Below are 70592 nucleotides of genomic sequence, written 5' to 3' on the forward strand. Positions count from 1 at the left end.
TTGAGATTTTTCTGCCTCAGTGCTTCTCCAGCTGCTCACAATGAACCCCTCTGCTCCATGGTACTGGGAGTCAAGCAACAGAGCTTTCTCTAAAGCACCCAAATTCCAGGTATTAGCCCTGAGGAGCAGGTGAGGGCCAACAGCATCACCCACAGAGCAAGAGGAGCTCTTAGTTTGGCCAAAACCAGCTGATTCCACAGGTTGGACCTGCACTTCCCCATGTTCTGTGCTGTGCCATGGTCATCCTTGCCACCCAGAGTGAGCCAAATTCAAGGAACACCTGGCTCTGACCTCTTTTACAGGTTTTCATCTTCCTTCCATGAAAAATGAGGTTCAAGAGCAGCTGTGCTCAGGCAGGTCTCACTCTGGTGGCAAGTCATGCAGGGGCTATGCTGGGGCATCCTCTCTGAGCAGGTAATTAGGATTTAGCTGTCATTCTTTTGTGCTTCTAAACCTCTCTGCTGGCTTTGAAGCTCCCATCCTGCTTCTCATTCCCAATGTCACATAAATAAATGGATGCCAAGTTCTCTTTTACACTCAGAAATGAGTTACCAAAAATACAGTAAATCTGTAGCAGTGATGGACATCTCGGAAGGCAGAGAACTTACAGGGGGAAAGAAAGGGAAAGAGAGGGATGGAGAGTCTTTTTGTGTTTGTAGGCACAGCAAAAACTTATGACAATTCTGTAAAAACTGCTTTTGCCCTTCTGCTGAGCAGCAAGCTACAAAAACTGTAGTTCAGTGTAGCTTAGGGGAGGATGATCTAAAGCTGTACAAGGGAATTAGCATGGCTTAATCCATGGCTACTCCCCAAAATGGCAAGGCAGCAGCCATCTCAGGGTGGTTATCTCAGCCCCAGTGAAGAAGGGGCTGGCACTGCAGATCCCACTGCTTGGACCATCAGTGAAAGGGGAATTGGCCCCAGCCTGTTCCCAGGGTGCTAAACAGGGTATGGGGAGACCCACAGGCAGACTCCAGGGATCCAGGGACTGGGCTGTGCTTGGGAACTGTGTCCAGCTCAAGCACAAGGGGCTCATTTTTTTTCCTGTACAGCTCTTTCCATGGCAGACACAGGATGGTTCAGCTGACCCTCCCAGCAAGGGCCAGCTCAAAAAGCCTGTGCTGGAAAAGTGCCATAAACCTTCTTGGGATGTGGGGCAAGACCTTTAATGCATCTCATCCTGAGCAGACTAAGCAGGAGGCAGCTACAAGACCCCATAGATCTGACAACACAGGGGACTAATTCCTGCTCCTGCTCCATAAGTGGCTTCCAGACCGAAGGTGCCCAGAGTCCTGCCAGCCAGGAAATGGTGGTAAAGGGGTGGTTGTTGTTCCCCTGAGGGGAAGGATCTGTAAGTGATCCCAAGAAGGTCTTGACATCCTCCTCAGAGGGGCTTTTTGAGGATAATTATGTTACAGCTTGAGTGGTGTCGAGATACTCGAACACCACGAGTCTGTGTGAGGTCCGAAACCAGGTTTTTCCCTTCTCACATTTTATGGGGTGTGGAAATAAAGCAAATCCCCATCCCAGGCCAAATCCCCCAGCCAGATGCCAATCTGGCTGCTGACTGTGATCCTTGAGCTAATATCAGCTTGTCACAGAGGCAACAGCAGAAATGAAAAATGTGAAGAGCGGGCCTGGGTCCACGCTGGGAAAGGGTTTGAATTTTATCCCGGGACTTTTGGTGTGAAAATTGATCTATGGCATGCCATTAAACAACAGAATACCTAGTGGGCGGGTTTTCAGGATACCACAGTTTTCCCCTTGCCTTAAAAAGTCTTGGAAACAGCAATATTTGGGGTAAAACTGCAAAATATTGGGCTGCACTGACCAAATCACCCCACAAGAAATGAAGCAGCTCTTGGCGCAGACTGTGGGTGCTGCCAGTCAGGGTTCAAGTTGTGCTTTTGCCAATATAAATCCAGCAGGATATTTCCTATATTTCCCATTGCTGTTCCCAGAGTTGATCTTTTTCCTCCTCTGGGGATGTCACAGGGGCTGGACACCAGAGAATTCCCCGCAGCGAATCCATCCTTTCCTCCAGCTAATGAGGAAATGTACCAGTAACTCTTTCCTCTGTGTTAAATGGAGGGGGTTTAACCCATCTCCACACGGCTTTTTGTCACCCCAGCGCTCCCAAGAGCATTTAACACAGAATCTGAGACACACAGGGCATTTCCCAGGTCTCAGTGGTGAGAAACCTTCATTGTCACCTGCATATGCCACATTGTACATTCCGGGGACTAATGGTGAGAAAATGTGACCGTGGCTCTTTTTAATTTCCTCATCAGATTAGAGGCATGCACCTTGTAGGGGTTAATTGTCAAGAAAGTTTAATTGTTACCCTATGACTCCTGCTTCCCTCGTGTGTTAGTGGCACACAGGCAGGGCTAATAGTGAGAAAATTTGACTGCAGCTCCACCACACTCTCTTCATTAGGCTAATGGAACATTTTCCTCTCATTTTCTCCCCAGGGTACCTGTAGGAGTGCTACCTTATAATTGTTGCTCTTACTGTAATTGGCAGTAGTAGGAGGATGTATAATCTCATTGTCTTTCCTGTGCAGTGGTAGGTTTATTTATGACCTATTAACAATTCCCAGCCAGCAGCTGGAGCACAGTGAGTGTTGCATTAGCCTTTCCCCCCCCAGCAAAGGGGAGACAACACAAAGGCTGTGATTAACTAGAAAGAACATGAACCCAACATGTCCCACAGGACCAAATATTAACACCAATAACGGCAAACAAAGGCACTACTGACCCTAAAGGCATGTTGGGATCTCATTCCCAGGAGTCAGAACCAACCTTTGTGGATTCTCGTGGTTTCTGGAATGTCTCATCTTGCCACAAAAAGGGTTAAACTCATCTTCTGAGCTGCTTCAGCACATTAACACCAAAAATGGACCAGGCAGATGTCACACTACCTTCCACCTCCACCATAGCTGGGTGAGAAAATCAGGTCTTGATTCATCAAAACCTGTAAGTGAGGTGGGATATTCCAGCCCCACCCAGCAAAGCACTTAAAGCTGTGCTTAATTTTCAGGTCTCGTTTTGGGGTTTTGTTGAACCACTGAACTGGTTTGGCATGAATAAACCTGATCCTGTTGGGATCCAGAAGCAGCTTGTAGGCCACAGCTGCTGTTGCCAGGTGGCTCAAAGAAGCAGCTTTCCTGTGGATAACACCCTCCTATTTCCACCGGAGGCTGTCAGAGACCTTATTTATGTCCCTGTGTCCTTCCTACCCAGAAGCTGCTGCTCCTCTTGTCCCCTGATCCAGAGGAAAGCTCTTTGCATTTACTCACAGATCAGCAGCAGCCTCAGACCTGTAAAAAAGCTGTGGTCAGTGCAAGCTGTGAAGCTCTCCAGGCCGGAGGAGCATCCTCCTACAACAGCCTGAGGACAGGAACTTATCCAGTGGTCCCAACAGAGCCAGGATCAGGCCCTGAGACAGTGTTACAGGAGCACTGTGTTATCCCGCTGCTCCAAGGCCACCTCGGGTGAAGAAAATAAATAAAGGTAAGTTGGGGTGTAAGTCAGGCAGGATCAGAGCTGGAATGAAGCTCATGCAGACCCCTACCATCATGTTTTTCAGTGGTGAAACGATGCTCTTTTTTCCACCTCTCGTCCTCAAGGCTGAGGCAATCAAAGCAACACCTGGAAAATCCCCATGCCTCCAAAACAGGGAGCACATGAAAAGCAAATCCCTCTCCTCCACACTGCTGCCTTTATTTATTTATTTTCTCATGTTTTTAAAAAAAAAGTAAAGAAGAAAACATAAAAATAAACAGGGGAAAAAAAAGAGAGAAATAAAGAAAAAAATACTGACTTGGGTTCACTGGCAAAGCTAAAACAAAAGAAAGAGGAAGGGAACCACGAGAAGTTTGCATCTTGATTCTGCATTCTTGCTTATGACAAAGGTCCTGCTCACCTCCACACTGCTCAGCCAGCCGTGGCTGTGCTCCCATCTCTTCCCAGCCCAGGAAAAGCCGGTGAAGGGCATTTCATAGCAGGCAGGATTTTGTCTCACAAAGGAATTTACCAGCTACGCCCCAGAACGTGACCCAGGTAATGAGCTTTGTCATTTCCCACGTCGCGTGCGGGAGCTATTTTGGGAGCCAAACCGGCTTTTCTCCGCTGCTGAAATGCTTTGAACTCGGAGGAGTTGTCTCAGGGATGCCTCTGACAACGAGAGCCGTAACACCCACCCTGACATATCTAGCACAATTCGTGGAGGAGGCTTTCCCAAAGAAAGGCTGGGATTTTCAGAGGGCACACAGTATGTTTGGGTAGGATAGGACATCCAGGCTCCCCAGGGAAGTGGTCGTGGCCCCAGGCCTGAGAGGGTGCAAGAAGTGTTTGAACACGGCTCGTGGTTGGATTCTTGGGATTGTCCTGTGCAGGGCCAGAAGTTGGACTCGATGATCTTTGTGAGTCCCTTCTAACTAAGGATATTCTGTGATTCTATGATCCTGCCCATCCAAAGGCAAAGATGCTGGAGTTGGGGGCTGCCTGTGCTCAGTTGGAGCCTGGTGGGAAACCCAAGCATGTGCAGGAGCAAGAGTCTGGAATGTCCCATGGGATCAGAAACCCTGGGAGGCCCCATGGTGGCTCTGGGGAGTTGTATCCTGAAAATAAAGTTTTCAAAGAGAAACGGCTCCATGGCCCATCCAGGAGGAGGTGGACACAGATCCCGGGGTCTTTCCAAACTTCCTCTTGAGGCCTGTGTACCCCAACACAGGGAACACCCTGCTGTATTTCTTAAATCCCATCACTGATCCCACTCCTCGCTCTTAGTCCATGCCCAGGCCCCAAAGCTGACTGTTTGTCCTTCCCACCACTGCCCAGGGATCCAGTCATAGAATCACAGGATGATTTGGGTTGGAGGGGATCCTAAAGACTATCTCATTCCACCCCCTGCCATGGGCAGGGACACCTTCCAATAGACCAGGTTGCTCCAAGCCCCATCCAGCCTGCTCTTGAACACTTCCAGGGATCCAGGGACAGCCACAGCTTCTCTGGGCAACCTGTGCCAGTCCTCCCAGACTGAGTCTAACTGGATGCCTGTGGAAGTCTTGCTTGCTCAAGAGGAAAAACCAGCCCTTATCAACCCAGGATCAGCCCCCACCCGTGGCAACACACAGGTATTGATGGACAGGATGGATTTTCAGTGTTGGAAGAGTGGTTTTGCTTATCTTTCACTGCACACAGAGGAGCTTATTAAATCAAAGTAGGTCAGGCACATGATGTAACAGTATGATCTGTGTAAAAAGCACTGGGAGGTGTTCATTGGGCTGAGACACTCCTCTCCTGACAGATTTATTCCTCCTCATACAAAAAGACTCGACCAGAGTCAAACCTCCCCAGTAAAGACAGGAGCAAGCTGCCCACTGACTTCAGTGAGACCAAGATTCCAGCATCATTCACTGGGTTCTGCAGAGAATACTTAAGGGGTCCACAAAAAAGAATTACTGCCTCTGGAAAGTATGGAAAAAGCAAAAGTAGTGAAATAAATAGAATATGAAAACTAGAGTGCAGTGCTGATTCAAAAAGAAGGATGAGTTTTCTTCTCCGGGCTGTAACAGTTCATGTCATCACTGAACACAATCACAGAATCCTGGGGTGGTTTGGGTTGGAAGAGACCTTAAAGACCATCTCATTCCAATCCCCTGCCATGGGCAGGGACACCTTCCACTACACTGGGCTGTTCCAAGCCCTGTCCAACCTGGCCTGGAACACTTGCACAACACTTGTTGCTCTGCCAGGCCCAGCCCAGCAAACCTGAGATGATCCAGTTGATCACGTGTTTGAGACTCATACGAGGGGAAAAAAAAATCCCAACACTTCTACAGATTCCTGAATCCAGGAAAAATTATTTTGCAGCACATGTGACTTGTCTGCAGTGCAGCTGGGCCTCATTCCTCAACCAGCTGAAAACAAAGCAGGTTTTCTCCTCCTTCATTCCCAGTTTCATCCTCTCCCTGACCTGGCTGGCCACAGCATGGATGCTGATACAAGCCTGCAGGCTGGATATGGCTCAGGACTTCATTTCACCTCCTAGACAGAAGATTATTGTCATTTAGGTATTAAAGAACACTGACTTCTCACTGGAAGTGGTACCCCCTTCAACCTGAGTCTGATCCAGCAGAAGATTCCTGCCTTGGGCTGGTGGAGATAATCTCCCTCTCCCCAGTGACACGCACCATCCAGAGTTATCAAATCCAGCTGGTTTGCGTGACTGGCTCGTGCTCAATCAGCAGCTTATTTAGAAAAGTCAGTTTGCTAATTGAGAAAAAGTTTAATGAATTTTTGGTGTCTGGAAAAAAAAAAAAAAAGAAAAGATTACTTTATATTACCAATGTGTTCATTTGAAAAATTCATTACATTTATGTATTGTGTTTTCATGTAAATACCTCAGCCAAAATGTATTAGCAAAGAATACAATATTATGGTTCATGGTTCATGTGGTATCTGAAAGGAATAATTGTATAACTAATCAGTGAAAACAAAGTAAATGTTCCTCTTGAGCTTGTAAAATAAAAAACTGAATTAAAACTATTCAGGCTCAAAAATGCAAATATGCCATGTTTCCCATCAGCAAGAAAATAAAAAAATTAATATTTAGAAACCCACCTGCAGTATGGGGTTCAGCCCTGAGACCCCCAGCTTAAGAAGGATGTGGATCTGCTGGATTGAGTCCAGAGGAGGCCACGAAGACGCTCTGAGGGCTGGAGCACCTCTGCCATGGAGACAGGCTGGAAGAGCTGGGACTGTTCACCTGGAGAAGAGAAGGCTTTGGGGAGACCTCAGAGTCCCTTCCAGTGCCTAAAGGGGCTCCAACAGAGCTGGAGAGGGACTTGGGACAAGGGCCTGGACGGACAGGACAAGGGGGAATAAATTCACAGTGACAGAGTGCAGGGTTAGATGGGATATTGGGAAGAAATTCTTGGCTGGGAGGGTGGGGAGGCCCTGGCACAGGTTACCCAGAGGAGCTGTGGCTGCCCCAACCCTGGAAGTGTTCGAGGCCAGGCTGAACAGGGCTTGGAGCCACTTGGGCTAGTGGAAGGTGTCCCTGACCATGGCAGGGGGTTGGGACTAAGTTGTCTTTGAGGTCCCTTCAAACCCAAACCATTCCAAGGATTCTGTGATGATCCAGGGTCTCTGGGATTTTCTGACTGGACCATGACAAGGCACCAGTCCAGTGGTTTGTTCAAACCACTTCCCTGTAACACCATCCTACACCCTCGCCAAACAGTTCAGGGCTCGTTTGGATTTGGGTAGTTTATTTTTGGGGTGATGTTTAAATGTAATTTTCTCTAATGATCTCTCCAGTGCCAGGGCAGAACGGAAACAAGGTGATCCAGGGAAACAACTCCAGGATCTCTCAGACAACAACGTGCTGTCAAAGTACATATCTTAATATATCCAAAGCAGACAACTGATGCTGGTATTTGTAATTCAGCAACAATCCTAAGGGAGAAGAGCTGGGGAGGTGACTCCAGCCAGAGCTGCAATCACAATGATCAAGGTCTGAAATGAAGCAGAGCTAAGGGGAACCCAAATTTTCCCTCTGATCCGGGTGCTACTCTGACAGCACCTCCCATAAGCAGTGGGACCTGGTGACTCTCTTGTTTCCATGTGATAATCATCTTAGAAATGCCTATGGCACCAGAGCAGGACAATCTGTCATGTTACCTGAGCAGCTCCAGACCCAGGAAGGAGTGGGGAAGCAAGGGAAAGATTTGGGTAGGATGAGAATTCCTTCCCAGTGGGCACAGCCCATGTAGTTGGTACAGAAGGGCCACAGTGTTTTTCACACGGTGGGGAGATGTTGCAAGCAGGTCACAAGGAGGGAACAAACCAAGGGGAATCCTCCTGACCCTGGGCACTCCAAAAAACAGGGGGAAAGGAAGTTTTGCTCAGACTACAAAGAACTCAGTGGGGTCACTGCTGCTGTGCCTCTTGTGGATCCCAGGACCTCAGACAATGCACAGCAGGGGACCTCCTGGATGAGATCTGTATATCCTGACAGCAAAGAAAAAAAAATGGAAAACAAACCACAAAAATCCACTTTCAGCCTCATTTTGTGACTTTCTGATTTTTACAGCCGAGTGCCAACACCTTTTCCCTCACTCAGGTAGGAGCAGGGCTGATGGGCTTCACTCAGGCTGCCAGCTAGGAAGGTTTTGCTGCTCCTTCAGCAAAACCCCAAGCAGCAGAGGCCAAGGAGGTCCAGCACCAAGAGCCAACTGCCAAGGCTGCAGGGAGTGAGATGGAGAGTATCCAAAGCTGCTCACCCTGGGAGGACGAGGAAGCAGTTCCCAGGATAAATGAAGTCATACAGGATGCCCTGTGAGGGGGGGTGACATGAATCCTAATCCTCTTAATAGAGTGGGGATCCCAAACCCCCACCCCTCAGACCAGCGGCTGGGGTGCCCCTTTTCCCAGAGCCAGGCTCATCCCTGTTGGAAGGGTTAATATCCGCAGTGCTAAATTATTAACTGCCTCAGGCACACACCATGCTCTGAGCCAAGGCTGGATAAAAGCACTCAGGCAGGCTTTTAAAGCATTTTGGAGGTTACCACAACAGCCTGGATCATTATGGATGCAGTGACTGGGATGTGTCAGCTGGTGCCTTCTCTGTGGGGCAGGACAAGCCACAAAGCCCCCTCGGCTCCTCTGAGCTGGTGGGTGCAGAAATGGCCTCGTGCAAACGTGCACTAGCTCTGTCTAGCCACAAGAGTGTGCCTGGACCACAGTTTTGGGAAAATGTGAGCATTTTCCTGCAGTGGTGTTAAAAACTCTCCTCCTCTGCAAGAGAAGGGTCCTGGCACTGCCCTCCGACCCACACAGGACCCCTCTCTCGTTAAGGACCAAACATGATCCTTGACTGGAGAGAAGAACTAGGATTTTGGAGTAGGCACTGTGTTTTGTTATATGTCAGGGGAGGAGTTTTCTTCTCCAAGGATATTTTTATTTCCAGCCATATAGCAGTGGGCATCAGGAATGTTCCTTAAAGCTGTACACTCTGGAGAAGAGCCCCTGCATCTGGGGGTTGGGGTTCTTCTCACCAACACTGAAGTGTTTTCCCAACTTCCAACTTCATTTTTGACAATGCTGAGTTAATTATCAGACTTGGTGATCTCAGAGGTTTTTTTCAACCTTAATGATTCTATATTTCCATGATCTGAGCTGGTTGCTTGAGTTCTTTATTATGAATAGGCATTTCTAGGGCAAGATCCATCTGAGCTGCTTCAGACAATGACTGGAGGATGACTGTGGACTGCAAGATTAAAAAGTGTGTTTTGGTCCACACAAAGGGAGTCAAGGGTGTCTAGTACAGCTCTAAGTGTCAGTGCTTGTAGACTTTGTATTTGGTCTGCAAATCTCACCTCCTCTGTCTGGATATGATCCTTTGTGTTTGTATGACACTTTGGGGTAAGATATCACCTATGGGATTATTTTAAGGGAAGCCAAAACTTACTTGGAAATTCGTGGCTGCTGTTTGAAACCTGCTTGCACAGAATCACAGAATCATTAAGGTTGGAAAAGACCTCCAAGATCGAGTCACCCCTTTGACCAATCGCCCCCTTGTCAACTAGAGCAGAGCACTTAGTGCCACACCCAGTCATTACTTGAACACCTCCAGGGATGGTAACTCCACCATGTCCCTGGGAAACTTGTTCCAATGGTTGACCATACTTTCAGTGAAGAAATTCCTCCTGATATCCAACCTGAACCTTTGCTGGTGAAGCCTGAGAACATTTCCTCTTGTCCTTTCACTTGTTCCCTGGGAGAAGAGCCTGATATCCCCCTGGTTCCACTCTCCTGTCAGGGAATTGTAGAGAGTGAAAAGGTCCCCCCTGAGCCTTCTTTTCTCCAAGCTGAGCTTCCCCAGCTCCCTCAGCTGCTCCTTATGGGACTTGTGCTCCAGACCCTTCCCCAGCTCCATTGCCCTTCTCTGGACTCACTCCAGCACCCCAGTGTCTTTCTTGTTGTGAGGGACCCAAAACTGACCCCAGGATTCAAGGTGTGGCCTCACCAGTTCCCAGCCCAGGGGGACAGTCACTGCCCTAGTCCTGCTGCCACACTATTGCTGACACAAGGCAGAATTTCATTGTCCTCCTTGCCCCCCTGGGCACACTCTGGCTCACGTTCAGCCACTGTCACCAGCACCCCCAGATCCTTTTCTGCTGGGCCACTTTCCAGCCACTCTGCCCCCAGCCTGTGGCACTGCAGGGGGTTGCTGTGACCCAAGGGCAGGACCCAGCACTTGGCCTTGTTGAACCTCATGCTGTTGGTCTTGGCCCATCGATGCAGCCTGTCCAGGCCCCCTCGCAGAGCCCTCCTGCAGATCAGCTTACTGAGTCCATGAGTCCATGTTCACATCTGTGTATCACTCACTGATCTGGCAGTGATTGCTCTGAGTGTGGCTTGATCTCCCATCATTTGAGCATCTACTCTGATCTCTTACTGCAAGTGCTCTGTTTTGCCAGTGTCCTCTGAATCAGCTCAGGCTGGTTACTGCCAAAAGTAGGAGGTGGTGGAGCAGTGAGTCAGTGCTTGTGGCTTCTCCTTCCGCACAGATGGGCACCTTCTGCAGCCAACACCAGCTGCAAGGCCCAACACACAGGCAAGAGGGGTTCGTCTGCGGGGGCTCCAGAGCAAAGCTCTGTGCCTTTAAATTCATGGTGCTGTACGTACCAGACTGATAGAAGTGATTGCTGACCTCCACAGGGCTGAGAGCATTCACAGCACCCAGCCCCATATGGTGGGCTCACAGCAAGGATCTGAGGTCTGGTTTGGAGCCGAGCACTCCCACGTCCATGGATATTCAGATGGAGCTGTTTGGGAGCCACTGCAGGAATCAAGCCAAACTGCCAAGTCTTGGGCTTGGTGCAAAGCTGATCTCCCTCCCAGCAAAGGTGATGGGGAAGATGGATTCGGGTTGGCAATGGCTCCCTGTCATTTTCCATTTGCAAATGAAGACCTAACTCTGCTGGCAGTTGCCATCTGTATCAGCCTACTTGGACACAGCCATTTCTCTGCATGGGATCCAGGCAAAATAAGACAGCCAAGATAAATACTTGGTTCCAAAAGTGCTCACAGCTGACATATTGCTCATCTGAAGGCCAGGGTACCTCCTGGTCCACTGTCTGACCACTCCAAAACGGGACTAGTGACCTGCCCTATCTCTCCATTGCTCTTGACATCACCTTTTCTTACACACATAGGTGGGAGGTTGGAACAGGTGAATGTTCATGCTGTGAGAACGTGAGAGGAGAGAATATTTTGGAAGCTACCTGGCTATTTCAGCAGCAGGAGTTTCCTGGCTCTCCATCCATCAGGCTTCTCTAATAAGCTGATTTTGAATAGCTTTTGTTGTATTAACTTATCAGAGTTGTTTCTGTGGGCCTTTCATGAAGGGGAGGTGGTTGATGTCCTCTGTGTGTGCTCTTCAATGTTTTCTTCCTCTACTTTGAGGTGCAGCAGACCTGGGGAACATATTCTGACCAGGCTTCCCAGCTCCAAACTGCCTCTTCCAGCAAAAGATGGATTTGGACAATTTTTTTTACCATCACCCCACTTATTGTAGCAAGTAAACCAAATGTGGTGAAAAATATTCTCCCATAGAAATAAGTACGTATTACTTTTGAATTACACCTTATGGATGAGGTAGTGGTGTCAACAGCTCTGGACTAGAGCAACAGCTATATTCAACAACATCTGGAATATAAAGGAGGCTGGCAAATAACTGAGTGTTAAAAGCCTATTAGTAATTCTGATGGTCTTTCTTTTTTTTAATGGATTATGTTAGGTCACAGGTTCTGCCTCAGAATCTCTGGCTAGTGTATTATTTATCTCTTTTTGCTGGGAATTAAGTTCTTGTTTCCATAGAACTATCAACACTGTAGCTCAGATTTCTTTTCTGAGCAGGTAATAGCCATTAGAGCCTATCATTACATATATATGTATAAATTACTCTTTCCATGTTTATTATTTGGTACTTACCAACACAGAATTTCCCTGGAGTTTACCCTACAATCACCAGGACTTGGGATCCATTCTCTTCCCTTGACACAAATCTTCAGCTTTAACTACCCCATGTAATTCTGTGACCCCAGCAAGCTGTGGCACCTCAGAAATTCCTTTATTTTCTGGTCAGGTCCCTAAGACTTCCACTAGACCTTTAGGGGACCCTGCTTGATAACCTTTCCACGGTGAGAAATGACCATCGTTTCTATATTTTCTTTCCTTTTGTTTGACAATCATGAATACCTGACAAGGCTTCAATCTTACCCGGTGATAAAGTAGTTTCTTTAAAAAATTATTGCAATAAACCTGCTAAAAAGCTTTCTGCAGTGACTGATCTTCCCCAGCCTCCAATATTTCCAGGGATCCCAGTGTAGTACTGAATGATACCCTTTGCTCCAGTCTGTGGTTTCCAGGGCACCTCTTGCCTCACCTAGCGCTGCAACCACACTGATCCAGACTGATCCAACCCACACTTACTTTTCATCTTGTCTGCATCGCTGGCCAAAGTGAATGTCTAGGAAAACTACAGGAACAGGATGAGTACAAAGTGATGTTTCCTCTGATACTCTCTCTTGTCTCCAACAATTTGCCTCCTGGGAATTTCCTGAGCCAAAGATGTTTGCAGATAGTTGGAAACACTCAGTGGATGCTTCTCCCTGGTCTCTTGAACCCACATAAACTGTTGTCATTCACAATTCCTTTTTATCTATAGCCTTTTGCCATCCTCCTACACATGTATATTTATAAATATACCCCCTCTGTATCCATAAAGGAACCAGAACTGAGATTCTCAAGAAGGATTTATGAGTCATGGATTTACATCATGACACAACAGTGTTAAAATCTGGTGCCACATGTACCACTTTCCATTCCTCTGGCAAGTCTCACCATGTCCAGGAGATTTTTTGGTTATATTTCGGATGCTTTTTTTTCCTCTTTAAAAGATTCAAATTCAAGCAGTTTGACATTTTCTACCCTGAATGTTTCAGAGGATGCTGGAAAGCATCCAGTACCCATTTTATCACTTTACTTTTTGGCCAGATTTCAGTGCAGCCTTTTTTTCTCTTTTGCACGGAATTAAAAGATCACACAACGGGTTAGTTTTTCATATGTCATATTGCTTTAAAAAATTATCTTAATTTAGGCTCCTTTTGTGTTTTCTTTTCACAGACTTTGCAAGCAATAAGTTTACTACCAAGTGAAGACATCATGAATGTATGTGTGTATTAGAGAATAAATGCAGAAATTGCATTTTGAATTCACTGACACGAGTATTCACCCCCTACAACACGGTTTCGAGAGTTAATCATGAGACAAAAACTTGTGAGCCCAAACAAAACATCTTGACTTTCTCATTTCAATTGCTAAATACTCGCCCAGGCTGCATGTGAATGAATTACCCACTCGAAATTATGTGCATAAATTATTTGGCAAACAAGTCTGAGTAATGAACAAATGTGGGTGAATTGCTGTGCTGGGGGAGAGAAAGCGAGGCATGATTCATGCAATCACCCACTCGTTATGGCTGAGTCCCTGGGCTCAAATTAGGCAATAATGAAGGATCCTGGAGTTCAGCTTGGCTGGGAGCCTGCAGACACAGGGTTTGGGAGCTTCTGTGTGGCTGGGGCTGGTGCCTCCAGCATCCAATACTCTTTTATAGCACTGAAGAACCTGGCCAGCTCTGCTGCAGACACTTGGACACCCCCCTTTGCATCAGGAAATTGCAGTTCCTGATCTCACTTTGAAGTCACACGTGTCTCTGTGCTGAGTAATAGTCAATACGTGGCCTAAGCCAGACTGCCTGTTATCTTGTAGTGTCAGCAGGGCTTCAAACTGACAGAGAGTAGGTTTAGATTAGATCTTAGGAAGAAATTTTTGGCTGTGAGGGTGGTGAGGCCCTGGCACAAGTTGCCCAGAGAAGCTGTGGCTGGCCCATCCCTTGGAAGTGTTCAAGGCCAGGTTGGACGGGGTTTGGAGCAACCTGGTCTATTGCAAGGTGTCCCTGCCCATGGCAGGAGGTGGAACTGGATGGTCTTTGAAGTCCCTTCCAATCCAAACCATCCTGTGGTTCCATGATCACGTAGGCACAGGTAAAATTCACGTTGTGTCATCTCTGATTTTCAGTACTTACACTGGATATAGAACATGAAGGCACACAAGGAGAGCTCCTGCAAAGTCTGCTTTTGGCACATCCCACAGGATAAACCCCAATGAGGACTTGTTTGCAGGAAAGCCTGTCTTCCAGCCTCAGATGGAAAGGGCTGCTTTAAACATCCATGCATAATCCTTGTCCTTGTTGAGTGATGGGGCAGAGGGAGAAAGGGCTCTTGCTGACAGGATGTCAGACTGGACCCTCCTGAAGGATCTTCCAGTCAACCCAGTGGTGAGTCTTGAACCACATGGGTTCAAGCTGTCCCCTCACTCTGACACCACGCTGTTGCCTGCAAAACTCTCCCAGTGGATCTAATGAGGCTTTGACAACAGGCTTCCCAGTAAATGGGTTATGTTTCAGGATAAATTATCCCTTGTTCCGTTGCATGATGACTTCCTGCTTTGCCAAGGAGCAAGAGGGACTGTCATCATCATGCACATCCACGGGGCAAAACAGCCACTGCCTGAAAATGTGAAAATGATGCACAGATTGGATCCAAACCTGTATTCCCAGTTGGAATCACAGAAGAGGTTTGAGATCTCTACCTCTTGAACAAGGTTGTCTTCTAACCACTTCTTCAAAGACACGTTCTTTCTTCATGCAGAATTATTGGTCACTTGGATTTCAAGGTTTGCACGGGACGTCTGGAAACCTTGTTCTTGGTGAAGGATCTGACAGACTTGTACCCAGCTTACACATTGAGTGTGACCTCTACCCAACAGCTGCTGTCCCTCCAACCACGCCCTCAGCCCCACCTCCTGCCTGCTGAGCCAGCATGACACACAAAGTTCAGCTTCCCAGCTTCCCAGCTGCCCTTCGGCCTCACCAGGCTCATGTTTCAGACCTCCAAAGCTTTTGGGAGAAGTGTTGTGCATGCACAAAACAGAGCTGGTGTCCTGAGATCATCCAGGAATGAAAGAACAACAAAAATCAACAAAAATCATCTGTCCTGGATCTTTGTGGTTAAACACCTCTCCAGCCAGACTTTTGAAAGAAAGAGTTAGAGTAAAAGCACTCAGAGCAAAAGCTGTCCTGTGATTTTCCTTTTGGTGTAAACATACAGCAGAACAAGATGGAACAGTCATCTGAATCTGAATTTTGGTTCTGCTGAGCATCAAAACAAGTGCAAAGGTGAGATTCCCAGGGAACTTTTACTCCAGCCATCCTCCTCCAGCCGCTCCTGATTTCCAGAGTATCAGTAGCAGGTGGTGCAGGAGCTACTGCCAAGGCTCGTTTGGAGGATATTTTTGAAAGCATTAAAAAAATTCCCTTGAACTATTCTGAGCACTGCAGGCAGCACTTTTCTGCCTCAAAGGGAATGTGGAAACTTTTATTTCCTCACCAAAAGCAAAATTCCTCTGCCTATCCCTGGCCCTGCACGAGCCAACTGAGCCTCAGCATAGAATAGGCAGCATGAGCTGAATTCTTGCCCCGGGGAAATCAGAGCTGAGTTATTGTTCAGTGGCATCAGGAATTGATTCAGTGTGAATGGGAGAAAAAAAATCAAGGCAAAACTATGAGATCCCAGCCAACAATAAACTTAAACCCATATTTAAGTTCAAGGCCGTGAATAGTCCCAAATATAATACCAGTATTGGATGTACTAGTCTTAAAAGAATAAAAATGGGTTTATGTATATGCACAGTAATAATTTTAGGAAGGATGGTGTTTTAAGTTGCCTAATTCCCTGCAGCACTTTGGAGTTTCTATTTCTAGTTATCTTAAATATCTACACCACGAGGAAGAGAGAGTGACAGGATCAGCATTGCCACAGTGTGGTGTGGAGCAAGCAGGAGCTTCACCTCCCAGGCCAGCTGTTCTCCCTCTCTGCTCCCCGAGGGAATCCTGTTGCAGGAGAAACGTGCCCCTGTAGTGTCATACAAGAGAAGAAAGCAATGATTTCATATGTGACTTTACACTGAAACGTCGTTCAAAACTTACGTAATGTAACTTTTTCTATAATTAGATTAGCAGATCACAAAATGCTTTGCTAATTCTGTTCTCGGTGCCCTGCCAGTGACATCAATATAATGAGTGATATGGGCTGAGCTTCCTGTTTGACACTCGAGTCTGCGATGTAAAATCCACTTTTGACAGTCAGAGATCATTATATTGCTGGAATTTTAATAAAAGCAGAGTACAAAAAGACCTCAAGAACCTTCTCTAACCTGTTCCTGTGTAACAAGGCAGGATCAGTTGCTCGAGCTTTCCACAATAACCCTCCCCAGGGCTTTGCTGTCCACACAGCAAACATATTTCAGGATTGTCTTGGTCAGTACTTCTCGTCCTGGCCACCATGCACATGAAGAGCAGATGGTGGTGTCCTGTGTTAGCTGACTCTTTAATAAAGAACCCACACACACACTCACTTTTCCGTCCCAAATCCTGTTTCTGAGCCCTCTGCTCGTTGCTCCAGCTACTCTGGACACTTCTGAATTAGCTCCCGTTGCTGGAGCAAAGCCCAGAGGTGGGCTCCAGCTGCTGCTTCCTGACAGCTCACGGGAGAGAGAGGGCTCCTCTTCGTGCTCTTTCCCAAAGAGCTCCAGTTGTTCTCCAGGTCTCCAGCCTGTGTTTGTGTGGCTGTTTGTCCTTTCCTAAGCCTGGCACCTTGTGCTTGTCTTTATCAAACTGCATCTCTGCATTTCTCAAGGTCCTTTGCAGCTCTGGCCCTGTCTTTGCAGTCCATCCTTGCATGGCTCTGACTCAAAATATAAAATATATCCTTTCTAGCCCATTGAAAGTATGGAATAGCACACCAGATCTCATACAACATTTCTTAGACATTCCTGGTGAAACTCTGAAACACTTTGTACTCAGCCCTTTATAAGTCCATATATATAATATTTCCTTGTCTTGCTTATGCTTATGTCTTTCCCATCAAAAGTCTAACTAATGTCAGAGTTTAAATGGCTTCTCCTCTGTTCCAAAACCTGCTACTCCTCTGACAAAAAGAAATGAGGTTAATTTGACGTGTTTTACTTTTCACAAATCCATGCTGGCTGTCCCTAATCTCCTTGTTTTCTCTCACATGCTTACAAGTTGTTTGATTATTCATTCCAGGATTTTTCAGGAAATTGCAGGTAGGCTGATGTGTCTATAATTTCCCACCTCCTATTTTCAACCCTCTCCTTTTTTCCTAAGTTTCCGTCCTCACCTTCTACATCCTCCACAGTTTGTAAAGGTTTTTTCCTCCAGCAAATATTTCATAGCATAGGGAGTCTATCAGCAAAACATAGCCAGCAGAGGACCTTCTGAAAAGATTATCATGCTTTAATGACCTAACATGCTACATGATATTTTAAACAATTTTGGGCAGATTATTACTGGGTTTTATTTTTATTTTACAAAATACTACATTTTTGGTCTGTCTCTATTGTCCAGCTTTCAGCAAGCTCACTTGCAGCATCACATGATTTTTCAATATGCTGTAACTGTGGTCTCCTTTTGCTTGACAGCTACAAACCAAAGCCAGCTGAAGTGGTCAAACTGAGCCTGAAACTGTTGATGGGTGTTATTGCAAGAAAGTAGGCCTGAATTTCTTGCCAGTGTGCTCCTTTCACACAATAAAGTGGGATGGGTCAGAGTGTGTGGGTGAGCAGTTCATGCAAGAAGATCAACATATTGACTTGCTCAAGTGAAAATCCCTCCTTGTGCAATACTGAGAGCAGGGAAAAATGATGGGACGAGCAACCAGCTGTATGAGAAAGCCAAACATCCCTAATTCTCACAGCACTGTCCCTGCTGTGCCAGGGACTGCTTCCAGTGGAGTTGGGTCTGGACACACCAGCTGAGATCTCCTCAGCTTTGCAGCCATACACTGAGCTTTCAGGGACATCACATTTGCAGCTGCCCCCTGAACTCTTCCTTCTCTGCCCCTTTTCAGTAAAGGGTTGGGAAGAGAAGAGCTGTCTCCAGCTATTCACAGTGCAGTGCATCATTTTAAATTAATCATTCCCGTTAGCTTCAAAGGCCAAGTGCCAGGCACAGTGGAATCAATCCTCTCCCATGAAATCATCTCTAAATAAGCATCTCTGCTCTTAAGTGCATTTTCAATGGGTTTCTAAGCACACATCAAACCTGGGTTCAACAGAAAGAGATTCCCTTTGCTCTTTCCATTGTTTCTTCCAGTACTAGTGAGGGGCACCGTGTCCTCAGGAGACAGGGAGAAGTCTTGGCAGGGTAGCAAAGACAGGAGGAAGCTTTTCCTGAAAAGCTTAAGAGCACTTAATTAGAAGGGGAATTCTTGAATGAGGTTATGGACACACCCTTTCCTCCTTCTGCTGAGTCATGATTTCTTCCTGCCATCAACAGCAGGCACGGGAAAGAGAGGTCAGCTCCCAGTTAGTGATCAAAGACTCACATCATTTCACCTATAGCAGGAAAAAAAAGGTAAGACCAAGAAGTGCAATAAATATTGTCACGATTGACTCATCCTTTACAGATCCCTGTTTTGTTTTCTTTTTTTTTAACCCGTCAAACCTCTCCCACTGTCATTTCACACTGGGTTTCAAAGTAGCTGCAAAGCTGGAGATGGCAATTCTCCTGCTGTATTGATCTTGACACGACAAGCCCTCGTCTCACACGGAGAGAAATGTTACTGCTGTCAGAGGAGAAGCAGGCAGTGACTTTTGTATCTTCCTCTGGTAAAATAAACTCGGTTTATGGCACGGGGTCACTGCTGTGGGAATTGCAGAGACGCCGGAGTGCTGTACAACACTCCCCTCTTGTGCTTTCTCTCGTTACAACACTTTGTAAACCGCAGCGTTCCCAGATTAACCATTTTACAGGGATGATTCCCTCTCTGAGCATGAATCCTATCCTTGAACAGCCGGTTTCCTCAGCGGGAACTGAACAACACTAGTTGATACACACACATGCACTTTGGTTTTACCGAGTTCCTCTTTCTCTGTGCCTAAAACCTTGTATAATTTTTATATGGTTCTCTGTGTGGTGCTTCAGGAAGTTGGACAGACCTGGTATTCCCACCTCTGCCAGCACGTGTTGCATTTCCTCTGTAAACACAGAGTCCAGTGCAGATATTTCAGACTGGCATGTACGTCTTTGCTTTTATCTTGTATTTATTGGAGCTCCTGGCCACTATCTCAAAGCTGTCCCTGAGCCCAAATGGGCAAATCCCCAGGAAGGGGGACACCTCCAGGGCCATAACGCTGGCAAGGCCCACAAAAAGCTTCTACTTGCCTACCTGAAAAAGCAGACTCCAAAATATCTCATTTTTTTTTGACCTGGAGAAGTGGGAAAGAAAAAGAGACTTAATTTTATTACTCAGAGCTCAAATAACAAGGTCACTGTTACATGATGAATAACTTTTTTAAAGAATCATTGCTGACAAGTGAAGAACAGAGAACGTTTTATTTCTGTGTCAAACACTCATGTCACACTATTTCCCCTTCTTTGAGGAAAAAAAAAAGCTTCTTTGTCAAGCTTCTCCTACATTTTATTGCCCAGATTAAGTACAGCTCAATATTTTGTTCCCAACATCCTTATTTCTGTTGCAGCTGGGATGTCACTTTATTACAACAGGGAACATGGCATGTTTAAGGTGTTCATTTTCCACCATAATACCTTGAGATCAGATCTAATACAGAGCAACTGTGAAATTAAATCAATTAGCAGGCACTTGCCTTAAATCCTGAAGAGAAGAAGAGGAAGGCCATGAGCATCTCCCTTTCTTTTCACAAGTAACAGAACTAAGTTTCCAAAGTTGCTGTTTCCTTTACAAATAAATTAGCCATAGAAACCTCCAAGGTCACAGAGTTACTGAACAGAGTGACAAACAACAAGGCCTGTGTTTGAGCCCCATCCCTACTTCAGAAGGTGTGGTTTGCTGTGGCCATGAGGGTGCTCAGGGCTGCTGGATGTTCAAAGAGCAGGAAAACTAAGGAATAAAATGCCTAAAGTTATTAAAAATAATCATAATAATAAAAAGTGTGACTTCTGGTTGACAGCATGCATTTTAAAAGCACCTGTTGTCATAATAAAGGCAAGAAATAAGACAGCCTTAGGCACAGTAGGCACTCAGACTGAGAACATCTCAGCTGTGGCCACAGAATCATAGAATCATGGAATGGTTTGGGTTGGAAGGGACCTTAAATACCAACTTGTTCCAACCCCCTGCCATGGGCAGGGACACCTTCCACTAGACCAGGTTGCCCCAACTCGCTTCAGAGCGTGACATCGGGGGGATATTGGTCTGGGTTGAACTAATTATGTCAAAATCCCTTTATTTAATGGGCTGATGCCTCCTCCAAAGCACAATTTCCCTGACCTGTTTTAGAAGTCTACCTCAGGACGAGCTGAATCCCATCACAGGAACGCTTTTTCCTCTCCATAGATGTGAAAGGGAATCAAAGGCACCACTCAGAGGTGCCTGTCCTACCCACATCTGCCTTTGGTCAAGCAGATCCCGGCTGTGGACATGAACTGTTAAGATCGACATCATAACCAGGACTTCTGAGTTTGGAGGTGGTTTAACAGGTGTTGGAAGTGGGACAAAGAATGTTACCAGTGTGTTACAGAGTGCACAAGAGGGGCTTTTTCCCGTGGGACCTGTAACCTCATTGTAGGAAATACAGCATTTTCATGATAGTTTAGATCATCTTCACCCTCTCTAACAATGCTTCGTGGCCTGGATCATCTTCTTCACACAGACATCACTCTCACATGTGGCTCTGACACTCTCACTGGCAAAGGAGAACAGAATTTGGGCCAGCCCTGCACTGACAACACATTTGTTTGCTCTTTCTGTTTAAACTACCTTAGAACAGTGAACCTGTGCCAGAGCAATTCTGTCGGGCCCACAAGTGTCCTTTAGCGCTTGAAAACACACACCAGAGAAACATTAAACCCTTGAACACAATTGTGTATGGGAACACCTCTGTGGAGCAGATACAAGCATCTAAAACCAGATCTGCAGAGCAACTGCAGGACACAAAGCCAACAGGGATAGAGACAATGTGCGATAATCTTTCTGAATCATAGAATAATCTTAGAATGGTTTGGCCTGGAAGGGACCTTAAAGATCACCCAGTTCCAAACCCCCTCCCATGGGCAGGAACACCTTCCACTAGACCACTTCCACCTGCTCCAAGCCTTGAACTTCCAGGGATGGGGAATTAGAGCCTTGGAAAAGAATAAGTAAATCTTAAAGGATAGAGAGACCCATTTCTTTCTCAAAATTCAAGTATTTCCATCATTAGTTAATTTGAAAAAAAGCCTTATAATTCCCTTACTTTCCAACAGGTCTTTTAATCTTTTCCCATTTTCCTTCAGCCCTCAGCAGTTCATAAACAGGAGCCTATAACTCCACACTATTTATTCTTCCTAATTAAAGAATCCTGTTAGGACACGTAGAGCAGTTGCTGGATTTTCCTTTTAAGCCCAGACCTGTCACTTCCATGAAAAATAACTGTAGCAAATGAAAGCAAGTCTTAAAAGGGCACTGCAAATCTTCATGTGAGAAAAGGAAAAAAAAAGGAAAAAAACTCTGCATTTTTGAGGATCCTTGTGTGCACATTAATAGAATCTTCACATCTAAAGGACTTTGTTGCTGTGATATCTAGTAACATTCTTAAAAGACATTATTCAAGGCAGAGATGGTTTGAGACCTCCTTCAGCCTTGTCGAATTTCCACTGTTATCAGTCACACAAGTGCAGCCCAAGGCCTGCCTTGGCCTATCCAAACAGGAATGATGTCCCTCACGCTGCTTTTGGAAGGAAAAGCAAGAACTCCTGCAGTCTGATCTGCAACAGAGTGTCACCAAAACACCTCTGGCACCTGTCCCCAGACTAACCACCGCTGGCAGCGTCCTTGTGGGCAGCGCCCATGCCTGGTCAGGCTCAGGGTGATCAAACAAAACAGCACAGATGGTAACACATAGTGCCCCTGTGCTGGGCACCGGTGAGGTGGCATCTTGAATCCTGGGGTCGGTTCTGGGCCCCTCAATGCAGGAAGGACGTTGTGGGACTGGAGTGAGTGCAGAGAAGGGGAAGAGTCCGGAGCACAAGTCCCATGAGGAGCAGCTGAGGGAGCTGGGGGGGGCTCAGCTTGGAGAAAAGGAAGCTCAAGGGGGACCTTCTGGCTCTGCAACTCCCTGACAGGAGGATGGAGCCAGGTGGGGGTCGGGCTCTGCTCCCAGGGGCAGGATGAGAGGACATAGTCTTAAGGTGTGCCAAGGGAGGTTTAGGTTGGACTTTAGGAAGAATTTCTCCACAGAAAGGGTGATTAGACATTGGAATGGGTTGCCCAGGGAGGTGGTGGAGTCACCATCCCTGGAGGTGTTTGAGGAAAAAGACATTAAGCTATTAGAGAGTGTCCAAAGGAGGGCCACGAGGATGGTGAAGAGGAGATCTCATCCCAATCTGCACCTTCCTCATGAGGGGAAGAGGAGAGGCAGGCACTGATCTCTTCTCTGTGGGGACCAGGGACAGGACCCAAGGGAAGGGCTGCAGCTCTGTCAGGGGAGGTCTAGGTTGGATCTCAGGAAAAGGTTCTTCCCCCAGAGGGTGGTTGGGCACTGAACAGGCGCCTCAGGGCAGTGGGCACAGCCCCAAGGCTGCCAGAGCTCAAGGACCATTTGGATGATACTCTCAGGGACAGGGTGGGATTGTTGGGGTGCCCTGTGCAGGGCCAGGAGTTGGACTGGATGATCCTTGTGGGTCCCTTCCAGCTCAGGATATTCTGTGATTCTCTGATTCTGTGAAAGACTGGACATGGCACTGAGTGCTGTGGTCTGGTTGACATGGTGGTGTTAGGTCATAGGTTGGACTCGGTGACCTCAGAGGTCTTTTCCAACTCAATTGATTGCGATTTTGTGACTCTGTGTCTCTGAATCTCTGTGATTCAGTGATCGACTCTGTCTCTGTGAGTCTGTGTTCCTATAATCCCGTGTCCCTCTGTCCCTGGATCCCTGTTTCCCTGTATCCCTCTGTCCCTGTATCGCTGTGTCCTTGCTCCCCTGTATCCCTGTTCCCCTGTATCTCTGTGTCCCTGTTCCCCTGTATCCCTGCTCCCCTGTATCCCTGTTCCCCTGTATCCCTGTCCCTGTTTCGCTGTGTCCCTCCACCCTTGTGTCCCTCTGTCCCTGTATCCCTGTACCCGTGTCCCTATATTCCTGTATCCCTGTGTCCCTATATCCCTGTATCTCTGTGTCAGTGTATACTCGTGTCCCTGTATCCCTGTGTCCCTGTATGCCTGTGTCCCTCCGTGACTGTGTCCCTCTATCCCTGTATCCCTCTAACCCTACATGCCTGTGTTCCTGCATCCCCGTGTCCCTCTATCCCTGTATCTCTCTATCGCTGTGTCTCCGTACACCTGTATCCCTGCCTCCCTCTGTCCGTGTATCCCTGCCTCGCTCTGCCCCTGTATCCCCAATCCCGGACCCCCGTATCCCCCTCTCCCCTCCCCGCGCCCTCTGAGGGCTCTCTGCACACGGCCCCGCCCGACCGCGGCGGCTCCGCCCCTCCCCTCCCGGCCCCGCCCCTCCGTCACCAGGCGCCGCCGCCAAGCGCGGAAGCGTCGCGCGCGCGGGGCCGGCCGGCGCTGTCGGCGGGTGTTTTACGGCCGCGCTTGGCGGCGGCGGAGCGGGAGCGGCCCGGGCGGGCGGTGAGTGGGGCGGCGGGGGGACCCCGGCCCGGAGCCGGGACGGGCCCCGCCCGAGCCCCTGGGGGCACCGGGGCGGCCCGCACAGGCGCTGGCGGGGCGGCGAGGCGCGGCCCGGGCACCGCGCGTGCCTTTGTTCGCGCCCCCCCCACTCCGCTCCGCGCTCCCCGCCGAGCGCGGCCCGTGAGGCCGCCGCGCCCCCCCCTTTCCCCCATTCCCCGTCTCCCCTGCTCGGCCTGGCGCCCCCCGCCGCCGCCCCCTCCTCCTCCCCGGTGAGTTTGTGTCGGTCTCTCCCGTAGGACATGGCCGAGGTTCCGCCGGGGCCTAGCAGCGTCCTGTCCCCGCAGGGGGACACGCTCTCCCCCTTCCCCGCGGGAGGAGGAGGAGGGGGGGCCGCTTCCTCCTCCTCCTCCGCTGCCGCCGCCGCCTCCTATGCCGCCGCCGCCGCCGCCTGCACCGGCGCCCAGGACGAGGAGGCCGAAGAGGAGGAGGAGGAGGAGGAAGAGGAGGGACCCGCGGGCGGCCGGGAGCGGGAGCAGCAGCGAGGAGGAGGAGGAGGAGGAGGAGGAGGAAGCGGCGACAAGGGGGCCCCGCAGCACCGGCACCACCACCGCCACCACCACCCCCCGCACCACAACCACCAGCTCAACGGCCTCATCAGCCCCGAGCTGCGGCACCTGCGGGCCTCCCTCAAGGGCAAGATCCTGGGCGCGGAGGCCGCGGCGGCCCCCGAGGGGCTGGAGAACAAGCGAGCCAGCAAAACAATGGGCTCGGGACAGCAGCAGCAGCCGCCCCCCGCCGCCGCCCCCGCCGCGGCGCCCTGCTCGGCCCCCCACGCCAACCACCTCCCTCCCCAGGGAAGGACTGCACCCTCTCCTCCTCCTGCTGCTTCCCCCCCTGGAAAAGGGGACAGGAGCCAGCCTGCTGCCACCACCGCGACCGCTGCTGCTGCTGCTAAGACTGCAGCCCGCAATGGGCTGGCGGGAGAGACTGGCTTGGAGGAGGAAGAGCAGGAGGAGGGGGATGAAGGAGGGGAGGAGGAGGAGGAGTCCCTGCAGCTTCTCTCCGGGTCCTTAGCGGCTGCCTGCAGTTTGAAAGGCTCGGGAACGGACTGTCAGCCCGAGGAGGACCTAACGATACGATACGTCCAGTACGAGTCAGAGCTGCAGATGCCCGATATCATGAGACTGATCACCAAAGATCTGTCTGAACCCTACTCCATTTACACTTATAGGTATTTTATCCACAACTGGCCACAACTTTGCTTTTTGGTAAGTGCCCGAGGGGAGGCGGAGGGGTGGCAGGGAGGGCAGGAGTTGGGAGTGGTTTGGGGCTGGGGAGGAGAGGATGGAAGGGTTTGTGGAAATACTTTAAATAATCTCTTTGTGGATAAAACCAAGCTGTTGTGGAAGTACCTGTCCCCTGGTGACCTGTGCATGTGTAAGTAAAGCAATGCCCCAAGTTCCTGCATTTGTTAACACGTGTTTTAAGTGGTGAGGAAAGGGTTTGAGCACAGGGCTGGGATCCAGAAATCCAAGGCTTCTAATCGGGGTTTTGACATTGACTTTTGTGACCTTTGGTAGCTCATTTTATTATTCTCTCTCAGTTCCTGGGTTTGGATTTGAAAAAGAAAGTACTTAGTCCACTAATGCCTTACAACAACTGCTTAGTGATTCTTGCACAATGGCTTTAAAACTGACTAAAGCAGGGCTGGCACATAAATGGTAAGTGGTAGGTGGAGAGGAACTGTGAAAGGCTTAGCAGACTTTTTGATCTGTGAGCTTGCTTTGACAAAGACAGGTCCAGCTGTGTTGCTTTTACAGGTGTGATAGTGCTCACAGAAATCCTCGTGTTGCTCAGATTGTCTCCCTGTACTAACAATCTATGTAGTTTTTCGTTCTTCCTGCTGCACTACTGAAAGATTGGTTTAGCTGCCCCTCCCTCTGCCTTCCTAAATGTTTAGCACTTCTTGTGTCTCAGCTGCTTTTAGGATGATAATTCATCCACAAGGGTAAGAAAGTTGGCCTGAGGGGTGTCTGGGCATAGCAAGAGCTTAGCTGTGTTTGATTTACTCATAGGAACACTTACATCTGCACAACAGAACGTTTTGGGGAGTGTGTGGCACTTCCTTGCTAAGGTAAATGATGAATTCTTAGCCCTTGATGTTTTAATCAAGGCTGGACACCTCTCTGAAAGGTCTGGTTTACCCAGAGCCAGGACACCTTCCAGTTCAGGGCTATCTCTGTGAAATTTTGATAGAGCGAGTAGAGGAGGTGAGGTTAATGGAGCCCATCTGGCCCTAAACTTCCTGAATGTTCTTGGTTTAGGATCTGGTATAATTTATAGGAGGATTTGTATGATTTATAGGAGGATTTTCAGAGTTGTACTTCTTAAAACCCTGCAGAGGGAACACAGTAGGCTTATAGGAAGTTGAGCAAAGCATTACCTTCTGGAACGCAACAGAATATGAAAATATTGGAGAGCATTGTTGGATGCAAAGTCATGTTTGCCATTAGAAGGATGCCGAGCAGAGCACAGTGGTGCTTTTCAAGCACTGAGCTCTGTGTGTGACTGATTTACCTCATACTGAGAGAAAAATGCTCCTGAGCTGCAAAAGTCCACACTTGGAGCATCAAGTGTATCACTGGCAAGGTTGGATACTCTGAGATCACAGTGCACTTGTTTAGATTTTAAATCATTATGGGGTTTTTTTGTCGGGGAATGACTGAAGAATTTTGTTATGAAAAGAGCAATGACAAGTTGTTTGACAGAGCACTAAAACAGATGATTTCTAATAAGTGCATTCAAAGAATGAGATATCACTCAAGGAAGAGAAAGTGTCTTCAGCTTGTTTTGTAGTGACAGTTTCATCTTTTTGACAGCCTCAAAGAGTCAACAAAACTTTTCCTGAACTCAGTGTATTTGCCATTCTTTTTAGAAAGATGGGCACAATGTAAAGTACATAAAACTGTAGAGAAGAATATATGGCTGTGAGTGTCTAAAGCTTGCAGATTGTCATCTCCTTAATAATTGGAAAGTCTTGCAGTTTGCTGAGTCAAGTTTCATGGAGGTTTTTTGTGACTGGTTTTAGTGGTTTTAAGGTTGTTTTTTAGAGGTTTTCTTGAAGACTTTATCTTCTATAATATTTAACTCGTCCCTGCAGTTAATGGATTCCTGAACTACTGCTAAGTCCCTTTAAAATATTTATCTTCAGTCAGGGACTGCATATTCCAATTACCAGGAGGAGTGTCAGGATGGTGAATGAGAAGCTTAGTGCCTGATCTCACAGAATCATTTGTCTTTAATGCCTTGTGGCCTCACTCTCTTCTGGCTTCAGGTTTTGGTTGGGTTTTGATTGTCTTGGGAAAAGGGCTTGGCCTGTGATTTGATTGTATTTGAAAAAAGATCTGTAAGGGTTCAGTCAATTCCTTTGCTGAATTTCACCATCACCATTTTTAAAATCTTCCAGTACATCCTCACCTGTCTTCATTGTGTTCCATGGGCACCTTTCCTTTTCCCTCCCTGTGAGGGGAAAGTACAAATCCATTGAGATTGGAGATGGAATGTGTATTTTCCAGAAATAATCAGCGTTTGGCCCTTGCTGATGTTTTATGCAGTGGACCATCATTTTCCTATCGTGACAATGCAAACCTATTTTCTGGGGGCATTATTAACTTTATGCCTGGTGATTTTTATCTCCTGGGTTGGAAACTTCTAAAGGCCAAGCCAAAACTCAGCAAGTTGCAATATTGCTTTAATGGCTGGTGCAACCCAAAGTGCCACAGCTTTTCCTTTCTGTTCAACTCCCTCTTCCTGGCTTGTGCTAGCCCTTGTGTTTCTCTGATTTGGGAAGCCAAGATAGCCCTCCCACCACAATATTTTTATAAGTGTGTATGTTTATATATGTTTTAGGGTCATGTTCTCTGGGTTAAGAGCTCCAAATATATTCATGTAGGATGTCCCAGGCCCTGGTGCAAGAGAAGAGGTGAGGATGCACAGCTGGGGGGGAAAGGCACAGGACCAATGCTAATTGGTCACCAGTGTGCTGGATCAAACCACTTCCTAACTGTACACTCAAAGAAGTTCATATTCCACTTTAAAAGGACATGGAGATACTGGGAATCTTAAAACCCTGTTAATTTTAATGTCAGATTTGCCTGTGTAACTTTTCTTGACTTCAGGGCTAGCACTGCAGCAACTGAGCTGTTGCAAGTTAATAACTTCCTCTTCTATAAATTTCTAGTGGAAGGTGTCCCTGTCCATGGCAGGGGTTTGGAACTAGATGGTCTTTAAGGCCTCTCCCATCCCAAACCATTCTGTGATTCCGAGAACCTCCAGCTGTCTGTTTAAACTCAGGTTTCACCTGTCTTTGGGAGAGCAGGTTTGCACTGTGTGTTAGGTGTGGATGCTCTGTAAAATACCTGCTTTTTACTTATTCCCAGGAGCTCTGTCAGCCCAGTTTATTTTCAAATTACCCATGATAACCAGCCAAAAACTGACAGGGGAAAGGGGGATCTTGTCTTTCCCTTGGAGTATTTTTAAGCGTCACCACATCTTTGTCCCCACAATGATTGTAAATGCACTTTCAAAGTTGTAGCTTCCTTTTAAAGTGGGTTTATTTTGCAGCTTCTAGTCTTAGCAGTGTGAAAGTTCTCAAACCTGTATTTAAAAACTGGTATATTAAATATTTCAGAAAATTGTTCTCCAAATCCTTCAGCGTGGGAGAGGTGAGCTTAGGAAACCTTGCTCTGTGCCAGGGTTTGGATAAGGCAGGATGTAATAAAAGCTGAGCTCTGGCTGAGTGCTGTAACCTCTCCTGTAATTCACTGCACCATTCAGCTGCCTTTTAAGAAAAATCTGGAAAATCTGTGCTTTTATTGGATTCTTAGCTTTACCACCAGCTATAGCAGCATTTATAATTTAAACTTTCACAAGTTTAAAAATAACCTATTAATTCCATGTAAGTGGTTTTAGATGTGTTGCAAATCCTAAATGACTGCAGTTAAGATCTTGTTTTATGTTAATGCTTTGCATTTTTTTTCTTTAAATTGGATTTTATTTGAGAGTCCCAGTGTACTTAGTGTTGAAATTAAGACTGGTGATGTGCCATCCCTGTTTTTCAGTCGTGGAAAACCCGGGGCATGAAAGGAAAACTGGAAAAGTTGGGAGAATGTCTGAGAAGTTGGACGTGGCAGATGTAGGAAGAAGTTTTATAGGATTCATTCCCAGTTTGCAAACTCTGTATTCCAGTTTGTTTTTAGGAGTGATCATGGTTTAAGACACAGGCTGTTGGTGGCTTTGTGAAAACTCCAGTCACTGCAGCACCTGAGCAGGGAACAGGAGCCAGTGTGGTTATTCCAGCAGTGGGAGAAGGAGTCCCTTGCATGGGAGGAGGGAATTACTGGTGTCCAGTTTTGTAGAGTGGGAGCAGGGGGATGGAGTGATTTGCCCAGTTTCGGGAAGAGCTCTGCCTGAAGTGCCAGACCCGAGGTTAAATCCATTAGCCTGAATGTATCCTCTAATGGCATTCAGTAACATGATCCCTAAATGTAAGCCAGTTCTTACAGAGCTATGTCTGGGATACTTAGGGATGGATTTTGGTGCAGGTGTGAAAGGAAAATGTGGTGCAGTAGTGCAGGTTCTACCGTGTTTGAGTTGTAAAGTATTTAAAATACTTCCCATTTGGGGCCAGTTGCTTGTTTTAATCTTCTTTAAATAGGAACAGAAGTCCCAGGATCTGGGTATTAAATGCATACTCTGAGTTTGAAAGACTTAATGCCATCTTTGCTAATGAAATTAGTACAAATTGATTGATTTTGTGACAAGTTATGTTCTTGCTGATTTACAGACGTTTCTGTACTAACTCTTCCAGTATATTAAAATCTAGTTTGTTTTAAACATTTAAACTTATTCATAGGCACAAAGTTGATGCAAATACTGGATTTGGATTCATGTATGTTAATCCTGCTACTAATAATTTAGGATTGAAGTAGATCTTATAGTACTCTGTGGGTTTTATGATATATAATAGTGACTTGGGCTCGATGCTGTTTGTAGGAACTTTTACATTTAGAACTCCTCTCATACGTGAAAAGAAAATTTGGCCCATGCTTATCTCTTCATAAATGGTGTTGTGTGGGAGCTACTTTTTTTCTCTCCTTCTCACTCTCCCTATTTCAGTCTGTTTTTTTTTTTTATTTACCCAGTTTAACTTTCCTCAGGAAATTAATTACGAAGCTTCACATCACAGTTGAGGTTCATTTCCAGCTCTGCAGAAGGTTGGAGAGAAGGAGAAAGGAGAGAGAAGGCAACAAAAAAAACCCCCTCAAATTGAGGTGGAAATGCAGCACTCCCTCTGTGGGTGGAACAGCCATAGATTTACTGCCAGATTTACCTGCCTGAAGACAGAGAAATAGATTGAAGTGTTTGGGGAACTGGTAACAAAGTCATTCTTTATTCAGCTCTCTGGCAGCAGTGGTAAAACCAGTGGGTATTTGCTTCTTTGATTACTAAACCAAAGTTCTTTGCTGTTCATTTAGCATTTTAAATATATGATTCATGAACAGAACGTTCCTGAAAAGTGCCCTGAACAAGCAGGAACACAGATATGCAGAGTGTCCAGATTGTCACTACTCTTGAAGTATGTAAAAAGAAAAAAAATCTTAAAAATTCTCCACGTAAAACTGTCAGGATCAACAGTTTGCACGTGTTCACTCGAGGGCAAAGCATAACTATAACATGCTGGTTTGTGGTGTGCTTTTTTTTTTTTTTTGGTGAGGTATAAGATTACATCTAGGTAGTCTGCATAATTATAGCAATGTTCTGAGCAGTCTGGCTGAAGATACTCTTTATTTAACTCCCTGGTTTTCTCAGGTCTGAGCTGAGATACAGAACTTGCCTTGAGCTGAAACTTTGCATACACAGCTCTAGTATAAGTACAGCTTCTCTTTTCTATGGAATAAACTGTGTTTTGGAACAAATGAAGGGCTGCTTAGGGTATTTCAGTCCAGTTAGATCATGCTGCAGCTTTTGTTTGTTGTTTTAAAAAATCACTTGTTAGATTGCTCAGGGTTGTTCTTGGATACTGCTAAAAACCTGTTTTCCTGCCAAATAAAAACTTAGCAATAATTATATTTGCTTCAACTCTATTAGAAATGGAGTTAAGATCATGCTGTATCATAGGGCTTTGGAACTGCAGCTTGTACATTTTGGGCTGCTTCATTTCACCTTTGATACAGTTCCTAGTTGCTAACCTGGTTAATAACCCACCATCCAGGTGGAGATGCTCCAAGACATTCTTCTTTTTGAGGTGAAGAGCCTGTGTGTGTGAGCCTGCAGGACAACCTGCATGAAGGAACCTTCTGTTTGCGGGAGCTTCAGCCCACAAAGCTGTGTACAAAAAGGTTCAGGTGTTTGGAGACTATACAGTTTATCCTTAGACTTAGGAGCTCTGGGTTCACAGGTGGGCTGCTCTGAGCCCTGGCAACACTGGCTCTAGCAAGTGTTTTTTATTTGGCATGTGTTACACTTGTAAACTTGGATTATCCAGACTCTGTGCCAGCACATGCTTGTGCCAATCATGTGCTGTAGTCTCGGTTTAGCTGCTGCACTTGAACCCGAGGCTGGTTCCCCCTGCAGACACAGGTCTGTCTGTGCATCCCTTTAGACACCCCTGTGTACAGTTAGGAGTTTCTTTTTGTGTCTGCCCATCTTTTCTGAGTGCCCAGGAATTCCTCCTCCCCTTGGATACTGTCCTGCTCTGAACATTGCTCGGTGTTACTGCTGCAGGTTATAATGTCATTAATCCCTCATGCTCATGACTCAGTTTTTCTTTTTCTATTTCATGGTAAAATTCTGCTGAACACAGGGCAAGTGCTTGGATAAGTGTTTGGGTTCTTTTCTTTTTGGGGTTTTTCTTGATATTTCAGAGTGACTACATCTCCTTGACCACAGATCCTGTGACAATGCCATTGGGATTAATTCCAGTGCACAGCTCTTAACAAATGAAACCTCTGAATAGTTAAAAGTGTGTGAAATTAACTGTGCTTTTTTGTTTGTTCTCTGGTGTCAGATGACTGAAAACTACCCTTTCCAAAGATTAAATGCAGCAACACTTTTCCTTTGTGGCCTTGACATTAAAACCAGACAAAAATTAAGCATGTTATCTACCACAGCCCTCGTGCAGGAAAATTCAGATTGGTATAAAATAGGAATGGACTTTTTTCCCCCTCTGCAGAAGCCCATGTGAAAGGGTGATGATTTATGCCTTAACCTGGTATTTTATTTTATTTATTTCCCCTTTCAATCACACGTGTTCTTGCCTGTAGACTTTGTGAAATGTGGTTCTCTCCAGGACAGTTCACTGGTTGTTAATTTTAAGTTTATTGGAATGTAATAAAGAAATAAGAGTCTTTTACTGATATTAATATTTTTTGAGATATTTCTAAAATTCATTTCACTATCTTTTCGTAGCCTTTTTATAGAAACAAGGTTTTTTGTGGCTGTTTCACTTAAAAAATGAACTTGGTTTACTGCTTTTGGTGGCACTGGAGATGCCAAACTGAGAATGTCTGTTTGTCTTTAAGGCCATGGTAGGGGAGGAGTGTGTAGGTGCCATCGTCTGCAAGCTGGATATGCACAAAAAGATGTTCCGCAGAGGTTATATAGCCATGTTAGCAGTGGATTCCAAATACAGAAGAAAAGGAATTGGTAAGAAAAGCCTTTTTTTTTTTTTGTTCTTATTCAAATCCTGTCTTTGGGATAACTGTAGCTGTCATGAAGATTTAAGCTGAGCTGAACTGGTGGTTTGTCTGTCTGTCATCCCTGACTTACTCAACCACACGAGCTCCCCCGTGGCCTCTCTGACTTTGTTAAAATAACCTGAGATGCCCTTTGAGGTTCACACCTGGGATATGATAAAGCTAAAAAGAAACGCAGGCAGCAGCCCCTGACCTCTGCCTATTACCCCTGTCAAGTAACACCAGTGGGAATTGCTTTGTGTTTTTATATGTACCCTCATCACTGTATTTCCATGTTATGTTCAGGCTCTTCTTTTCAGTGAACTTATTCCCTGGCTTCTCCCTATAAATTATGCATATATTGCCCATTGGGGAGAATTGTATGGAGCTCATTATTGTATTAATAAGTGAAGAAAAATAGCTGTGTATTGTTACTTGCATGATTGAAATGGAGATCTGTTCTGTTGGGAAGTTCCTTGGTAAAGAAATCACTCTTGGCAGGGAGTTTGCCCTCCCTCATTAATCAGTTTTGCCCCGATGAAGGGATTTTCATTCTGACACCAGTTATCCAGGTTGGCTTAATTAAAGATTTGTTCTTATGAAGCTTAATTTTTTTGTGCTGGTTATTGTGAAATTACATTTTGGAACATGTTTTTAACTTAAAACATGGACGTCAGCATTAAAACTTAAAATGTGCTTCACCACTCATGTATACTGAACAGCTCATACTTCTGTGATTAAGGACAGAAAATAACTTCCAATTGAAAAATACAGTGATACATTGCAGAATGTACCACTGTGTTTGCTCTCTTCAAAAAATAACCTTCAAGAAACTTGCAGTATATGTATTATCATGACTGTTCAAACGTGTGCAGGTTTTTTTTCCTCTCCAGTGCAAATTCAAAAGCCATTGTTGGTTTCTGTAGTGGAGCAGAGGGAGAAGGATACTGAGGAATCACTGTCTCTGCTTTTAGCTGAGTCATGAAGGAGTCTGCCATAATTTAATTGCAGGTGCTTGGATTCATAAGTAAATAAGAGCTAATGCTGTTATTATGAAGATCTCTGCAAGATTTTTCCCTCCCTTTAGTCAGTTGGTTATGTTAGAATTGTATAAATAGAATTTATCTTTAAAGCCTTGCTTACTTTAGCATTATATATGTTGACTTTTTCCTACATTTGCCACCTTGCTGTTTCTCAAAGTGTGCTGCTAATCTGAAGATCTGCTTTAAATGTAGTACAGTTTTATCATATATTCAATGAAAAATCTTAATTGATTAAAGTGCTGAGAATACTTTCCAACATTCCCTAGATTCCTTGGGGTTTTTTTTCCTTTTCCTTAGCCTTCTTATGGAAGTGAGATTTATGCAATTTCATTGAACAGCAGTTTTTTCCACTAATAACTTTGAAATCAACTTTCAATTTCACCCCAATTCTACAGACAGGTAGGGATGTTACATCTGTAGAACTGTTGTGAAATAGATGAAAAAAATAATGATAAAAAAAATTAAATTAATGCTTGACTGAGGGGAAGGGATGGGCTTCAACAGTATTATTAGATCCTAGCAAATCCAGAGGGGAGTGAGCCACAAGAAAAGTGGTTTCATAAGTTCTGTTACTAATAGAAGTATTTGTTTTAGTAAGAGGAAATTCCCTTGGAAGATGAATGTCCTTCAACTGCACGCCAGCAGATTTTGCCTTTAAATGCAACAAAAAGGAATGAATCACATCTTGGAAGGCTATATATAACACTGTGTTAAGCATAGCAGCCTGTTTCTAATATCCTCGTGTTAGAAGAATCTTGCACTTAAGCTGAGTCTCTGGATAACTTCAAGGATTATTTTATTGTTCAGACTCGAGGCTGCAGCTTGACTGCAACTTCTTGTGTTCTTCTTTTCCTCCCTGCCCTCCCCAGGTGTCATGTCATGTAGGTAGCACACTTTAGTGTAGGTACCACACTTTAGTCATATATAAACCAGCATTTTTTTTTGCACTGCAACTCTGACACTTAAATCTGTATTTCAGGTACAAACTTGGTTAAGAAAGCTATTTATGCTATGGTTGAAGGAGATTGTGACGAGGTAAGATTTTTCTAAATCAAAAACTTTCATAATGTAAATGGTTTGCATTCTCCTATGTGTGTATTGGTTTCACAGGTTTTTCTTCCACAGGACTTTTTTTAAGGTGAGAAATGGTAAGAAGTTCTTTATAATAAAAGGTGGCAAACTTGGTAAGAAGTTCCTCAGAATAAAAGAAATGGCACAAATAGGAGATGGATTTTCTAAATTTATCATAAGTGCTGGAATTCAACGTTTCAGGTTTTGTTTTACTTTGTGAAGCTGCCTCAGCCTTCCCTCCCAGGCACATTTTCCTCCACGGGCTCCAGTTTAAGGAGCTGCTGGGCAGTGTAAGGTGGAACTGTGTGTAGTCCTGCCCCTGGAACAGTGTGTGCTGTGGTGCTGCGGTGTGGTTTGATCCCAGTCACCAGCCTGTTCTGACACTGCACAGCTTATTAGGTAGCACAAACAGAGCTGGAGTGATTTAGCATGTCAACAAAAACTTGGAAGGAAAGTGCCTGTCAAACTTTCCCTGGCCTAAATGTTGTTAGTCTTTTACCACATTACAGTCCCCACTCTTTTTCTCTCTCTCTCTCTATATATAAAGAAACTGTCTGTCTCTATGCACCATGTTTAACTTGAGAGGAGCTCTCCCTACATCCATCCTCCTTAATCAGGTTATCTGTCCCTTTGACTCCCATCTCCTGGGCACAATGCAATTGTTGCCTTGTTCCTGAGGGTGAGCACTGGGTCGTTTCAGTGTGTCACAGTTAAGGAGCCTTTGATCTCTCTGTTATCTCCTTTCAACTGCTCCCTCAATTGTCCCCCTGCCCTGTGGTGAAGTTTCTTATGCAAAGCTACAGTTTGTGTCACAGGACTTCTGGGCACATACTCCTGTTTGTTTTTCCACTTGTTGCCTCTTGTAGCATCCCTGGATATGTTCTGACTTCATTCATCGTGGTTATTCTTCTTCCCCTCAGATTCCTTCATGACTCTACTTACTGGTGTCTTTTTTTTTCCCCCCCCCTGTCTAATTGATGTCATGCTGGGGCAATACAGTTCAGCCTGTAATTCTTTAAAGTTCTTTGTTTTAGCTTGTTGCTTCTCTCATGCCATGCAACACTTGCTCTAACCTCTTTTACTACTTGCTACAGAGAACTAATCAAAAAAAGGTTGGTTTGCTTGTTTTCCCCGTTGCTTTCCACTGTGGTTTTGAGTTGATTTGCTGCTGCTAGAGCATTCAAGATTTAAAAAAATGGCTAAATAACTGAGGACTGGTGTCCACATCACAGCTGGAATATTGAGATGCAGAGAAGTGAATTGCCCACTGTTGTTAGACAGTCAGGAGTAGAACTGGCTGTTTCTGCTCAAGCTCTGAGTTGCAGTAATTACTGTCTGATTTCTGAATTTGTGTGTGCTACTTCTCATGTACCTTCATTTCTAAGCTGCTTTTATCTTCATAAAAATACAGTAAATGTGCTAAGGGTTGCAGGCTGGTCTGCAGTGAGGCCTCATTAAGTCTTAGTCACAGATTTTCATCTCTGGTGCTGTATAAATGCTCTGGATTAGGGGCAGAGGGCATTTCTCAGATACTGTTCATGTTCCCTTTAATTGAAGGCCCTACAATTCAAACTCCTTGAAGTGTGTGCTGTGGGTGCAGTCATGGTTCACTTCCAGTTTGGAATCTGTAACCCTGTTTGTGGGAAGACGATTCCAAACTCCTGTCCTGCTTTTTGGGGGCTTCTGCATCAGCTGAGTCTTGTGCTGGTGCAGAATTTTGAACTCAATTTTGGAGCGTGGAGTGCAGGCAGAGGATTTTATTGATGTTCTACGCCACCAACAGAGGCACATCCACACTGATTTATTATATCTGTGTTGTTCTTTTCCACATACAGGTTATCCACAACCAAACAGCCAATGTTTTCATGGGTTTTTTTAAATTTGCCACCAAGTATGGGCTTTCTCCACATACACATAGTGCAAAATAATGATGGTGGTTGCTTGTACCACTTGAGTTTTCAGTCATGATCACAATCTGAAAAATCCAACAAGCCACCCATTAAAAATCTCTGTCCAACTCTTGCCCTCACCATTTTTTACAACAGTTTTCAGGAGTTCAGTTTCTAACTAATTGATGCTTAAAGCTGATCAAACATGAAGTTGGGCATCACAGTAATTTGTCTCTGTGAGGTGTGTAAATAGTTTAATCATCCCTGCTGCTCTTAAGGTATTTTCTTACATCTTTTAATGAAATCAGAAGCATGGTGAAAATAAAAAGATGCTACTACTTGAGATAAGATGAACTGGAGTTCAAAATAAAAAAAGCTATTTTCTAAAACCTGCTTGGAATAGGATTAAAAACATAAATATGCAGTTGTGGGTGTCATGAAAGATTTCCAAAGGCTGCTTGGAAACTCTTCCCTTCAATCTAATTATGGAATAGATGCAGTAAATAGACTTAATTTTAATAACTTATGGCGTAGAATCTGATAAATGTTCAGTGTGTTACTCTTCAGAGTATCATAAATTGGACTTCTGAGGTATCACCATTGAATCCTGAAAAAATAAAGGATTTATACAACACCATGGATGAAAATCTTGCCACACATCAGTAGTGATTTGTCATTTCAAATATTTTAGTGATATTCCAATATTTTAGCAATTAAGGACATTTGATTTTTTTTTTCTTTCCTGTAAGCAATTTTACTGGGAATAAACTAAGGCAGGCCTGTGGAACAAGTGATTTACAGTGTGAGCTGCTGTGGTCAGGCAGTGCCTGAGAGGCAGTTTGTGCTGGGCTCCATCCCTCAAAGCTGAGGCAATATCCTTGCACAGGGGTGGTTTCTGTGAGTGGGGTGAGTAAGTGAGGAGGTGAATTGGCTGGAATGGAATCCGTGTGGAGGGGAGGAGCTGCCCATGGAGCTGCCCCTGGCCTACATTAGAATAGAAACCAGGGAAGTGATCTGAGGTTGGGGGTGGGTGGGTGAACTAGAAATAACCTTCAAGCCTGAAGAAAGTGCAGCCTGCTTTGAGCTGGAGTGTCTGGATATAACATTACAAACAAAACTTAGGGATCTTTGGGTTTTATTTTATTTTTTTTTTTTACCTTTGTGATTTTCTCGGGCATTTGATATTAATGATTTCTAATATTTGGGGTAGTGAACTCTCAACACCCTGAGTTTCCAACAGGCCACAGTGATTTAGGATAACCACAGGTTGCATAGGAAAGGTGAACTATGGAAGTCAATCAGGTGAAGGGGAATAGTTTCACCCCCAGCCCCAAAGCTGTGAAAAGATTTTTCTCCCAGTTTAAAAAAGGGAAAGTGTGTGCTGACTGCAGCAAGGTGCTGTCTGCCTGCTTTTTGTACATTTGCTTAGTTTTTTACTGACAGGCAATTTTCCAAAATTGTGCTGCTGAAGACCTTCCTGTGGAATTGTTACATCCCTTAATTACAATTAGAAAGGAGGAGTTGTTCATTCATATGTAGGTTTTCCATCTGTAACAAATGACAGACTAATCTGCATACAATTCACTCACCTCATATTACTGAAATTATGTACCATGCAACTGCTAACTAATAAAAAGTAAGACCCTTGTAAGTGGGACTCCTAAAAGCTTTTTTTTTTTTTTTTTAAGCAAAATGTAGAGCATAAAAAGGAATTCTGAATTCCTGTGGAAACTTTAGATTGATTTGAAGTGATTTTTTTTGACCACACCAGTGGTTGACACTGGTGTCTTTCTAATTCAGTACCACACTAGTAAAAATTAAATGTGTATTTTTATAGAATCCTATTTGAAATCATTACATTATTAATATTTTAGTTTTTCCTTAATCTATAAATCATCTAAAGTATGAAGTGTTATATTTTGAGTACTGCCTTTCATTAAAAGTTAAGGCAGTTTTAAATTGATTAAGGACACTGGACAAGCCCCCATAACTTGAGTCTGATGATGTGTCAGACTTGAAAGTAAGAATAGGGAGTGCTGGGAGCACTTCCTTCATTTGCTTATTTGGTTTGGCTGTATCCTTTCCATGCCTTGGTTTTTAAACTTGAATTCATTCAGAGTTTGAACTGAAGAAGCAAGAAGGCTTCACCACTCCACTTATCTTCAGTTTAGGAATAAATTCAAGCTATGAAAGTGTAGTAGCAAGAAACATTGCGCTCTACTCTCAGTATAGAACATTTCTTGCTTCTAAACCCAGTTAAAATTAGATAGTTGAGCTAAAAGGTTTATGAAATTTAAGATAAAAGAGAAAGTAACAACCTTCAGAAAGTTGCAACTTGAGCAGAAAATGCCGTTAAATGCAGTCCTTTGCTGCTCTCCAGGGGGGGATGTGATTGTGCTGTCAGAGATTTAACAGGCTTATGAGTACAGCAGAATCGACCCCAGAAGGGCAGAAATAAATGTAGTGATTGAGGGTTTGGAGCTTGATTGAAAATCTCACACAGGAAGAGGTGCATTCTTCACCAAACAAAGCTAATGAAATTTGAATAAAATATGCCCGTGTGTCCCGTTTAGGTAATAGAAACCTGTCTTTAGCTGCAGCATGTTGAGATCAGGGAATTGCTTTTCATTGTGCTGAGATTTCCTTAGAAATACCAGAGCAAATCTCCTGCATTTGCTTTCAAGATGAGCATTCACTCAGGTAGTGGGATTCCAACAAACCTGTATTTCAACATTTAACCACTCCCTTCAGTTCAATCACCTGCAGTGTTGGAAGGGTTTTAGCATTGCAAGGTGTTGGAGCTTGCAGTTGAATAGAGATTTGTTATATCACTGTGCCAGGTTACTAAACTTTGGAGAGTGAATGCCATTTGTAGCTAAGAATTCCAATAATCCTCTGCATGGTGGATTTACATGGGTCAGATTTCCTCTCTGGCATTAATATTCTGTTTTTAATTTGAATTAAGGAGCCGTAAAATGTGTAGAAAATAGCACTCTCCAGGAAAATTATTGTGCTTCCATTATTAGTTATAAATGAGTAGTTATTATCCACTGTAATGGATAAGGATGTTGAGTACTCCATCAAGTCACAAGACTTGATAGTAGTAGTGCTCTGTGAAGTGCCAGCTAGAGAAATTCAATCTCTAATTCTTGCCACAAGACTAAGAATTGAATTAGGTTGTCTTAGGTGTACAACTCTGCCCTGCTGTAATTTAAGAACTCTAATGATTAATATTTTAATGTGTGACTCTTTAGTTCCTTTTTGTAAAACGAGCTACTGCCAAGTCTTACATTGTTCAGTGGGTTGTTTATTGTTCTTTCAACATCCTCACACTGAGGATCACAGGTGGAATAATCCATTGGAATGTGGTTAGAGCAGCTTGAAACCTGAGTCAAATATATACATCAAATGGATTTTCAAATCTCAGTGGAGGTGACCAGTGCAGACCCTGCCTGCCTCCCTCTTCCACACCGGTGTAGCCACTCCTCAGGCTGCAGGAAACAAACCCCATGGAGAGAAAAAGGAAAGGTTTTGTGCCAAGTGGCTTTGGAAGGAGCTCAGCAACCAACCTGGAGAGCTGGCAGGAGATGTGAGGGGGAATGGGAATGTGTGCCTGGAGGCAGTGGGGGACACAGAGGCCGGAAAGTAGATTGACTTAATCCAGGCTGAAATTGTGGTCCTGTATTTCCATTCTGTGCTCCTTCCACAGTGACCATCAGCTCCTGTTTAATGTGTGAATGTTCATTGCCATGGGGATGTATGGAATTGAGTCACATCATTAGTTCAGCCTGTGTTCTTGTGCAACCAGGACCTGTCCTTAGGAGCAGAATCCTTAAAGAGATGAGCTGGACAGCAGTAAAGAGGCAGAGCAAGTTTTTATTATGTGGAGTGGGTTTGGGATCCACCAGTTGTGGCAGAGCTCTGTCCAGTGCACGTGAAGGAAAGAGGGAGAAAATTCAGAGGGAGATACTTGAGTTTATTAAATAACTTCTTGTTAATGCCAGTGTAGTTTTTACCTGCATTTGAGACTTCTGGGGCAATTGCAGGTCTTTGCTTAATTTGGGCTACACTTCTACTTGGTTTTGGTCTGAGTTATTACTGACAGATGGTCTTGCAACTGGGATCTCACAACACAGGGTGGAAAAAGATGGGAAAAGATGCTCTTTCTTCCTGGTGTGCATACTGATTTGTTTGGGGTATTTGTTGGTACCCAGGTTGGATGGGACCCTGAGCAACCTGGTCTAGGGAAGGTGTCCCTGCCCATGGTAGGGGGTTGGAATGGGATGATCTTTAAGGTCCCTTCCAACACAGGCCATTCTGTGGTAGTTGTGCTGAGAGCAAGTACTCCTTGCAAACATTGGATCTGACAGCTGGTATCAATCTGAAGCTTTTATCTAAATCTAACGATTTAGAGGTCAAAGATATTAAATAAATAAACAAATCCTCCTATGCCAAGTTTTTGTAACATGCAGAGGTTCGGTTGCTCGTTCAGAGTATGTTTTGGACCTTCACCTGTGGTTGCTTGGATTTTGGGTGGGGTATTTTTGAGAGGGGGAATGTTGGGAGATGGAGGTTGTTTGGGATTTATTTGTTGATGTGTTCTTTACCCCAGTTATTAGGTGGTGAGCTGAAACTCTATTTGCAGCCAAGAACTAAAATCTCAACGTGTTGTTTACAATTACAGTTGTCGTTTAACTGCTGGTTTTTTAAAATGTGGGAAGCTCCAGTGTGGGGATGGGAAGCTTAATGTGGAAATATTGCTTCATTAAGTAAGAGTGTAAGAAGGAATTAATTCCACTCATTGCTCATAAAGGTACCTTTAAATAAAACCTTTGAAATGGGTTCAGTAGTCGTGTATTTGCATTTGCTTACTGAACTAACACGACCTACTCAGCTAACGCTGCTTCTTTTCTTCCTTTTTTTTTTTCTTTCTTTCCCCTTCAAGGTCGTATTGGAAACAGAAATCACAAATAAGTCTGCTTTGAAACTTTATGAAAACCTTGGTTTTGTGCGAGACAAGAGGCTGTTCAGATACTATTTAAACGGAGTTGATGCACTGCGTCTGAAACTATGGCTGCGTTAGGAGAGCCCATCCCACGGGAGCGACCGCCGGCCCCGGCAGCGCAGAGTCGGCCTTTGCATGCCAAGCAATTTGTTCCCAGAATTGCTTTGCAGGTGGACTTAGTGATTCCCATGCAGCTCTTAAAAAAAAAAACAAACAACCTGTCAGTGTCCCATTGAGTGTCGCACATTTTCGTTGCACTTTGGCATGGCGCGTTTGTTCCGAATTAAAAGCCGGTTCTTTCCGACTCCCGAGTCCTTTTGGTACCAGCCAGAGATGTGCCAGTTGATAGCCAAGATGATGTTCATTCATTTGCAATTACTGACTGTCTTGACATACACAGAACCTGTATGGGAAAGCCACTTTTGGTTCCAGAAAATTCAAAAAAAAAGAAAAAAAAACCAAACAAAAAACCCACAAACCACACACACACAAAAAAGCCAATGTAGATTGTAAAATTCTATAAGTATACTAACATTTCATACTGAAATTGCCATAGTTTTCTGGGGAAGAAGAAGAAGAAAAAAAAAAAGAAAGGCTTCAATTTTAGGTTTTATTTTTCAATATTGAATTTTTTTCCATTCTTAAATATTGGTACCTCAGTGATTAGTGAATGAAAAAATGTATTGTAGGGTGGGGTGTGTGTTACAACGAGTAACAGTAACCATTAAATTGCGTCTGCCAGTGCCTGTATAGATAAGTATATTTGTCTTCACCTCTAAGTTTGGAGTGCATGCTTTTATTCTTTTGCTTTCTTCAATTGTCTTTGCAAGGAAAAAAAAAACAAACAACAAATTCTGCTTTTATTTAAATTCTGGATTTGATAATAAATTATTTCAGATTTTTATGATTTGGATACTTCTCCCAAACGAGGGTTTGGAAGGCCCTTCTTCTAGCAAGAAGTGTGAGCTATTTTGAAAACCTTGGGTAGCTGCTAAAAGAGAACCTGATGGCACCAGTGAGTCTCTGCTGGGTTTGGATGCACTTTTTTCATTAAAAGAGTGAGGGACTTTTAAAAGAAGATATAGAAAATTAATGTAAATTGGTATGATTTTTATTTAATCGAAATTATTGCTAGAAGCTCTGAAAAACAGCTATTTTAAGATAGTCGGAACAAATTTTTTTTTCTTTTCAGATTGCTTTGCTTCAGTGTTCTAAAATGCTTCAATCTTTGGTTCTTGGTCTTGGAAATAAATTTCAAGGTGTATCGTATGCATTTTTAGCTGCTCTCATTTTCTCTAAACTTAGATGAGCTAAATTATTGGGGGATTTTTTTTCCCCTCCAAAATCAAAGCAGCGGGGAAGGAATTCTGTCTCCCTTTCTCTCTTTCTCCCATTTGCTCTTGCTCTGTTTTTTCTCTATATTTTCCCCCCCCCCCCTCTTTAATTGGGCTCACAGAAGTTTTATAACACCCATCAGTTTTTTTTCAGTAATTAGGTGTCGAGGCTTTCTTGTTCCATGTGATTCCACAGCCCAGCTCTATGAATCAGTTGGGTCGGGTTGTTTTCTTGGGGTTTTTTTTTCCCAAGGTATTAGTTGACTTACAGAAACACCTCTGTAATCCCAGATATCACAGGATATTCTGAGTTGGAAGGGACCCACAAGGATCATGGATTCCAACTCTTAAGGGAATGGCCCGTGCAGGGATGGAAAGGATGAACTCTCAGTGAATCCTCTGGAGTCGAGCGAACTCTTCAGCTTTGCCTTACTACACTTTTTTGTTTTTACCTTTAGGGTTTGGTTTGAGTCACGGGGGTTGTTTTCTTTTTTTCTTTTTTCCTTTTTGCTAATTACTGTACGCTTAAAAATACAAAACCAACAAAACCCCTACCTCCAGTAACATTTGGGAAAAAGAGCCCTGTGCAGGAAAAACTGGATTTAAAGCAAAGCCGCCTTTTGCACAGACCAATCGCACATGGTGATGGACGTTTCTTACCATGTACCAATCATGAGTTGTATTTGAAAATAAAGATTTTTAATGGAAATTGGCCCTTCTGAGTTTTCTGCTTGTAGACACCATCTGTGCTTTCGAGGAGGCTTGTTCCCCTCAGTAAAGAAAACTCATATTTAAAAGGGTGCCCAGAACCAAGAGTTGTAAAGTGGAGTCTGTCGCTCCCAGGACATGTCAACATAAAGCCTGTATGTTGCCACTGCTGCCTTGTGACATGATAAAAACCTTTTATTACCCCCCATCCCTCAGGTTTGCCAGTTTTTCTGGATGGCTTTTCAGGAGTTTTCATCATTGTTAAGACTTAAATGTTGGTAAGGAATCAGTCGAGTCAGGTTTCTCAGCCGTGGTCCAGGATGTAGCGACAGCTCTGGGTGGCTTGAGCTGAGGAGACAGATGAGGGAGGTTTCATCCCTTGCAAGCATCTGTTGGACTTGTATCACAAATTCCAAACTGGGCTGTCTTGTGCGTCTGCTGATGCTTAAATCTGAAAAGCCAGACAGGCAAGTTTTTCTATTGGTTAATATTTAAGCCGTGGGTGTCTTCACATTCAAAAGCCAGCTTAGAAAGTGAACTGAAATCGCTTCTCGCTGCCAAAACCATCCTCCCTGAGCAAACTTCAAATACAATTCTGGTTGTTTATTGTAAGAAGTAGCTGTTGCCATGCATGTTTTGAAAATACTGCACGAAATAGGTGCAGGTCTCCCCTTCTTTTTCCAAAGGGCACATGGCCTGAAAGGTTCTGCCATCGCTGCTGTGTCACACACAGTTCACCGCCGAAGACACTGGAGCTGCATGTCTTGGGTCGGACTAAACAGATCTGTTCTCTGTGTTGCTTGGGATTGGGATATCAAGTGGGAAGTCCTGAATTTGCAAACAGCTTTTCAAAAGGAATCTCTAGCAAGGAAAAGTTGGTTATTTCTCCTGTCTGTTGCTAAAACACAGTCCTCTCCCCCCTCGCCTTTTGCATTGACAAATCTTAACGAAGGAGTTGATTGCTTTTATATTTAAATTTGCCCAGATGTTGCTACTGGCTGACATGTCAGTCTGGATGTTTGCATTATGTTGTTTTTCTTTAAGAAATCAGGTTCATCACCTTCAAGGCATCACGGAATTGGCGTCACATCGTACGTCACAAACTATTTTTCAGGGCACTGCAAGACGTTGCTACAACTCAGTGCTGTGTTGGAAAAAATTCAGGTCTTGTATAAACATTACAAGCTATGTTGGAGTTCAGGTATCGGGTGGGCATCTGTGAGAAGAGCAAGTGTATCTCAAAATACTGGACTGCTGTTTTGAGTGGATTATATTCTTCTGTCCCTTTATCCTTTTTGATGAGAACAAAAACAGTGGGGTTATGAAATGTACAAGTTGTCTAAATACAATGCAGTCAAATAAATGGTTAAGTTGTTTATCTATTTCCTTTTGAATGGGAATGTTCTAATGATTGTTTTGCTTTGTCTGCAAAATACAAACACACGTTTGCTCAAGGTCAGGCTGCAGCAACCTGGCCTAGTGGAAGGTGCCCCTGCCCATGGCAGGGGGTTGGAACGAGATGGTCTTTAAGGTCCCTCCCACCCCAAACCATTCCAGGATTCTATGATTAGGAAAGGTGAAAAAAATTTTTGCAAGAGAAAATTGTTTATTGCTACTTGATTGAATCATTTCTGTGCCTGTGTTGGGAGCACCTTGAACATCATTTATCTGAACATCAGTGTCACAGCTGAACTAAAATGGGTCCTTTTATCACGGCCATTAAGTCATGACTAACTCGGTCACTCTGGACTCTCCTGGAAGGTAAGGAGTGGGGGGTCATTGTTTCAGTTGCAATAAGCAAGAGTTGAGAACTCTCTCTTAAAAGCATACAGGGGAACCTGTGGATTTTGAAAATCCTTTGTGCTTTATTCCCTCTACCTTTATGTCCAGGCTCCTAAAACCTGAGAATTTGCCAGCAAGGTTCATTCATGCCTGGCTGGCTGTGTGAGAGAGGTGTGCAGGTCACTGAAAGCTGTACCCAACTTCTGCTGGAGAGAGCTGGTCATCTACCAGGAGCTCCAGGTCTTTTCTTCCAGTTTGTTTTCTGATTCCTTACAGCTCCCAGTGCCTAAAGGGACTCCAAGAGAGCTGGAGAGGGACTTTGAACAAGGGCCTGGAGTGACAGGACAAGGGGAGAATGGTTTCAAAGTGACAGAGGGCAGGGTTAGATGGGATATTGGGAAGAAATTCTTGGCTGGGAGGGTGGGGAGGCCCTGGCCCAGGTTGCCCAGAGAAGCTGTGGCTGCCCCTGGATCCCTGGAAGTGTCCAAGGCCAGGTTGGACAGGGCTTGGAGCAACCTGGGGTAGTGGAAGGTGTCCCTGCCTGTGGCAGGAGGTGGAACTGGATGGTTGTTAAGATCCCTTCCAACCCAAACCATTCTGTGATTCTGTTATTCTAATGATGATTCTCCAAATGTTTGGCCCTTGGCAGGTGGCTGGAACATATAATCTCCAGGTGGGGGATGCAGATTTAAATTTCAGCTCTGCATCAACCAGAAGTTCCATCCTGGAAATCTGAAATAATCCATCAATGTAAACAACCCAGAGAGCTACAAAAAAATTGTCCAAAATGGTTTTTTGACTTTTGTGATAGTTGTTTTTCCTATTTTCTGCACCAGCTAATGCCTTAATTTCGGGGATTTTCTTAAAAAAAAAAAAAGGCAAAAGCAGAAAAAATCCATTCTACTGAATTGAACACTTTGGGTGCTGAAGATTGGGAGAAGGTGACAAAGAAAAGACAGTGACTAAATATTGAATATGGAGCTTAATATGAAATGGTTTCTACTCAGATACCACCTGCTGCTTCCTTTTTTTTTTTTTTCCTAATAAGATGAAGGATGAAAAAGTGACTCAGCAGCATTGCTAAGGTAAGAAAGACTTATGCAAAGCTGAAATTGTTACTGATATTTAATTACTATAATATAGAAACAGAGAATATTCTGAGTTGGAAGGGACTCAAATGGATCATTGAAGTCCAACTCCTGGACAAATTTTATATTTATTATATTATGCCATGCAGTCCCTTCCACATAGTACTCTGCTAATCCATGCTCTGTCCACGTGGACACACTCCTTTCCATGAGTAATTTAGAGAAGACAACTAATTGAATACTCTTGTGTTGCCACGGCTCCCTCCCCAGGGATGGGAAAGGCTCTTAGTCTAAATCAAAATTTGTCTTTAATATTGGCAAGAAGGAACAAATGAGCCCTCAGAGTTTGATGCATTGGATGAGAGGGGTTGATGTGTCGCTTCTGAGTTGCTCTGAGTGTGCTCCAACCTCCTTGACTCGGAGCAGAAGGGTCTGCTGGAGGAGCTCATTGTGTCGAGAAGAAAACCAGCTGCTCTTCAGCCAAATCAGGGGTGTTCTCCCTCCTCTCCCTCCTTTCCTTCCTCTCCCTCTCCATGCTGATCCAGGGGTCCTGCAGCTTTCCAGGGAAGGAATGGCAGTGTCAGGTTCAGCCCTCGTGCTGCTGGTCAGTGATGCAATTCACCAGAAAAAAGGATTTCTTTTTTCCCCCCCGTTTTTTCACACGAGTACTTGATCCCAAAACCTCTCGGTGGCCTTCGGTCCGAAGTCTCTCCCCAGGCTGGCACAGAGCTGCATTTTTTACGGCCATAAACTGAGCTTGTTGGGGATGAGTGAGCTGGGCTGTCTGAAAATGTAAACAGCCTCCAGAAGTAAGTAAATTGGGAAGCGGTTCAAGCCACAAATGGCAGTCGGAGCCGTTTTCTGCAAATAGAGATTTTTATCTCACTGCCTGAGAGTGACAGTCAAAGGACTGCTCTCTTGGGGCTGGAAAAGGAGTTCTTCATTACAGGAAATGGGCCTGGATATGATTAAAAAAGAGAAAGTGTTCTCCTTGGAGGTTTTTTTTTTTGTTGCTGTTGTTTTATCGGAGGGAAAATTGCAAAGCAGGCGATTCCCTGTCAATGAACCAGCAACTGCTCCAGTGGTTTCATTTCTAACCTGACAAATGGAATATGTAGAGGACCTTTACAGAGGTGCTGCCTTGCATTGGGCTGCTCTGGGGTCCCAGTACTCTCAGCCCTCTGTACTCTGTCAAAATAGGCCAAAAATATAATTATTGACATGTCAAATTCCAATATTTTGGCTCTGTCTGTGTGGAAATAGCTTTTCTCTCTCTTTAATAGGAATTCTGTAGCTCTCTGTGAGATTCTTTTGCAGTATACTGCGTGTCCTTGGAAAGTCCTTCGGAAGAAGTACCCTCAGAAAACTTTTCCAGCCTCAAAATCCCAGGAACATTTTAAAACCTACAGAAAGAGCCCTTTTTCTCTCGCAGATCCTGGGAGTGACTTTCCCATTTTTTTGCTCACCAGCTAAAGAGCTTAGTAAATGCTTCCAAGCGTGGAAATAAAAAAAAAAATCAAAGATCTGGAAAAACATTTTTAAAATATCTTTTTAATGATCTTTTGCCAACTTCATCCCTCTTCCACCCCTGCTCCAGCTTGGCAAACTTTTATTTTCGCTCTGTTTTGACGTCGAAAGAAGGTATTACTGTGGGGAAGTTTTCTTGGCTAAATAGTTTCCAGGGAGATTTAAATTTCTTTAAGCTGCAAATGTCTAATCCTTGAAACTCAGAGATTTTCTGAGGTTTCTTCTGGTTGTATCCAGGCCCAAAACATCCTTCTGTCAGTGTCCATCAGAAATCCAGTGGGATTGGTGGGGCCGGATTACACGGAGTTGCTTCCAAAGTATTCCCTGTTGTCTGCTGGTGCTTTTGGAAGTTCTCTCTGTGTCTGTGCAGGGACAGATCCCTGCAGACAGTGCAGTGAGCACCCATCCCACCTCATCCATGGGCAAGGAGCTTGGGACAGCTGTGCATTCACTGGGATGCAGTTGGCACCAGACAGCAGGTTCAGGGCAGGTAGGAAAGAACTGCAGTGCTCAGGCAGGGAGGAAAAGGGACAAACTGAGTCAGGAGAGGCTGGGTGTGCTGGAATCCTTTGGATACACGAACTCTGGAAATCAGAACTGCTTCTTCAGAGGCAGGTGCTGTCATCACACCCTTGGAGTACATGGATTGCCTGAGTCTTGTACAGTTTGGAGGCTTGGGACGTGCTGTGGGGGTGTATCCTCAGGAAACCCACAAGAAAAAAAATCAATTCTGTGATTATGTGACTTAAACCAGGAGCTGTGTGCTCAAAACACGGGATCACATGGTGGGATAAATGCAGGAAAAAGGGCAAAGCAAGGATTTGGTTTGGGAGTTACCATTTATCAGCACTTGGGTATTACAGGAGCCTGACCTCAGGGACTTGGGCCAAAGCAGTTTTTGCTGGGGACTTTATGCAGCCACGGGGATTAATCCTTAAAGCTGGTCCTGGCACAGGATGGGGCCTCTGACTCCTGTGACTCAGCTGGGACTTGAGGCTTAGACCACCTCACTTTGCCAAACAGAAACCAAATTTTTCTTTAAAACTGGGACTTGAGGGGAAAATGATGAACCACAGCAGGTTCCAGCTAAGAAAACAGTAGTAGAGCAACCCATCCTTTGGTGGTCTCCTGAAATAGCAGCTACATCAGAAGCTGCCTCAGCCCAGGCAACTCTCTGAAGCCTTTCTGGACCAAGCAATAGCTTTAGTTGGCACTTTTAAATCCCTGCTCCTGTCGCAGCCATCCTGGCTGTCACCCTGCCCTGGGATGTGGCTGCACAAAGGGCAGAAGAACCCCCTGGCCTTGAAATTACACCCACAGTCATATCCCCACATTGGGTTTTTTTTGGCCAGTTTCCCCATTTATTCCTGTTTTACAGCAGGAGATTTCTCCAATTTTCCTACAGAGCCAGGTACTGAAGGTGTTGAAGCAGGGATGGAGAGTAGGGTTGGCATTGGTTGGGCTGTAAACATGTGGGTACAGGGCTGGGGGCTTCAGAATTCTCCTGGTCTCATCTCCCAGGGAACAAATCACAGGGAAGCAGCCTCAAGTTGTGCCAGGGGAGGTTTAGGTTGGATACCAGTGAAAATTTCTTCTCTGGAGGGATGGTCAGGCACTGGCACAGCTGCCCAGGGCAGTGGTGGGGTCCCCATCCCTGCAGGGATTTAAAAGCCATGTGGATGTGGCCTTGGGAACATGGGTTAGTGGTGGCCTTGGCAGTGCTGGGGGAATGGTTGGACTCGATCTTAGGGGGCTTTTCCAACCTGACAGATTCTATGATTTTCCACATCCTCACCCTGAATTCACGGTGGTCACTCAAAAATCTCAGGATATAGACCCCACACAAAGGGTTTGTCTTTTCAAGAGAGATGTTTCATTCAGAGTACCCAGGTTTTGCTCCCACATTACCACCTGGGCACCTTCCAAAGTCAAAACTCACCACAGTTCAAGGTTTTTCTCCTTTCTGAGAGCCTCTGTAAAGCCTCCAGCTGCTTTGCACTCCGCTGGCTCCTGTGGCTGTGCTCACACTGCTCTTTATCTGGTTCAGCAAGTACTACCAGGCTGCTTTCTGAAGACTTGGAGTGTCTGTGCCGTGCCTGGATTCTGCTGGGAGCCTGTTCCCCCACTGCCTGTGCGATCCCACTCGTCTGTGTTGGGGGAATAATCTGCAGCAGCAGCTGCTGATAACAGCTTTACATAGAAATGAGGCAAGAGAAGGTTGTGATACACAGGTCTAATCTCTGCTTGGTTTTTAATGGAAAATAAGGGGAAAAGCAGGTAGGCAAGGATGTGCTGGTGGGTGAAGCAGCACCACGGGGCAGAGCACGGAGAGCAAGGGCAGGTAAGTCTCGTATTTTTATGTGCTTTACACACTTGGGTTAAACCAAACCTGGCAGAACAGATTCTTCCCTGACAGTAAGTGCTTGAGGTGGGGTAACACAGGTGTGGGGAAAAGGGACAGGGGCTGGGGAGGGATTAGGAGGAGAAGAAGGTGAGAGGGGTGGGAAATCAGGGGTATGGAGCTGGTGAAGTGTCTCCCGTGTCTCCTGCATGCACAGGGAGGGGAACACCGGCTGCCTGGGAGGGGAATTTTGCAGATAAGCTGTGAGTGCAGAGCATGACAACTCAATGCTTGTTGCAGAGAGTTCAGGAGGGTCTGCACTGAAAGGGCAGCACATAATTTGACTGAGGGGCTGTGTGTGCCTGAACAGGTTGAGAGGTGACGGCAGGAAGACTAACTAAAAAAAGAAAATTAGACTCTTGGTGCAGAACAAGCCACCAGACTCTGTGGAAAAACAGACACAGGGTGGAAAAGCAGTCCTGGCTGCAGCCCTCCTCCAAGAAGATTGTGTCCCTCAGCAAGGATATCCATCTTGTGAGGTATTTCTGCCAGGCTGGTAAACTGAACCAGCTCCCAGAAAGGTTCAGCCAGTGGAGAAAAGGCTGGAAACAGAGAAAGGGAGAAGTGAACCTCCCTCTATTGGCTATGGTGAACCAAGAGAGCAGCTCTGGCATCATGAGAAACCTCCTCCAGAGTCAGTTCAGCTCTCAGCTGAACACTGGCAGCACTGACCACCCTCCCTGGATGTATTCCCATGGAGTAGCTTTAAACTCAGTTATAAAATAACCCAGGTTAAACCCTGCTCCTGTGTCCACCTCCTCTAGGAACAAAACTATCTGCCCTTCAGCCTCTGGGTTTCCAGCCCCCTCTAATTAACTTTTTTTGCCTCCAGCACAGTGTGACAGCAAGGAGTCTCCCAGAGGAGCAGGAAAGCAGAGAGACTTCTTAAGAAATTGCTTCCAGGTTTTGTGTCCACCACATCCCTGACTTGCACATGGACAGAGAATGATCACATCCTTCTCCTGCAGGTGTGCTCTGACCTGTTGCAGACAGCTGAGCCTCCACTGGGATGGTCTAAACAGGCAGATAAATGTTTTCATGTTTAAGAGCAGGGAATTAATCACACCTGCTAAATCCTTCTTGGTAAATAAGATTAAGCTTTACCAGGGAAACCTCAAATGATAAATCCTACTTTACCATTTGAACCCCCCCCCCGTTTCCTTTCAGTTCAGCTTTTTTCTGTCTCAAGAACACTTTTGGAGTTATTGCCCACTTCTGACCAGTCACTGAGATGGGAAAAATTAATGAAAATTTGTGCAAGAGCTCTTTCTCCTGCAGGTAGGAGGTGTGGGCTGCATCCCTCTGAGCCAGCTGTGTCCACTCCAAAGCATCTCAAGGAGGTGGAAGCTCAGGGATCCCTCTGAGCCTTCACAGTGACTACAGCTTTACCTCATCAGCTTCATCCTGAAATAACAGTGCTCAAGTCCCTCAAGAGGCCTCTGAAGGGAAATTGAGCCCAATTCCATGTGCTTCTCTGAAGAAACATTATGGAGAGGAATCCTTTGGCTATAAATAACTGAGGGGCTACGACTTGTAAACCTTTAGTGAATGTGTTGCTGCAGCAGAAGGTGCTGCAGGTTGGGAACCTGCTCAGAGGCTGACCAGCCTCAGATAATGTCACCTCAGGGGATGGGAGGAAAGCCCCTGTGGTTCTTTCAAGCCAGGCTTTGCTCTCCTGCTCTTCCAGCACATTTAACCCCAGATATCCATCTGGGAGGAAAGGCTGGGTCTCATGTTAACAGGCTTTAATTGTGTGGGTAATGTGCTGCTTCTCCGGGTGTTGGGTTACTGACTATCCCCTGAAATCAAGGACATTTCCTCAAAGTCAGGAGCTTCACCTGCATTTATTTGGTCACTGAAGTAACAACACCTTTCTCCTGACAGCAAAAAAGCATCAGCAAAAAACCTGAGCCGATGTTGTTCACGTGTTTGGGGGTGGTTGTTTGCTTTGTTTTTCTATCTGAGATCTTTCTTTGTCTTTTTTTAAAAAAAAAAACCCAAAAAACAAAAAACACCAAACATCATCTTTCTTGAGCTCTTAGAAATGTGCCAAGAGGATGATTAATTGCAGGAAGCATCCAGGCGTGATTTGTATGATAATCAATGAAATCAGCACCGCGGAGTCATGTTACACTTGGACATCAAAGCAGGCCATTAGGGAAGGATGGAGATGATAGCCCTGGGCACAGGAGCTGGTGGCAGTGTCTGGAGGCATCCCTGCAGGAGTGGAAGTCCCCAGGGCGAGCAGGGTGAGGCTCAACTTTATACCTGACTCATCGCTGTGGTCCAGCAGGAGAATCTGCAGATGGTTGGCAAAATCTGCCACTGGAGGGAAGTAACTTCAGGGCAAACATTGCCCTAAAAGCATTTCATTATTTTTCTCATGACAGAAGCCAACTGATTAGAAGTGCTTTGGCACATTGAGCCAAATGTTATAATGCCCTTCCCCTTGATTTTAGAAAACCTTCATTGTAAAAGCACCACGGTTTCAGAAACAGCCCTTAATGACCATCAGTCCCTTAAACCCCAAAGGCAAAGGGCTGCATAGGATCCCAGAATGGTTTGGGTTGGGAAGGACCTTAAAGACCATCTCATTCCAACCCCTGCCATGGGCAGGGACACCTTCCACTAGACCAGGTTGCTCCAAACCCCATCCAACCTGGCCTTGAACACTTCCACGGATGGGGCAGCCACAGCTTCTCTGGGCAACCTGTGCCAGGGCCTCACCACCCTCACAGAGGAGAATTCCTTCTCAGTATCCAGTCCCTACCCTCTGGCAGTGGGAAGCCATTCCCCCTTGTCCTGTCCCTCCAGGCCCTTGTCCCAAGTCCCTCTCCAGCTCTCCTGGAGCCCCTTTAGGCACTGGAAGAGGCTCTCAGGTCTCCCTGGAGCCTTCTCTTCCCCAGGCTGAGCATCCTCAGCTCTCCCAACCTGTCTCCAGAGCAGAGGGGCTCCAGTTACTTCAATCTGTACAGACAAGCAAAGTAAATAGGAAGGGTTGTCACAGGCAGGTCTTATTTTCTTAGTAGGGAGCCTGAATCTGGACACATCTGGGTTAAGAGCAGTGTTTTCCCGTGGAGGTTTTTGTTAGCAGGGATTCACTCCCTGCTCCAGATCTCAGTGCCCCTCTGCAATGCCTGGTGTGAGCACAAAGGCAGGCCTTATTGTGCTTAACTAGAACATCAGGTACAGAATCAAAGCACTTGAAAGCTGGGAAATGAAGAGGTGAGACCTCACCTGTTTTAACTATTTCCATCATAGCCACTGACATGACTTTTCTTGCCAGTAAACAAAAGCCTTTTCCCTCTCTGCAGCTGCCTAATTTCAACTCAGACAGATATTTAGCGGTGTTCTCTGGTTTTGATTTTTTTATAATAGGTTTTTTCCCCCTTTTTTTAGTGTTTTGTAACTACTTTTTTCCTTCTTACCCAGATGAAGACTGCACTCCTATAATTTAAACACCTGGATCAGAAAACTCACCAGTGCATCACATAAAAGGAGCAAAAATTTTGGCTAACCTTTCATTACATTCAGCTGAACATTTGTGTTCCTGTGGCAGGTGAAGATTCATGTCCCAGGTCTCTCAGCTCCCCTGTCCAGAAGTGACATCTTTCTGTGGAAGCCACAGTGCTACGGAGAGGAGACCAAACACTTGATTCTAGAGCTGCAAAATCATGGGCTCCTCTGCTTCACTTGAAGGGAATCCCTCTGCCACCATCAAGGGCTGACAGATCCATCAGGTCCACCACCAATCCCTACAATCCAGGTGCTCCCACAAGGCCATAAAGCTCCTTCCTGCTCTTGCACATCATTAGTGACCTCCCAGCATGACAGGCTGGTGGATGTTCAGCCAAGTCTTTGCTGTATGAGGGCTTTAAACAGGATGGAAGCTGTGAGGAGGGACCTGATGAAAGTGTCTCAGTATCACTGGCTGGAGTAAAACCCCAGAGAGGTTGAAGTGTTTTGTAGAGTCACAGAATGGTTTGGGTTGGAAGGGGCCTTCAAGATCATCATGTTCCATGGGCAGGGACACCTTCCACTATCCCAGGTTGCTCCAAGCCCCATCCAACCTGGCCTTGAACACTTCCAGGGATGGGGCAGCCACAGCTTCTCTGGGCAACCTGTGCCAGGGCCTCCCCACCCTCACAGCCAAGAATTCCTTCCCAATATCTAATCTAAACATGCCTAAACTGACCATGGTGGCTTTACCTCCTCACCACACTTTTGCTGTAAGAGTTGTCTTATTCCATCTATGCCTGAAGCCATCCCTACACATAAAGGAGGGTGTAGCCAGGAGAGGGTTACTCTCTTCTCCCAAGTGACAGGACAAGAGGAAACAGCCTCAAGTTGCACCACAGGAGGTTTAGATTGGATAGCAGGAAAAATTTCCTCACCCAAAGGGTCATCAAGGCCTGGCACAGGCTGCCCAGGGCAGTGGTGGAGCCCCCATCCCTGCAGGGATTTAAAAGCCGTGTGGATGTGTCACTTGTGAACGTGGGTCAGTGGTGGCCTTGGCAGTGCTGGGGGAGTGGTTGGACTCAGTGATCTTAGAGGGCTTTTCTGACCTAAATGATTTCATGTTTCCAAGATATTAGATCTTGATGGGAAATCTGGCTGCTTAAGCGTGGAAAAAGGGCTCCACTTGTTGTAGTGCCAGGGTCAGAGCCGTGGTGGGAGAGGCTGCAAACACCTGGGCAGGACCAGTCCCTGCCATGGGAAGGTCAGAGTGGGCTCCCAGGGCCAAAAGCATCGTGTGGGGAGTTGGAAAGGGAGGATCCCTCTGTCCTTAGAACCTGTGCAAGCCTGGCTGCCTTCAAAGCAAATTTCCGAGTATTAACTCAGCTGCACGAGATCCCAGGGGGTCATTAATTAAGTATCACCTTCTTTGGAAAGATGGGAGGGAGGAGGAAAAAAAAATAAATGAGGGCAAAGCAATGTAACGTGCCCAAAGGACGAAGGGAGTAGATACCAAACCCAGAGCAGCAGTGGGATGTGCCCAGCTCCTCGTCCTTGGCTTCAAAAAGGGGACAGGCAGTTTGGTTTCACAGCAAAAGAAAAAAAAAAGATTTAGGGTCTGCAGGAAAATTTTAATCTTTGCTTTCTTTGGGTTTATTTTCCAGTTCCAGACCTCCTCCTTGCGACCACAAAGTGGATCTGAGGAGCCTTGGGAGTGAGAAAATTAAAAATAAAAGTTGAAAACAAAGGATGCTACAAAAATTAGGTTTAGAGATAGAAGGGATTCCTGGTTGTTTTCCCTGTTTTCCTGCTTTAGCTTTAGGACAATACTTTCTGCTACATTTTTGTGATTATGTTTAGTAAAATCTCACCACATCACTGTTGCAAATTATCTTTACAAAAATAGCGACAATAAGTTGTTGTGGCTGAAAAGTGGGATTTCAGTAAATGAAAACCAGTGAAGAATCCCAATCCCAAACACTGCCCTTAATCTTGATGGCTTTTTTGGTTTCTTTCTTTTCTTTTTCTTTTTCTTTTTTTAGAGTGAAAAATTCTTAGGGAAAAGCACAGTTTTTAAAGTATATTTTGCAAAGACCTATAGACACGTTTCATACAAAATTAATTTTGCTCGAAATAATACCTCTTCCTTTAAGCATCCAAGTTTGGATGCTGAACTGTGTCAGCACTGTATGCTAATTCTCCATATGACCTTAAAAAAAAAAAAGCTTTAAGTGTGTTATTTTATCAATCCCCATCACACCACGGCAGCAATGGGCTCACGGTCCTCGTGTAGTAGCTTTCTTTCAAGAGGAGCACTGAAGAAAAGATCAGCTCCAACAAGTCTCAAAGGGATCTTTGTGTGGCAAAACTTGTAGTTTTAGGTCAGCCTGGCTAAACTGAAGGAGGGGGGGGGCTGTGTGTTAAACAACTGCCTGGATTTTAAGCTCAGACCCAAGTCCTGAGCCACGCTGGTTGACTTTGGGTGCTGTTTGGGGCTGGGATTAGGTGGCCACAGGTAAGAGGCAACTTGTTGTTCCTCAGTATTTAATTAAAATTGTGTTTCTGCAAGGGGTGGCTGCAAAACTGGTGCTTTCTTGCTCCTCTTTTCTCCTGGAGCAGTTGTCCATCGTCGCTGGCCGGAGACGAGGGCACATGTGCTCATCTCCCCCATGGAGCAGTGAGTTCACCCCTCCACTCTGAGCAATGAGTTAACACTGTTGGCTCTGTGCCCTGCCTAAGCCCTCGAAACAGGATTGAAATGAAGCTTAAGCCATGAGCAGGGTCCTGCAAGGACCTCCTGGCCTCTGAGCAGAAGCCCTCAGCAGAGCTAAGATGGTCCCTTGGGTAAGGGCGAAAGACAGGCAGGGAATTTTAGGTTAGGAGAAAGGGGAAAAAATGGATGAACTGGGACAAGATAGAAGAGAAGGGAAGCAAGGCTTTGTTTTGCAAGAGAGATGCATGATATCTCACATGCTCCTGCTCTGTGGAATGAGGAAAGAGGTGCTGAAACAAAGAAGGAATTATAGCAAGGACTAACTGGTCAAATATTGGACCAGAGGGAATTGAATGAAGCTGTGTCAGGGAAGGTTTAAGTTGGATATTAGGAAAAGGTTTTTCATCCAAAGTATGGCTGGGCATGGGAACAGGCTCCCCAGGGAAGTGATCATGGCCCCAAACCTGACAGAGCTCAAGGAGTGTTTGGACAACGATCTCAGGCACAGGGTGGGATTGTTGGGGTGGTCCTGTGCAAGGCCAGGAGTTGGACTTTGGTGATCCTTGTGGGTCCCTTCCAACTCAGGATATTCTATGATTGCATGAAATAGGTGATGCTCTCCTGTCAGTTTGCCAAGTGCCATATTTACTCCTGGTTTTATTTTTATCTCCCACTCAGCCCATCCTGGATGCACCATCAGCCAGAGCCAGCGCCTGACTGAGCCTTCCTGCAGGAATTCACTGGATGAGCCGTTCCCAAACATGTCAGTAGGTGGCAAAAAGCTACAACCCTTTTTCCTACCTCTGCAAGAACAGGAGGGATCTGTGGGCAGCTCTGTGGCACTGGCAGAGATGGATGTTCTCTCCAGGACAGAGACAACACCAGCACTGCTGGGAAGAAGGGGCATCCCAGAATCCAGTATCAAGGGCAGGTAAAGAGGCTCAGAGAGAAACAGGAGCTGCCTCCTTCCTCTTAATTCATCTGGGGACCCTTTTGCCACCTCTTGACCTTGCTCAGGAATTATTTAAAGAAAGCTGGAAGCTGTAAGAACATTGGAAAACAACAGGTTTAGGGCTGTGCTATCACAGAGCAGTCTGAGGATACCGGTGAGACAAACCAAAACGTGCCAGGCTTGGTTTTTTTTCAAGCTGCTGATAAGACTTTAATCTTCCTGTACAACCTGAAAGGGAGCTGCTGGAGTTGGTATTCTCCTGGTGCTTTTCTCTGCAGCTTTGTGTAAGCAGATTGAGGCAATCCCAGCGGCCTGTCACACACCTTCCCCTCAGGCAGGGCAGATAAAGGGTTTAATAAGGTTACTGGATACACCCCAGTGGCTTAGATGGTGGGGTTTTTCTCTGCTTTTGAATGTGTGTGTGTGTGTGTGTGCTGGGGAAGGAGGATGTTATGTGATGCTGAAGACTCGAATTCCTGAGGAAGTCAAATACTCTGAGCACCAGGTGGGACAGAGCACCAGGAAGGTTAGAAAATCCCATTAATCCAGACTAGTTCAATGAGATCCAGTTACAGCATGGCTTTGTTCAGCTTTGTTTACCTAACACCTCACTAAGTGTAATTAAATAACGGGTTTTTTTTGCTCAGCAACAGTAACAGAGATGTTGCAGCAGCCCTGGCTGCTTTTTAAAATACAGAAGGAGGATTCATTGGCATTTCCTCTCATGAATTGTACATTTAATTGCTAATGATTTTGCCAGGCTGGTGCTGACTTCGGGCTGAGCATTATCATTTTGATTTAACACTTCAGCAGAACCGGTTCAGCTAATCCTGAGCTGGAGGAACTTGGTTTGCTCTGGCCGTGTTTGCAGCAATGAAAACATCCTAGAACCATTTCCCTGGGAAGATCAGATGTCCTTGTGCTGTGGGGCAGGGATCTATCTGACCTACATGTCCCCTTTCTTCTGGGCTGTGCCGTTTGCTCATGCCCATATCCACGTCGTTAACTGCATAAAATCTCCATTCTTTGTCATTTTGGTGAAAACTGATCATGTGAATTTTCTGAAGGTGCTGAATCCGGGCTGAGCAGCTTCTGCCTCAGCACAGCTCCTCTGTGGGGGCACATCTAACCTGCAGGAGGGGTCCAGCCTTGCCTAAAAGCTTTGAGTGGTGTGAGATAGCAACCAAAACACCTTTTTCAGCCAGTGGGTAACTCACCCCATCCCAGGATAGACAGGGAGAAATGTAACCCCTGGAGATACCCATAACTCCTCCTCCCTGCTCTAACAGCACAGTGACTGGTTTAAATCATCTTCACAGCCCTGAGGTAGCCAGAATTAGGTCAGACAGACCTCACTCCACTTCCCTGCTCAGAAACCTTCCCTCTTGGCTCTTCCTCCTCTGCCTGCACATTGCTCCCCACCACCAAAATCAAACCCTGTGCAAGTTTCCTCATTGTTATCCTTTAAAACTCATCCCACATGCATTCCTGCAGCCAGGATGCAGCAGTGCTCCAGCCTCTCCGTCCCCAGGGAGGCACATGGGGGTCAAGGTGAGGGGCTCTGCTAAAACACGGACTGGTTTCTGTGGTGTGTGACTGGAACCGAAGCTGTGTGTGCCCAGAAATGGTGAGTGGCAAGTTTCCTCTTCTCTAAAGCTGATTAACACCACTCAGCCCTCCAATGATGAGCTAATATCCAGCATTTGGGATTGGGAACTATTCAGAGGAAAACAGCGCTGTGAAGTCTTCCTTGATGAGTTGCAGAACACCAGTTGTGTAAGGCTGAGGGTTGTTTTAATCTCCTGCAATTTGTGGAAAAAAACAAGTTTCATACTTAGTAACAAAGAAAACATTTTCATTTCCAGCATCTGGAAGGATGTTAGAAAACATGGGAAGAGGATGAGTTGCACCCTGCCTCTCTACAAGTTGTGATGAATTAATACAGTCAAGAACAGCATGGCCAAACAATTTTGAGCACCAGAAGTATTTCACAGAATCACAGAATATTTTGGGTTGGAAGGGACCTTAAAGACTATCAAGTTCCACCCCCTTCCATGGGCAGGGACACCTTGCACTAGCCCAGGTTGCTCCAAGCCCTGTCCAACCTGGCCTTGAACACTGCCAGGGATGGGGCAACCACAGCTTCTCTGGGCAACCTGTGCCAGGGCCTCACCACCCTCATAGCCAGGAATTTCTTCTCAATATCCCATCTAACCCTGCCCTTGGCAGTGGGAAGCCATTCCCCTGTAAGGGAAGCAGGTTTGCTGATTTTACTGCCTCTGTAAGAGCAAACTCTGCCCATTGTAGATTGATAAATTAATGCTCAGAGTCTCCTCTTTGCACAGTCTGGGATATGGATCGACTGGTCCACAGGCACTTCTCCGTGGGCAGCACTCTTCCCCAAGGCTGGCAACATGATTATTGGAAAACTAATCAGCTCTATCTGAGATAAATTGCATTTCCACCAATTATAGCTTAATTGTTGACAGATGGGAACACAGAAGGGAGATGTGTCACATCATTAAGAGAACAGGTGTATAGACAAGTGCCAGATTAATTGTTCCAGCCCATTAAATCATTGACCTTTTCAGCACATCCTCAGTGTTGAACTCAAAGCTCTCACGATATTTCCAGCTCACACACGATGACTGTGTCTATCAGCAAAATTCTTGGGGCATTTTTAAAACACACAGGCTCCAGACATGGATTCATTGGCCATGAGCAGCTCTTCTTCCTAATTAAAATAATTCCTCTTCCTCCTCCTTCCCTGTGTTGGGGTTTGTTTTTCTTGCTTTTTTCAGCGGAATCCCGCACGCTGTGTGGGATTTTTCCAAAGAGGAGGTTTTCCCATGAAGCTGTAGACATCTTGCCATGGGCCACACATTCCAGGATGTCAAAAGGAGGTGAAATCACAATAGAGCAGTTCAATGCTGGGCTGGAGGCTCCAGCTTTGGTTTGTGGCTTTGGCTGTGATTTCCAGCTCCTGCTCTGCCTGGGATTTTCCATAAAGCTAAATACTGCTGAAACTGAGTCAGCCACGGGTGTCTCACTCCCTTAAATAAGTGTAAAAATGTGTCTCCTGCTCTTTTCCCGGCTATGTAAGCCAGGAAGCTGAGGATGCAAAGCAGACACACCACAACAGCTTTGTGGGAGGTAGCACAGGTTTGGGACAGCAATGCAGGACAAGCTTCATCTGTCCTGAGCTGTCCAAGCCCTGCTTGTCCTGGATAACTGAGAATTGACTCCAGATCTAGTTATTCTGGGTGTCCTGGCTTGAAAAATGAAAGGATGAGATTGGATGGACCTACAGGGACAACCAGACAGGAGACAGGAGAACTGGGGGAAGTTTCCTCTCAGATAACGAATTATTTTACAAGGGAAAGCAGATAAATTAATTAAAAATACTGTTCATGTGAGATGGAAACAGCAAGAACCTCTTTGACAGAGAAGAAGTGAACCAAAACTGGATTTTTCAGAATAGTACAAAACTGAAGGTTGATACTGAAGAAAGTACAAGTATTTCTGTGTCTGGTACAGGAGAGGAGAGGAAAAAAAAAAGTCAAAAAAGGAGTTTTAGAAATGCCAAAATATTTATTTTAAAGACTTCCTCAGTAAATCGTTTTAACTTGCTTTTTGAACTGGGTTTTGTGGTTTAGAAAAAGTTCAACCCAACTTAAACAGAAAGACTGAGTGACCCAAAAGCAAGTGAAACATTTAATTTCAGTTGGAATTTAATATTTAGGGTTAACCCAGATTTTTTTCCAGGTTCTGCTTTTTTTTTTTTTTTTTTTTTTTTGCCATCCTCCTCCTCTCTCTACCCCCAGTTCATTGCTGCTCTGTCCAGGGCATTTTCCCCCAGATATTTTGGTGCAGCCACACAACCCAGACAGTCATTATTTGCTCCACATCAGTGATCTCCTCCTTTCCAGCTGTCCTTTCCCCTGGCCTGTGCTCCCAGAAGTGCCACTTACAGCCAGCACTGTGTCTCCACCCTCAGTCCATCCATCTGTGGGGGGGGAATTCCAGTCCCACCAGAGCTGGGACTTGTTTCTTCACCACATCCCTCTCACCCCAAGCTGTGCCACTAGAAATCCCTGTCAAAGAAGTCATCAAAGAGGGAAACTCTCTCTGTCCTGGTCCTCACAAGCGCAGGTTTGCGGTGAATCTTCTCTTCCCTTTCCCACTCCTCAGACCCCGTGCTGGAGGTGTCCCAGAACAGATCCCTCGTCCGGGGCTCCCTGCAGAACCACAGGTCGACCTTCCCTCTTCTGCCTGGAGACAGTTCAGCTCCATCACGTTGCCTGGAGAGTCCTTCACCCCACGTGTTTCCTTGGGGAGAGAAAAAAATCAAACATCATATCTTTGCTGAGCTGCGTCCTCAGGCACCTGGAGTTTAGCTGGAAATGGCTTTGGGCTGCTGGAGGCAGGGAAAGAACATCCTGAGAGATCCCCTGTAAGACCAGACCCCCTGCTCAGGGCTGGGCAGGGTGAGGTAGAATTCACTCAGGATTATACTGGGAGAGGTTATAGAGTCTGGCGGGAGGCAACATGGCTTTGTCCCCAAGGAGAAGAGAGCTGGGGTGAAGAAACACAAGGGAATAGGAAGCCAAGCCTGTTCCCCTTTCTCCTGGTGAAAGTTCACCTCCAGACAAGTTTTTCACTGATTTAAGCACTTTTACCCTCAGTGGTACATTTCCAGCCTGTGCCAAGGGTCGTCATGTGCAAGCAAAGCAGAACAGGGCTCGTGTCTGGATGTCAGTCTGAAGTGGTGGACGGGACTCATTTCACTTTCCCCTTCCTAAGGGACAGTGGGAAGCAGTTTCTGCATAAAAAAAACAACCCTAAATAGTGACTAACCTGAGTGACTGTAACATTTACCCCCTGGTCCTCTGAGGATGGCAGGAGTCCAGAGGCTCCACTGTGCATGTGGATGCAACAGGTTGGTGGACCATGCAGGGGTAAAGCCAGGAGCAGCTCTCTGGCAGCTGTTGCTAAAGAGGCTCATTCTCCAGCTCTTTCTCCTGCTGAGCCTAGTTTGAGCTTCCCAGTGTTCCCAGGGGTGCTCTGACAGGGAAGACACCCCAAAATATCAGGGAATCATAGAATATGCTGAGTTGGAAGGGGCCCACGAGGATCATCGAGTTCAACTCCTGGCCTCACATAGGAAAACACCAAGAATCCCACTGTGTGCCTGAGAGTGTTGCCCAAATGCTCCTTGAGCTCTGTCAGCTTTGAGGCTGTGACCACTGCCCTGGGGAGCCTGTTCTGGTGCCCAGCTTCCCTCTGGGTGAAAAACCTCTCCTGATATCCAAACCAAACGTGCCCTGACACAGCTCCAGCCCTTCCCTTGGGTCCTGTGACTGGCCACAGAGAGCAGAGATGGTGCTGCCCCTCTGCTTCCCCTTGTGAGGAAGCTGCAGGCTGCTGTGAGGTCTCCCCTCAGTCCTTCAGGTACACCAAGGGGGAGAGACAAGGCTGACTGCTCTCCCTAAAAACAATCTCACAAGGTCCCTGAAAACAACTGGTGACCTCAAATCATCCAGGTTTCCCCTTTGCTGCAAGGGAGTATCACAATTCCTTTCTCCAGAGCAGAAAGCCCTGAGCTGTACCCAACCTGGAGCAGGAGGTGTCCTATGCTGGGGGCAGATGGCAGGGGGCCAAAACTGGTGTAAGGGTTGTTTTCCAACTGTCTCCCATTTTATTTCTTTGTATGTTCACCCATCCAGCATCCTGGGATGCTTTTTCCTGATGGATGTCCTGACTCTCTAAGGATGTTGGACCCCAGGGACACCCTCTGTTCACACACCCAGTTTGCTGTACAGGGAACATATGGGACAAGTAAGACTCTCCTGACAGTGGGAACCTGCTCCTGCAGGGGCCTGGCCCTAAGGACTTTGAGTTTATACCTCTCTGCCTTGTCCATGGCTTTTAATCCACATCCACTTGGGTCTGTTTGGATGCTGTCAGAGAAACAGCCCAGAGCCCTGCGACCTCTCCGAGGCATCCCAATGCTTTGCCTTAAAAACACACCTCCCAGCCTTCCTCCCCCAGCCCTTTGAACCTGCATCTTGTCACTGCAGGAGATGGAGCAATGGAAGCATCTTCCATAGGGAAACCTCTTTGATGACATGTAAGAGGCTGGTGAGTTTTACAGCTCCTTGGAAAATTGTTCTACTCACCATGGTCATCTTCGTGAAAACGCTGGTTGTGCTCAGCAGGGACAAGGCCTCGGCTTTCCTTGCTGTTGCTTCTCTGGAGAGTGTCAAGGATGTCCATCGGGCTGAATTCCTTGATTTTTTGTTTACTGGCTTTTGCCTCCCTGTGGAGATTTCGTTTCAGCTCCGCCTGGGTTTGCAAACGAGTCGTCAACACAGACAGCAGAGGAGCGAAGACATTTTAACATCTTGAGGTGGCACAGCATTGGGGGGTTGGCCCTGGGAATGACTGCACAGCCGAGGAGTTTAACCCAAGCAAATGGTATTTGCCAAACTGGGCACGTGACACAACACGACCAGGACAGAGATTTTTGGTTTCTCCAGGAGTCATGGCCAAACAAGGGCAAAGCGTTGGAAAAATCAGAGGTAATTACTGATCACAGGGGCCCTGGGGATGCTTTCCACCTCTCCTCTGCCTAAGACACTGGGAAAGCCTCATTTCACCTTCCCAGCAAGAGGCTTTAGGTCTCCTGGTCCTTGGGAGAGACAGCCCCATCCCCTCCCCAAATCCATCTCGGCATTACCTCTCGTCGCTTGCGGGTCAAGTCCAGCATCTGAAGCTTGTGTAAGTGCTGTCTCCTGCCAGGGAGGTGATTCAGGCTTTGCCCCCTCTTCTCCAGCACCTACCATGTGTTTAAAGATGTAAATAAATACACCTGCACTTTCTGAAAGAGGAAGGAAGAGCCACCAGCTCACAAACCCCTCGGGCGCTCCTGGATAAACGATCTCCCTGCGTAGCCAACTTGCAGAAATTTATCCCAGATTTCCACTGCACTTGCAGTTTATCTCACAGCTCTGGGGCATGAGGGAAAAAACTTCATTAAAACAATGCATAAGTGTTTCTGCCCCCCGAGGTGTTACCTCGTTGAGTCAGTTCTCCAAGATTATCTCATGATCTTGGGAAGAACCACTTTTGGATGTTTGGGGTTGTAGGGGGTGTTTACAGTACACAGCACTTGCAGCCTTAAAGTCGTGGGCTTATGGAATTGTTAAGGTTGGAAAAGGTCTGTAAAATAATTGAGCCCAGCCATTAACCCCACACTTCCAAACCTAGCACTAAACCATGTTCTCCTGTGCCATATCCACACGTTTTTTGAACACTTTCAGGGATGGTGACTCCACCACTTCCCTGGGCAGCCTGTTCTAATGCCTGACAATTCTTTCAGTGAAGGAGTTTTCCCCCAGATCTAATATAAACCTCCCCTGGCACAATCTGAGGCCGTTTCCTCTCATCCTGCCACTTATTATCTGGAAGCAGAGCCCAATCCCCACCTGGCTCCACCCTCCTTCCAGGGAATTGTAGAGAGCAATAAGGTCTCTCCCTTCTCCCCACTGACTGCAGGGTGTTCAAGTTACCTAGCCACTAAAAAGGGTGGTCCCCACACTTTTAGCCTCAAAAATATTTAATATCCTGTCTCAGCAGGTCCACCTCATCCAGGGAACTGTCATGCTGGAAATTCAGAAACTTTCCCCTTATTTTGGATCCTTTCACCCACACACCAGTGTCTCAGCCAGAGACAGGAGCACAAACAGTGTATAAAACACCAACTTCTGCCCTTTGGGGTGCCCAAACTATAAGGGAAACGATCCTGCACCCAGGAGTGGCCTGTGCATGGGCACAAACTCACGTGCTTACCTTTGGTTTTGGGCTTGCAGCCACTCCTCGCTGACTCCAGGGCTTCACAGGAGCGATTGCTTGCGGAGGGATGGCGGGTTCAAGCCTCTACAAGTCCAATATTTATAATATTTAGCATTGTTCATTCCACAGAATCATGAAACCTGATATGAAACTACCCTGACATTTTGCCAGCTCCAATTCTGGCCTGTCTGCTTGGGATACAGGAAGGAGTTTGGCATCTCAGGGAGGTGAACATCTCCTTTGGCCCTTCAGGAGAGGACAAAACTCTCCTGGAAGTCTCTTACATCACAGTCAAAGCAGCAAAAGCCCAGTCTGACATTAGTTTCATCCCTGTGGGTGTTTCTCTTTGAGCCTCAACATCACTGAAGGCACCATCCAAGACCAGAGTGAAGACAAACCACAGCTCACAGTGTTCATGGCAGAGCTGGAGCATGGAGAGGTGCCATAATTTAATCTAAAGTATCCTATCAGGTCACCCAATGGCAGATCCCAGTTGTATGAGAGCCAGAGCATCGTTCCCTCTGTCTAACCAGTATTTTTCATGTTGGCCTAAGTAAGACCCTTCTTTGCAGAACTGTGCATGGTACAATATGCCTTTCCTGTTGGGGGTGGAAGTGGGCAGAGACTTGCTCTACAGGCTGCTCTGAGCATGGATTTTTATCTTGAGGAGCTAAGATGCCTTTTTAAATAATTCCAAACTATGAGATGGTACTGAGTCTTTTTATGTCATGGTATTCATAGAAACATCAGGATAAGAAAGAACCTCTAAGATCATCAAGTCCAGCCATTAACCCAGTGCTGCCAGGTCCATCACTAAACCATGTCCCTAAGTGCCACAACTACACACCTTTTGAACACTTCCAGGGATGTTGATTTCACTCTTTCTAGTGCCCCCTTCTAGAATGGGAGCTCAGGATAGTTTCCATAAAAATTAAGGGGAGCATAATCAAAGACTTTGACAGTAAGATCCGGCTTACAATTTATTTGGGACATCATTAACTCCTTGATTATGAATTAGTGTCCAGTAAATGGTGACATGTCTCTGAGTGTCTGCACCGAACTGCTGCCAAAGCCTGAACTGTAATTTTGAAGCATCCTCTAAATCCGTGAAAACGCAGGAGAAAAGAAGTCAGCAATGTCACATAAAGGGGGAACTCGTCAGGCCCGAAGTTCAAACGTCTCTTAGCGCCAAAAACCCCACAAAACTGAACATGAAGCTTAACAAACGGCACTAGATGGCAGCATGTGACACCACAAACTGCAGTCCGGGCTGTGCCTGGCTCCTGGATGCCACCAAGGATCCATCAGCGTGGGGTGGATGGAGGCAAATAATCTACATCCAACCCATGTCCCTGCTGCTGGCGGGGAAGCCAAGCTCCAGGATTTTGGATTGTGTCCCTGGTTGGAAAATTGACTCTTTTCTTTTGTGAACCTCACCAGTTTTTTTTTCTGGAAGTACTCTCTGACTGAAATCCTCTAAAAGTCCTTGAGAAGGCCACACCATCCTGCTCTGCTGCCTTTGAAGATATTCCCACAGGAAAAAGGGCTTTTGCTGGTGCTGTGCACACTCCCTAAGAGCAATGGCACAAGCACAGGGTAGGACTCACAGTGTCTTTGTCCTGCAAAGAGTATTAACAGTGTTTTAATAACTGCTTAAGCACAGCCATGATAGAGATAAGATCAGTGACTAAAAATTCCCTGCTGGTAGGAGATTCCTAAAGGAGGCTGTGATTCCACACAACAGTTCTCAGGCTGTAGCTGGGCTCACTTCAGGTGCTGCTCTCACGTCCTCCCACCAAATCCAGGGACAACTTATTCAACAGCTGGTGCCACCTCTGCTCTCTGAAGCCACCAGTGTCAGCCAGAGCCACGGCCTCGAGTTGGAGGGGTTTCACTGACCCTGCCTGGTGGCTCTTCTGTTCTTTACTATATTAAAAAGACTTTATTCAAAGCAAGGAAGGCTCAAGCAAAGCACCCCTGCTCCAGCAAGTTTGCTGTTCATAGAATCATGAAGTTTTTAAAAGTTTAGGTTGGAAGGGACCCTAAAGGCCATCTAGTTCTGACATCCAGCCATGGGCAGGGACACCTTCTACTAGACCAGGTTGCTCCAAGCAGGTTCAGATTAGATTTTAAGAAGAAATTCTTGCCTGTGAGGGTAGTAAGGCCCTGGCACAGGTTGTCCAGAGAAGCCATCAATGCCCCATCCCTGGAAGTGTTCAAGGCCAGATTGGATGGGGCTTGGAGCAATGTAGGATAGTGGAAGGTGTCCTTGCCCATGACCAAACACAGGATTTGAGCTGCAGCCTAACCAGTGCCAAGTACAGGGATAGACAGAAATTAAGATAGAAATAAAGATAGAAAGATATTTCTGAGCTTTAGTTATGTAGTGGTAACCCTTGCATGGAGGAAAAACCTGATTGCCAGGTAAGGTAGAGTCATGGGTTTCAGGCCTTGGGGAGGAATGAATCTGGGAAGTGCAGGATGGGGAAATTGAGGGGAGTGTGTGCAGGGACAGAGCAGTCATAGCAGTTCTTGAAACCTAAAATAATTCCTCTCTCAGCATCCCTTACTGCAAAGCATGTCTGTCTGCTTTACCTGCCTCTCTGCTTTACCTGACTCTTGGCCCCTAAGCTGGTGCCAGACCTTTATGGGATACTTGGGCTGAAGAGCCAAAATCAGTCCCACATAATGCAATTTGGATCCCTTCTGCAAAGGGCTCTGTGTTGACCACATTTGCCCACTGGGAGCACCAGGACTCGGCTTCAGGTACCGGGACACCCCAAAGGAAAGTGGGACATCACAGCAGAGGTGATCTCATGTGTCCTTGATGGGTGTCTCCATAGCACATAAAGCTCATCTAGGGATGCCCATGTCCCCAGAAAGCCCACACCAAGGGGTCAATCAGAGCAGCTCCTGAGGAGCTTCTCAAACTCGCCTTACTTGAGGTCTTCGAGGCGGGTGCTGCTTAATGATGCTGGTTCCTTCCTTTTCGGGCATGGTGTTGAAAGAGAGGGGCCCTTAAAGATTAAAGAAATAGATGAAGTTATTTTTGGGTGGTCATCAGCTGCTTAGATGTACTCAGCAATAGCTTTCTGCCCTTCTTTTTGGTTGGCATGTCCCACTAAATTCTCTCTCTGCTCACTCCAGTAACACATAGAGTATTCTATTAGCTGAGGAAATAAAATGGATGTACCTGTGCCTGTGATTTTGAACAAATATCTGCCATGTACCTCTCCAACTTCCCTCTACAACCTCTCATGCATCCTGCATCTGACCACAACCATCCTTGTGTCTCCTGTGGCCTCTCCCAGCCCCTGGGTCCCCTGTGTGATCAAGGGTTCTCTTCTCCTCCCATTGCTCGTGACCATCAGCTGGCCAAGAAACCCCTGGGCTCTGCTGCTTCCTCACTTCTTGCCCTGTAAAAATTGGGCACAGGCAGCAGTTTGGTTTTTGTTTTTCTTGCTGCTCAGCTCCTGAGATTTATTACTATTATTTTTTGGTGGGACTGAGAAATACCTCTGATGATTTACTGACCATGGCAGAGCTGGGCTACAGCAGCCAGTGATGCAGGAGTTAGAGGGCTGTGGTCAGACAAGTGGTATGGTCACAGACCCTGGAAATCAGCCCAGAATAACGTGTTACACACCAGTGATCCTCTGTTAGTTATTAAAGCAGCGCTTTTGCCGAGGCCTGGATGTGATCCTGACTTGGGCCTGTTCTGCCCTGGTGCTCCCAGGTAGACACCACTGCCTCTTTTGTTCTTTTCTTGCACAAATAAACACTTGATTGTGCAGTAAGTATTTTTTTTACAAAACAGTTCATCTGTTTATCCCACCTGTTCTCCCCAAAAAAACTCTTTTGAAGTGTTTAAATTCCATTTTATACACGGAGTTGAGAGAGGTGTTGCTGAGCAGCACCTGCTTCCACGTGGTGGGAGCCCCGAGGTGGCCACAGGGGAGAAGAGTTGGGGATGCAGTGCAGGAATTACATTATAGATGATGCCAAATTTAATAGTTATATTTAACAAGAAAAATAATACTTTGGAGGTCAGCTTACGGGGGACATCTATGAGCCTCATGGAAGATCACCAAGCTGGGCTTTTGGAGAAGAGAGAGAAGGTAATCATAGAATCATGGAATGGTTTGGGTTGGAAGGGACCTTAAAGACCATCGAGTTCCAACCCCCTGCCATGGGCAGGGACACCTTCCACTAGCCCAGGTTGCTCCAAGCCCCGTCCAAGCTGGCCTTGAACACTCCCAGGGATGGGGCAGCCACAGCTTCTCTGGGTAACCTGTGCCAGGGCCTCACCACCCTCACAGTCAGGAATTTCTCACTGTGAGGGTGTTGAGGTATGGGAGGATATAGTGACTCCATCAGATAAATGTTTTCTGGGCTCTGCAGAGCCCTGACAATGATTAACCACAGGGTGAAGCTGCAGCTGCTCTGCACAGGCAGGAATGGGAGCCTGAAGTGAAAATTTCCAGTGCAGGAGGCTCCTCTGGACACAAACTTCAGCTGTTGGTGGAACACTCACTGAAAGAGCAGCCTGATGGGGCAAAAGGGGGTTAATGAGTCATTGCCTCTGTCTGCAGGGCAAATGAGCACATAGGGAATTTCTAAGGGGGAAATCTAAGGAAAATTTTTAAGGAGGCGGCTCATGGTGCTGAGAAATTTGATATGGCACAGGGAAGGGTCTGGGACTTGGGAGAAGCTTGTTCTGGTGAAGGTTACAGCTTTGGGGAAGTTATTTCTCCCTTATGAGGCTATGGGTGTCTTTTGTTTTTATTTTAATTGTTCCCTCCCATCCTACTCGTGCATGTGTCTTTTAGGAGGCTTGTCCTTAGCCTCTAGAGATACAGAACTTGAGGCCAAGGGCTTGTTGTCCCTCAACCTGCTCAGTCCTGGGGCAGGGAACAGCACCAAGCCCTAGCTGAAGGCATCCTTGTGACTCCTGTTTTTCAACCTTGCACTTCAGCAGCAGCAGGTTCTGCCCTCTGGGGGAATCTGGATTTAACACAAGCCAAGCTGAACCCTCACAAACCAAATAAAATCTATTCTCTTGGAATTGTCTTTGGTTATTTAGACAGGAGCTTGTGCTAATACATCGCTCAAGTCCTCCTGAGCATACAGTTCTTATTTCAGAAAACAAAAAGTTATGAAAAATGGCATCTGTTGGGTGTGTGGGGGGGAAGGGTTGGAGATTTTTGTAAAATGCACATTTTTAACAA

At 45.8% G+C, this 70592-nt stretch overlaps 2 protein-coding genes across 2 annotated transcripts in view; one reads left to right on the plus strand and one right to left on the minus strand.

Moving 5' to 3' along the window:
* The first annotated feature begins 23705 nt into the window (after positions 1–23705).
* On the plus strand, positions 23706–41853 carry NAA30 (N-alpha-acetyltransferase 30, NatC catalytic subunit). Its single transcript, XM_051768826.1, has 5 exons — positions 23706–23806; positions 24103–25074; positions 32389–32512; positions 34564–34619; positions 41490–41853. Exons 2-5 carry the CDS (start codon positions 24106–24108, stop codon positions 41625–41627), a joined length of 1287 nt encoding a protein of 428 aa, XP_051624786.1. The 5' UTR covers positions 23706–23806; positions 24103–24105; the 3' UTR covers positions 41628–41853.
* A 19228-nt stretch (positions 41854–61081) lies between these two features.
* Positions 61082–70592, minus strand: part of CCDC198 (coiled-coil domain containing 198) — a 10858-nt gene continuing 1347 nt past the window's right edge. Inside the window, exons 2-6 of the mRNA XM_051768833.1 lie at positions 68305–68381; positions 65362–65448; positions 64250–64348; positions 63690–63855; positions 61082–61839 (exon numbers count right to left, since the gene is read on the minus strand). Coding sequence (XP_051624793.1) covers positions 61595–61839; positions 63690–63855; positions 64250–64348; positions 65362–65448; positions 68305–68381 — 674 coding nt within the window. The 3' untranslated portion in view covers positions 61082–61594. The remainder of the gene's footprint in view (positions 61840–63689; positions 63856–64249; positions 64349–65361; positions 65449–68304; positions 68382–70592) is intronic.

Source organism: Manacus candei, unplaced genomic scaffold (genome assembly GCF_025592945.1).
Source record: "Manacus candei isolate 608988 ecotype Guabito, Panama unplaced genomic scaffold, ASM2559294v1 h1tg000097l, whole genome shotgun sequence".
Lineage (NCBI taxonomy): Eukaryota > Metazoa > Chordata > Aves > Passeriformes > Pipridae > Manacus > Manacus candei.

What these genes read in the sequence shown, in the direction of transcription:
- NAA30 (XM_051768826.1), top strand. Translation starts at nt 24,106, where the DNA reads ATGGCCGAGGTTCCGCCGGGGCCTAGCAGCGTCCTGTCCCCGCAGGGG. An exon ending in GGCCACAACTTTGCTTTTTG is followed by an intron (nt 25,075 to 32,388) that starts GTAAGTGCCCGA and finishes TTTGTCTTTAAG; the next exon opens with GCCATGGTAGGGGAGGAGTG. An exon ending in ATACAGAAGAAAAGGAATTG is followed by an intron (nt 32,513 to 34,563) that starts GTAAGAAAAGCC and finishes TCTGTATTTCAG; the next exon opens with GTACAAACTTGGTTAAGAAA.